This window comes from Nelumbo lutea, chromosome 1, assembly GCF_056320005.1.
Source record: "Nelumbo lutea isolate HS-2025 chromosome 1, American lotus-T2T, whole genome shotgun sequence".
NCBI classification, from domain to species: domain Eukaryota; kingdom Viridiplantae; phylum Streptophyta; class Magnoliopsida; order Proteales; family Nelumbonaceae; genus Nelumbo; species Nelumbo lutea.
Genome location: NC_142684.1, coordinates 58,312,026 through 58,384,114, shown reverse-complemented (window position 1 = coordinate 58,384,114; position 72,089 = coordinate 58,312,026). Strand labels below are relative to the sequence as shown.

At 35.1% G+C, this 72,089-nt stretch overlaps 1 protein-coding gene and 2 long non-coding RNA genes across 7 annotated transcripts; all 3 read right to left on the bottom strand.

Annotated features, from left to right (window-relative positions):
* Positions 1-18,533: 18,533 nt before the first annotated feature.
* Positions 18,534-42,979, bottom strand: LOC148874720 (small ubiquitin-related modifier 1-like). 4 transcript variants are annotated; one of them, XM_088965806.1, is made up of 8 exons: positions 42,683-42,899; positions 42,126-42,384; positions 25,187-25,318; positions 24,547-24,696; positions 23,633-23,684; positions 23,472-23,536; positions 19,657-19,806; positions 18,534-18,876 (listed from the first exon to the last, which is right to left on the bottom strand). In XM_088965806.1, the coding sequence occupies exons 4-8, from the start codon at positions 24,676-24,678 to the stop codon at positions 18,814-18,816; spliced, it is 462 nt and encodes a 153-aa protein (XP_088821932.1). In that variant the 5' UTR covers positions 24,679-24,696; positions 25,187-25,318; positions 42,126-42,384; positions 42,683-42,899; the 3' UTR covers positions 18,534-18,813. The 4 variants fall into 4 exon arrangements, with proteins under 4 accessions (XP_088821932.1, XP_088821931.1, XP_088821929.1 ...); XM_088965805.1 differs by having other exon boundaries at positions 42,495-42,898; XM_088965803.1 differs by lacking the exon at positions 25,187-25,318 and having other exon boundaries at positions 42,495-42,979.
* Positions 42,980-44,821: 1,842 nt separating this feature from the next.
* On the bottom strand, positions 44,822-48,628 carry LOC148874719 (uncharacterized). 2 transcript variants are annotated; one of them, XR_016105236.1, is made up of 3 exons: positions 48,386-48,628; positions 47,425-48,245; positions 44,822-44,994 (listed from the first exon to the last, which is right to left on the bottom strand). It is a non-coding gene; the product is annotated as an uncharacterized LOC148874719 (long non-coding RNA). The 2 variants fall into 2 exon arrangements; XR_016105237.1 differs by having other exon boundaries at positions 44,822-44,975; positions 48,386-48,612.
* Positions 48,629-56,908: 8,280 nt separating this feature from the next.
* LOC148874718 (uncharacterized) lies at positions 56,909-59,752 on the bottom strand. Its single transcript, XR_016094834.1, has 3 exons — positions 59,417-59,752; positions 59,247-59,319; positions 56,909-57,211 (listed from the first exon to the last, which is right to left on the bottom strand). It is a non-coding gene; the product is annotated as an uncharacterized LOC148874718 (long non-coding RNA).
* Between the last annotated feature and the right edge of the window lie 12,337 nt (positions 59,753-72,089).

Sequence of the window (72,089 nt, the reverse complement as noted above, 5' to 3'; positions counted from 1 at the left end):
TAGATGAAACCATTTTGAAAATACAAGAGGGGAAAAAGTGGAAGGCATACTTTGATGGAGCATCAAACAAAAGTGGATGGGGAGTGGGAATGGTCCTTGTGGAACCCAAGACACTCACTTTCCTTTATCTATCTGTCTAGACTTTCCCAACACCAACAACACATGTGAATGTGAAGCATGCCTAAGAGCAGTCAGAATGGCACTAGATTGGGGCATCGATAAATTGGAAATTTATGGGGATTCTTTTTTGGTCATTAGTCAAGCCAAGGGTGACTAGGAAGTACAGGATGAACGACTAGCATTGTATCATAACTTTCTCAAGGAGTTGATCAAAATGTTTAAGTACATTTCCTTCAATTACCTGCCTAGAGAAGACAACTGCTTTGCGGATGCTTTAGCCTCTCTTGGATCAGCCATGCGTTTACCTCCCAACATGGCGGTAGAACCAATTGATTTATGTTGGGATAGTGAGCCTGCCTACATGAGTAGCATACTAGCAATAATAATAGAAGATGAAGAATCAGATGGTAAACCATGGTTCTATGACATCAAAAATTTCTTGGAGCACCAAGCATTTCCAGAAGGGGAAGATTCTAAGGTGAGAAGAACTATAACCAGGCTAGCAGGGCATTTCATCATAGCAAGAGGGGTATTATATCAAAAATCCCCAAGATTACCTTGGTTGAGATGTTTAGATGAAGAAGAAGCGTAAAGAAAGATGGAAGAGGTACATGGTGGCATTTGTGGCCCTCACATGAATGGGCATATGTTGGCCAAAAAGTTGCTCCGAATGGGATTTTATTGGATGACAATGGATGATGATTGTTGTCGACATGTGCAGAGATGCCATGCTTGTCAAGTCTTTGATTGAAAAATATATGCACCTCCTTTAGAGCTATATTGTTTCACTATACCTTGGCCTTTCTCAGTATGGGAAATTGACATGGTCGATCCACTTCAACCTGCAACAAATGGGCATAAGTTCATCTTGGTCACCATTGATTATTTCTCTAAGTGGGTAGAAGCAATGTCCATAGCCTGCCCAACAATGACCAAGACAGTTCAATTCATCAAGAGCAACATCATTGCCTGATATGGAGCACCTTGTGAGATCATCTCAGATAATGGAAAGAATTTCGTTGGAAAGGAAGTCACTACCTTTTGCAATCATTCCAAGATTAAGCAGTTGCGTTCATTCCTTTATCGACTGCAAATGAATGGAGCAGTAGAGGCTACAAACAAGAAAATCAAAAAATTTTTTGAAGATGTCTCTTACATACAAATCTTGGCAGGACATGTTACCATATGCTCTTTTGGCTTACTGCACGTCAGTTGGGACATCAACTAGGGCAACGCCATATTCTTTGGCGTATGGCATGGAGGTCATCCTACCAGTAGAGGTTGAAGTGCCATCTTTGCGTGTGATATTAGAGTTAGAGATCCTAGAGACAGATTGGGTCCAAGCACGCTATGAGCAATTGGCATTCTTAGATGAAGCATGGTTGAGAGCTATGGCCCATACTCAAGCCTATCAAAGGCGAATGGCACATGCATTCAAAAAGAGGGTACAACCCCGAGATGTGAAGCTGAACAAATTAGTGCTCAAAAGAACTATTCTGGAAACAAGGGGCAAGTTCACTCCCACCTATGAAGGCCATTACATTGTTAAAAAGAGGTTATCTGGAGGAGCACTAATACTCAGCAGAATGCATAATGAAGACCTCCCAGAGCCAATCAACTTAGATCAAGTGAAAAAAATGCTATGCTTAAATTGTAATCCATTCCATGTATCAATTTTTATCAACGAAATGAAGGGAGGTCATGTTTGGCTGTTTTCTATTACCTTTCCTTTTGTCCAGTGTAGTTGTAATAATTCACTAGTTAGACAGTTGAGCTTTGTGACATTTTCCTTAAATGTCCCAATATTCGGATACTAGCACTCCTTGAAGATAAAACAAAATAAGTGAAAAGGGAAGGAGGAAGTAAAGGAAGAAGCAAAGAAAAAAAAAGGAAGAAGAAGAAAAGAAAAAAATGATGAATGAAAAAGAAAGAAAGAAAAAAGAAAAGGAAGAAAAAGGAAAAATTAAGAAGGTTTTAAGAATTTCAGCTTCCTGGTAACCCATGACCCAAGTTGTGCTAGTATCCCGCATAACCTTGAGCCTTAGCCGCATTTCGTCCTACTATTAAGACCTCCCTAATCACAGATAAAAATAGGAACATGGAATCGGATGACAAAGAAAGCATCTCCCCCATCCCCTTGTGGCAATGATGGGAGAAGAAGTGAGTGGAGCGAAATAAAAAGTAATCGTGCGGCCTGAAAAGGTAGGGTGAAAATCTAAAAGGGCGCTCTGAGTAAAAGCATCAGGTCATGACAAAACCAAATTTCACTGGCCTGGATGATAATCAATAATGGATCTGGTGCGCAACAATTAGGTAACACCCAGGCTCGGTGAAAACCCTGATTAGGGCACTAAGGGCAAAAAAGGGTAAAAAAAAAAGAAAAAAGAAAAGAAGAAGAAAAAAGAAAATACAAAAAAGGGGTCCAACTTATCAGTAGGCCGGGGAATCCTATCGTTAGTAGATTATCTCCTCTATTCATATGAGTGCAAAGTCTTTCCTTTGTTCTCTAAAAGACCTTACCTCAGCGTTTGATACACCTCCTAATTCCGAGAATTACAACAAAACTATAGTTAGATCAGGGTTATGTAAGGACTCAAGACTAGACAAAGTTAACATTGACCTTGCCCTTCCTATAAGGTTATGCACCTGCAACATTCTTCCAAAAAAAAGTGATAATAATAAATCAAATCCAAAAACAAGGAAAAAAATCAAATACCATCATCAAAAATAAAAAAATATCAAATCATCAAATATCAAAACTATCAAATCATCAAATAATAAAAAATCAAAATCAATTCATTAAATATCAAAGTCATCGAATATCGAATCAAAATAAAATCATCTATCAAAATCAAATAATCAAATATCAAATATCAAACATCAAAATCAAATCATCAAAATCAAATATCAAATTTATCGAATATCAAATATCAAAGTCATCAAATTCATCAAATATCAAATCAAAATCAAGTATCAAATATCAAATATCAAGTATCAAAATCAAATTATCAAATTCATTAAATATCAAATTTATCAATTCATTATATATCAAATATTAAATTCGTCAAATTCATCAAATACCAAATCAAAATCAAATCATCAAATTTCAAATATCAAAATATCAAAATCAAATTATCAAATTTATCAAATCATAAAATATCAATAAAATTTATCAAGTCATCAAATATCAAATCAAAATCAAATCATCAACTATCGAATATCAAATATCAAATGTTAAAACCAAAATCAAATCATCAAATATCAAAATTTTCAAATCATCGAATAATCAAATATCAAATTCATTAAATATCAAATCTAAATCAAATCATCAAATATCAAAATCAAATTATCAAATTCATCAAATATCAAAATTATCAAATAATCAAATATCAATTCGAAATCAAACTATCAAATATCAAATATCAAATATCAAAATATCAAAATCAAATTATCAAATCATCAAATAATCAAATAATCAAATATAAAATTCTTCAAATATCAAAATCAATTCATCAATTAAAACCAAATCATCAAATATCAAATATCAAAATCAATTCATCAAATATCAAAGCCATCAAATTCAAAATTGAATAATCAAATATCAAACTAAAAAATCAAAGTTATCAAATATCAAATTCATTAAATATCAAATCAAAATCAAATCCTCAAATATCAAAATTATCAAATCATCAAATCATCAAATCATCAAATATCAAATATCAAATCAAAAATCAAATCACCAAATTATCAAAGTCATCATAATAAAATCATCAAATATCCAATAACAAATTCAACAAACATCAAATCAAAATCAAATATCAAATTCATCAAATATCAAAATTATAAAATATCAAATAATCAAATATCAAAAATAAAAAAATCAAAACTATCCAACTCATTAAATTATCAAAAACCAAAATACCTAATATTAAAAATCAAAATCAAATAATCAAATTCATTTAGGTTATTGAATAACAAATTCATCAAATATCCAAGCTATCAAGTTTGAAATTATCAAATCAAATTTATTAAATAACAAACCTTGAATTATCAAATTAAAATGATTAGTAAAAGTTACCAAATATAAAAAATCGAGTTAAATCAAATCATCCATGTTACCAAAAAATCGAGAATAAGATTATCAAATACAAAAATTCATTAGATGATCAAATTCAAAATCACGTTTCCTAAAGTCACAAATATTCAAATCGTCAAATTAAAAAATGATCAAATTCAGTCAATAGAGATAAAAATTATTAATGACTTCTTCTGGGATGACACCACTTTATTGTTTGTGTGATGGTTGCATTTGCCCCCTAAGGCCTTGGATGGTACTATGCCTTCTAGGCAAGGGTGCAGTATATCAACTTCGACCTTGACTGAAATTCCAACAACAAAATCTCGTCCCCTAACCTCTTGTTCCTCATAAAAACCTCTAGGCGCTTCTTTTTTCTTGTTCAGCAGCTCGCTACCTCCAATAGAGGGGCAACTGTTAGCACCCAGTTTTGCTCAGTCCCTTTGTTGACCCATTTCCTACATTCAGGATGCCCGACGGACCACACTAATCAGTTTAAAACATGCGTAAAACCGAATTTTTGCCCAAGTGCCCATAAATCCACTATTAAATCTACATGATACCCTCTCGATGGTCTTGATTATGCCACATCACCATACTTGATCCTTGATCAAACTCCATCACATGAAACAAAACCCTCAAACAAACAATCACACAAGATTTCAATCACAAATTCCTAGATTTAACCAACATCCATAAGAGATTCCATTTCGATGCGTTTAATGTTAGATAGTGTATGTCCTTAGCTCCAATCAACATGATGTACATTATGACATTTATTGTAAATGAATAAAGTACATATTTGATTCATGCTATTATGATGTATTTCTATGTAATACCCTTAAACTAGACACATATGAGACTCGTGTTAGTTTAGAATCTTCACAACCGTTGGATAGATCTGGAGAGATTTATCCTGCCAAGGCTGACACTGATGGACAAAGGTACATGTAGTGTGGGTTTTCTTGAAACCCTAAACCGGAACAAAATTCCAGTATTGCTCTAGACCTTGGAGATAGATGGGCAAAACTGTAATGTTACACCTGACCCCTAGACTCGATTATGATACTGCACTAGGTGTCGGATTGGGCTGTCTTTGATATGCTAATCAGTGAGATCCTTAGAGGGGGTCAAAACCTGGGTATGTTGGGACAGTCCGAGAATTCATCTGAGTGGGTGATCATAGTGATAGAATCAACCCCTTTGTCGGACAAAGTGAATGATCGGGGATGCACTCTCTCTGATGGAAACCTAAACTGTTGGCAGTTGATTTCAACTGTTGAAATTTGTTTTTGCAAAATATATTTATATAGAGATATACAAATATATTATAGTTTCAAAATGTTTGCAAAAAGTTTTAATTCCCGGGATCCATGTGAGTATAGAGTGCAACACTGCACCTTGCAGTCGAGGGAGAGATCCTCTCTTATCGAGTAGTGTTTGATCATTATGTGCTGAGAGATTAAGTGTAAGATCATTGAGGATTATACCTGATGGGCTAATCTAGCATCTACCCACAATCCTTGGGCCTTCATAAGATGGATGATGTAGCATCGGCCCGTTAAGAGTCCATGGTGAAGGACTCAGGGGTTCACTGCATTCAGCAGTGAATTTGGATAGGCCTTGTAAGAGAGGCTAGGCTGAACCCATATGGCTGATGTGTAGATCAATGATAGGGTCCCACGCCATACAAAGAGAGTCAAGCTAGCCAACATTAAAGTGGAAGTGAGCCTGAAAGCTTAATGGGCCTAAAGCCCATTTCGAACTGGGTTAACGGATCTGGGATTTGGATCAGCAGATAAGATAAGGGATTATCCTTATCCACTTAAAGAGTCCAGATCCAAATAAAGATTTGGATCAAAGGAACTCCTAATTTGATTAGGAAGGCTGATCTTTAACTGTAGATAAGATAAGGGATTATCTTTCTCACTTAAAGAGTCCAGATCTAAATAAAAGATTTGCATGAAGAAACTCCTAATGAGATTAGGAAATTGACTCTTTAAGGCTATAAATAAGAGAGCAGGGCGAACCCTAAAAGCACACTTGCTGAATACAGAGAGAAGACAACACAATTAGACTGATCTTGCCTTCTGCTCTTTTTTTTTTTCCTGCTCTTGTCGCCTACCCTGTTCGATCTCTAGTTCTTGGATTGGATCAAGATTCAATCTTGATATTGTTTCTTGCCAGAAGAAACAATCTAGAAGCTATGCTCACTGTTCCATTCGATTCTTGTTGAAGAATCACTAGTTCTTGGTGAAGAATTACTTGTTGATCCTGCCTTATCTTTAGTGGGGGAAGGATTTGGTACACTTTTTGGGCGTGAACACTTACGTTGGAAGGGGCATTCTTACATAGATTCCGTATCAGGTATATCCCTCCCTTAATTTGGTTCCAAATTTAGTCCGGTTTGGTTGCAAGAACGAACATTGAAAATGTAATTTTCTAAATTGGGAAAAGGATTCCCAGATGGGAGTAAAGAAATTTTGGAAATTTTGTCCAACCTTCCTGTAGGGTTCGGCCATCCATATGATAGATCTTCCATCCCTTCATTTAAACACTACGACGCTCCACGAATCTAAAACCCGTAACCTGTACATATCTAATACGATCAAACCTTCCAACAGCCTCATAATCCCAATCCATACCTACCCACCAAATTTTATTTCAAAATTCCTTCATTTCACCCAACATCAAGCCTTAATCCATACCTACCCACCAAATTTTATCTCAAAATTCCTTAATTTCACTCAACATCAAGCCTTAATGTTGCTTTGGCAAATCTTATTGATTAAAAGCTCACCTGTTACAAATTTTCATCATCCAAACCTTATTTGACCAATCAGACCCTACCACCATGTTCCGAGACCCAAAGAACCCCAGCACATCAAATTTCACGACCAGACACTTCCATTTGACCATTGAAAAAGTAAGATTCCATTTTGGACCATTTCATTGATTGGAAAACCATAAGACTGTGATCTAAATTGAACTAGTAAATCTACACCTCTGATCAAATATCCATCACTTCCATCAGATTCAGGATGTTCACAAATGCCTACCCACCAAATTTCATCCCAACCCCCCCGTTTGACCCTTCATCAAATAAAGATTCTATTTCAACAAATCTTATTGATTCGAAGTTGTCAGCCACATATCTCAATCTTCCCAACCCTGTTTGTCTGATCAGACCTCACCACTGTGTTCAAAGACCCAAAAAACCCCAACACACCAAATTTAATGACCAGATTCTTCCATTTGACCGTTAAACTAGAGAGATACCCTTTTGGCGCACCAGATTGAATTGTCACATCAGCTGTCCAACCTGGCATCTTAAGTGGGAGGGGACTGACGTCAGCTCCTTACTTAACCCCCTTAAAATACCCAGACCAATGAATTTGAGCCTAATAAGCTTAAAAAGCTCAAAATGCCAAACAAGCCCATACTTAAAATCAAGAAAAGACAAAATAGCATTTAAAATTTCTTATTTATGTTTTTTGCCATTGTCCACCCCAAATACGGGGCTGCAACATCGGGCACACCCCAATCCCTAGTTGAATTTTATAAATACTTTTATGAAAGCACTTTTATAAAAGCACTTTTAAGAAAGTAGTTTTATGGAAGCACTTTTACAAAAGTAATTTTACGAAAACACTTTTATAAAATTACTTTTATGAAAGTAATTTTACAAAAGCACCTTTATGAAAGCACTCTTATAATAGTACTTTTACGAAAAATCACTTATTTATAAAAATGCTTTCATAAAACTGCTTTTGTAAAAGTGCTTTTATAAAAATACTTTCTTAAAAGTGCTTTCAAAGGGTATGTTTTGAAAATTTGAAAGAAAATGAAGGACAAAATTATCGCAAATGCTTATTTAAGTGCTTATTAGAGAAAAAGACTACCAAACGCCCAATATAAAATAAGTGCTTATTTAAAAAAAATAAGCACTTGAAAAAGCTGAGTGCCAAATGCAAATAAGTGCTTATTTGAATAAGCACTTGTTTTTAAGCACTTATTTTTAATTTAAGCACTCCCAAACAATGCCTAAAATTACCAATACTAAAAATAGCATCTTTAATTTCCTATTCCTCAGGAATCCTAATTAGATCAACATTCTTAATATCTGAAATAACATGAAGAACAACATTTGAGATATCATTCATACAATGAAAACAAGGAGGAGAAAAGAGATTATCAAAATAATCAATAAAGGCCTTAGAGATTTGATCAGGATCATTGGTCTAACTACCATCTTCCAACCTCAACCAATCCATACTATTCCTTGATGACGGATAATAGCAACACGATGGAAAAAGCTTGTATTCCTGTCACCCTCCTCTAACCATAATTGTTGCCTCATATCACTTACCCCCTCATTTTCCTCTGCCTAAATAATTTGATTTTTAATTGTCCTTAATTGATCTTGAACATTACCAAAACAATTCCTATTCCATTCTCGCAGATCCCTTTTTAATCGATCCATCTTAATACCAATTCTATAAGCAACATAACCATTAATGTTAAAATTCCAAGCTTCCCTAATAACTTGACCACACCCATCATCCCTTAACGACATATTAAAAATCAAAAGGGTCTTGATCTAACTTTTCTATCTTCATTAATCTCAGCAATAATCATATGATGATCAGATCCCCAATTTGGCCCAAAAGAAACATAGATCTTATCAAAGGCAGAGAGCCAAGCTAGGGACACAAACACTCCATCCAAAGTAGAGGTGAGCATAATTCGGTTAAAACTGAAAAACCAAATCAAAATTTTGGTTTTGGTATAATTGGTTTAGTTTATTTGGTTTTTCGATCGGGTTTGGTTTTGAAATTAGGTTATTAGATATTTTGGTTTTCGGTTTCAATTCTCATAGTTATTAAATCGGTTAATTAACTGAAAAAACTGATTTATTTTTAATATTATATATTTTTTATAATTTATAGATATATAAACTTACGGTCGGCCCCTCCTTGTTGCATATCAAATTATGAATATATCATGTTTGACAAGTTTCCAAAACAGGTAAGACTCAAAAGGCAAGTAAAATAGAGAAAGCCATCCCATTTACTCTATGAGTGTTAGTGTGGTGTGGTAGTGTGGCAGTGTGGGCTGTCTTTGGAGTGTGGAATACGAATAGCCAAATGAATAAGCTGGGGTGTTGAGTTGTTGATCAACTATTGAGTACTGCTATCCTCTCTCTATAGCTATAATTCTATTGAGTACTGCTATTGCATGCTTTCCTTATTTCCTTTTTTGTAAAAGACTAGAACTCTACCATAATTTTGGACTCTTGGGTGGGCCTTGGCTTCTTTGGTTCTTCCTTTCCTAGTCTCATATTTTGAGTCAAGAAGACTCAAAACTCAAAATACTTTCAAGTTTCAATTGTAGTCTTTTAGAGATATATTTGTACAAAGACCCAAGTCAAGGGCCAAGACTCAAGAGGCAGAGCCGAAGACTCAAGACTTATCGTTCTCATTAGGGCTAAGGCGTAAGGCATTTACGTTCAGCTACAACCTTATAGTTATAGGTAAATAAATATTTTCTTCTTCTTCTTCTTCTTCTCTATTTTTGATAGAACTCGAAAGCTAGAACTCAATATACATCATATGTATTTTTGATAAGTTCTGTGTTCTGTGTACATTATCTTGTTGTCACCGCTCACCATTCACCACTCCATGACTCACGAGTACTGAGAGAGAGAGAGAGAGAGAGAGAGAGAGAGAGAGAGAGAGAGAGAGAGAGAGAGAGAGAGAGAGAGAGAGAGAGAGAGTTGCAAATTTGCAATGCAGTGCAGGCTGTGCAATAGTGAGTCAGTGAGCCTAAGGAGGGAAAACTCATTATTTCGGTTTTAACCAAAATATCCAAAATAACCAAATAAAAAATTTTGGTTCAGTTTGATTGGTTTTGTCATATTTCGGTTTCAGTTCAATTTACCAATTTGGCTAAATCAGTTTTCAAAATTTTAGTTTTTTTGGTTTGGTTTTGAATCGAAAAATCGAATGCTCACTTCTAACCCAAAGTCCTAGAAAGCCACGACACACCACCCCCTGAGGGAAAACTTCTTGTAAATCAAAATCTCTAAACATCTTAACAAAATTCCTTGACACAACATTTACTCTGATGTTTAACTGATGGAAAAGAGACTAAATCATTATTATCAACTACTTCAACCTCATTAAAATCATCCAAAATTACCACAAGATCATTATTATTAACTAAAAAATCATATAGACTTGACCAAAAGCCATTCCTTTTACTTAGGTTCATCATAAATAAAAATTACAAGTTAAGACAAAAACAAAGGAGCATCAACAATTCTGAAAATTACAAGGTTCTGATCCGCACGAATGATTGAAATATTAAAATCACTTTTCCAAAACACTGCCAAACCACCTGATAAACCAACTAGGGGAACAACAGCAGTATTGGGGAAACACAATAGAAAAGCCAAATGAATGGCCTTATCATAGGAAACTTTCATTTCACTCAAGAAGATAAAATTAGGATATACTTGTGAAATGAAAGTCCTTAGATCCTTAACTACCAAAGGCTAGCCACCCCCCTGCAGTTCCAAACACAATGCCTCATATAACAACTTGTGGCTGTTCAGGACTAGCCACCATCGCCCATAACATGTAATAGAAGAGACAAAATAAAAACTCACCTGGAACTTCTCCTCAATATAGAAAAAACTTCAAGAAAAGACAAGAAGGAAGAAGAAATTTACTTAACATACACCATAAGAAACACATGCAAATAAAATACTTGAAATGAATAGAAGACAAAACAAAACCACCATCAAACGTAAGATTTGACTACATACCAATATTTGAATATGACTCCTCAGACTGACCCAACCCAGATCCAATTTCAGTAATTCTAATCCTAGAATCATTCCTAGGTCTTTTACCTAAATTAGGGAAACCCAACTGGCTCACATACTTATCCCGAGGATCTAGCTTGGATAGAGCCGAGCTAGGCCGAGATTCTAGGCCAACAAGATGGAAATCTAATCTAACTGACTCCTTTTCTAGCTGATCAACTTTACTGTCTAAATCATCCGCCGCCCTTATGATGTCCTCCTTGCACATGTCAAAAGATCTTCTTTGCCACCCTTTACTACCTCTACTTCCAGAAGACTCCAAACTACCACTTCCAACTCCCGCTTCCCGCACTAACATAGACTCCGGAAAGGACCTCGAAGACTTTGGCTCCCCTCTACGACCACCATGCACCAAGAACTATCCAAACGTTGGTTTGTGCCACTTAGGACGCATTGGAGTCTTAGCCTTGAGCCACGACCCAAAATGATTCCTTGTGCACTGATTATAATAGATCTCAAGATCATCAACCTCCAACAAGCAAATAAAGTTACACTTCTTATAACCATGACCAACTCACCATAAGCATAATGGATACTAGGAAGTTTTTCATAACAGAAAACAACCTAAGTAGTTTGAGAAACAAACACACCACATTTTAAGGGTTGACTGATATCAATAGCTAGCCACCTTCATTCTGATATAATGGCCCTTGTTTTGAGAACAATGAACCTCTCCTAACTTTTAGATGACCAACTTCATTATCCAACACATTATATAGAAGATTGAGCTTAGCCTTTCCTCCATTCTTTGATTAAAACCCATTGCTCGAAAACAATCTAAGAACCATCTAAAAGAACATTATCATGATAATAGACATCACGAAACAAGGCTTAGTGACCACTTTGCAATGGTTCTAGACGAATTTCATCAGAGGGAATCCTCCATAAAGCATGCAAGGCTCTAGATAATTCATCAAAGGGTATAGCGATTTGAGGAAAAACCTTACCAATAATACACCACACCTATTCTTCATGCTAAACTAAAGCAGGTCTATTATTAACATCTAATACATCCACTCCAATACCTTGACCCTCACAAACAACACGTTGAAAGGCTTCATATAGGTTTTGAAAGTTATTCATGAACACATGAGAAAGAGAAAAAATAAAATCAAACAAAAGCAAGAGAACAACCGGGACTCTAGCTAAAGCAAACGGGGAAACAAAACAACTTAAACCAACAACTATTTAAAACAAGAAAATAGTACAACCGGACCACTTAAAAAGCCAATAGATAACAAGCAAAACCTAGCCACCACAATAAATAACCACGATAAATAACACACTACTAACTAAAGATACCACATAAATGACTCCCCAGCGGGGAAAAGACACCTACTGAGTAGGTACTACTCAAACAGATAAAAGACAAGCTGTTGTTTAACAAAATAAACACAAAAAAACACAAAGAACAAACTGAAAAATTAAATCATTATTAAAATTTTCTCCTCTTAATCAAGAAAATAAGGTTTACATGAGAAATAACGAAAGAGGATTTCAAATGAGAGCAACAATATAGTATTTAAGATTCTGAAACTATCACATTCCTCAATCATTGTAATATTTTACTTCAGATGTTTAAAGTATCAATCATAAAAACAATATAATACTATTTTCTTTTTCATTCTCTTCTTTGTTTGAACATTTTTTAATTATATTTATTTAAATTTATAATAATTACATTTAAAAAATGAAATAATTTAACAACTATCATTTAAAATTATTAACATTATAGATGTATTTGAAATTGTGATATTGTGTTTTAGTTCAAATTCAAGTAAGTATTATGTATGTGTTTTTACTTATCTAATCGAAATTATTTTTAATTGAGTTAATTTTCAAGTACTCTTTGTAATATCTTTTGTCATATATTATGTGAAAGTGATTTTTAGAATCACATTTGACATTTTTAATTCTAAAAAGTATTATTTTTTACTTTATGTGCGTATATGATATTCAATATTTAAAGTATTAAATAAGATAAAAATATTATATATTTTTTATATTTTAAAATTTTATAAACTTATACTTATATATGAGAACTAAAACAAAATATTTATATTTTGAGTTTTTTATTTTTTCTTAAAGTTTTCAATAAATAATTGTATGTATTTAAATTATTGATTCTAAATTACACTTTTTTATATGTATTTCTTAATTGCACTTTTAGATGTATTTTAAACAATAAATAAATGTGTATTCTTTTATCTATTGAAGCTCTTAACTTGATTTTTAAAATTTAAAATAGTGTATAAATGATAATGAATCTTAATTCATATAATATTAAAATATGAATCAATAAAAAGCTAAATAGACGTGATGCCTTTCAAATGATTACTTGATATTGAAATTTAATGTGTTACAAATATTATTTATACTATTATGACTCTTAATAAATATTTTAATTTAATAATTACATGTAAAGATTAAAATATTTTAAATAACTACCTTAAAGCATAAATACATAATTTCATATAGCGTAATGTAATATATAAAATAAGAATAGTATAAATTATGAAACAATCTTTTATTAAATATTAAAAATGTCACACAAATTTAACTTTTATGTCAAGTTAATACAATAACTTAGTTATTTAATATTTATTTGTCATTAATAACCAATCATAAAATAATGAACTAATTTATATTCATTGACTTGAATATTTAATAAATAAAAGCCTTTATAAGATTTCTCAATAAAATTCAATCTTTTAATTAGGAAAAAGGGAGGAATATAATATAAAGATGTATTGTTTTTCATGGACTTTTGACTCTTGATTCTTTCTTTTACTTATTAATTAATTTATTTATTTTTAAATCAATTTATAGACTTTTAGAAATTAAAACTACTACTATGATATTTTAGATTATAATTTAAAAGAATAAATATTATATTAAACTATTAAAATATTTTAATTTTATAAAAAACATGTCTAGTGCATGTACACAAATAATAATAAAAGAGCAAAAATATATAATTTTATTTGTAGATCATTTTACATAAGAAATGTTAATACAATAAAATTATTGTTGAAATTTTAAAGCTTAAAAATACTATTATTAATATATTTATGAAAATTTCTTACAATAAAAGAATAAAGACATACATGTGTATATTTGAAGATTTTTTTTTGTTGTTTTTATTTAAATGTTTTAACTTAGTGATTCTATTTAATGATTAAAATATTTTAACTAATGTCATTTAGAAATATTGACATTATTCATTGTTATTAGAATATTTTGATTTTAATAAAATGACATGTATGATATGAAATTAAATCTAATAAACAAGATTCAAAATATCGATATGATACATTCTAATATAGGGCATATTGTATCTTTGAGTTTCGATACACCTGTTATAAGTGTTATTACAAAACCCTTTTAATATAAATATAACTATGTTTAAAAACTAAAATTTGAAAATAGAAAACTAAAAAAAATGTGTATTAGTTAAAGTGTTGATACACCTTTGTCAATATACAAAAGTGTATTGATACTTTAAATTATGCTAATAAATACGTATTTGTAAATATATTAAGTATAAACTTGATAAATATTTTGATAACTGTTTTAAAACGTGTTTTAAATTATTTCAAAAGTAGATTTGGGTATTTGTGGAATAAATATTAAAAAGTTTATTAAGTAATTATTTCAATGTACTCGAGTATGTTTTTCTAATCCAGGCTTATGTGATGCATATAAACAAAATTTTAATATTATATAAATAAATTTTCAAAAATGATAATACTACATATTTTTTTTTGGTAAAGAGAAAATATTTAATAAACAAAAAGAGATTACAAAGAAAGTGGAGAATCCACCCGATTTGCTAGCTAAAGGGGAATTGCTTCAGTATAGACATGTTTCCGATAACTCTTCTTTTGTAAGATTGTAAGTTAGCATGTTGCTTTTCCGCCTAGAGAAAGCGAAAAACAGTTCACGTCTTTACATTAAGCCAAAATATCTTTGCGAATAAAGAAGACATCAAAAACTTTAGAACGATTCTTAGAAGTCATTGCTTGCATTATTGTTTTGTTGCCACTTTCAAATACAAAAAGACCCATGCTGACGATCTTTATTAATCTAACACTTTGGAGACAAGTATAAGCTTTTGCTTGAAGAGATGAAACAACTGTTGAAGGATCAAAATTAATGGCTTTACAACATCCAAAATGGTTTCTGACGACCACTCCAAAACTTGCTTTGCCCTCGGTCACAAAATTACCATCCACATTGATTTTCAAAACATTTAACTTTAGGGGTTGCCACAAAAAAAAATAGGCACTTGGTAATACTATATAATCATTAAGCATGAAAAAGATTAATATCATATAGTAATATTTTAAAACATTAAGCTTAAAATCTTTTATCAATGTATTTAATAAGAATTCTAAGTACAAAATGAAAAGCATTTGGTAAGTATAAGTGTTTGGAATCAATTCTATTTTTTTTGAAGTGTTACATTTGAAATTTATTTTTATGAAGAAAAACTCATTGTTTGATTAGGTGTGTTACCAAAAAATGTTTTTTCAGACCATGCCTTGGAAATTAGGAAATGTGTGATATGAGAAAATGTCAATTTAGCGTTTTCTTGTTTTTCTATTATTGTTAGCAACAACCATATGCTAATGTGGTATTAAAAAATGCATGTGACAATAATAATCTTCTTTAAAAAAATTCATTTTCTAGGAAAATGTCATACTATACAATACTGGTTTTATACACCACCTTAGATTTGGAAAGATTTTTTTTTAATTGTACTTCTTTAAATATCTAATTGGTTATGTTTAAAAAAATAAATAAAGATAGATCTTGCGTATTCAAGAAGTGAGAAGCGATAGATGGAGTTTATTTTTATATCCTTAATTCAAATAATAAATGTGATAGACTTATTGTCAAAAACAATAATAAACTTATTTGTAATTTTTAAATATAAAATTCAATTTTATTTTATATAAATAAACCTTTTGAGTAACGTCTCTTAACTATTAGAGATAATTAATAAAAGTTGTAAAGAAATAAATTAAACAAATAATCTCAAAATAATTTAATTATCATATAATTGAATGGTTTTAAAAGATTTTTCATAAATAGATGAGAATAAATTTAAATGAATTAATGAAATGACATAAAAGTTAATATCATAAAAAAACTTAAAATCAATTGATGAATGGATCTGTATATTTGAATAGTCATATTTTTCAAAAGTACCTCTAAGTTTTTGACATTTGATTAAATCCTCTTATCGTTAACACATGTTAGTTGAAAGATGGAAAAAACTATTTTACCCATCATTTTTCTTTAAATTTTTAAAATGAAATATTTGGTTTAAAGATTATTTTAATTTTTATGTATTAGACACTTGCAACTTCTGGAGGATAGTCACATGTCTTTGAGTTTGTTTAGATAAATGAATGAATGATTAGTTATTTTATTATTTTAAATATTTAGTGTTTAATTTAAATATATTAAATGTGTTGTTTTAATGTTTATTTAAATTGTGTCATTTAGTAAAAAAATAAATAAGTTGGTTGTATTAATTTGAGTTATGTGGGCCATGTCATGTTATACATGTAATAAACAAGTTTGTGTTCATACTTGAAAATTTGACATAATTAGTTAATCATGTTATGTTTGTGTTGATCCATTTATTTGCATACTTTGTCTTGATATAATACAATCATAACACGAATTGCTACTCCTACTTTTATTATGAAATCCTTTAAAATGAAAAATGCTGATACTATATAATAATCTTTTAAGAATTGAAATTTTATTAAATATGTGTTATTTGTATAATTTTATTAGAATAATGCAACAAACTTTGTTTTTATAAATCTTTTAAATGTTATTTTCTTAACAATATTGTTCTTGAACCAAGTTTAGTATGAAAGATTTATTAGAAGCATGAAAATGTTTTATATTATGTTATTTCTTTTATACTTCTTTTGTTTATTAGACTTTAAATTCATATTATTATATTAAAATTTAAAATTATATTCATTCTATTATAATCATTTGATTTTTTTTGTGAAAGCACTATAGAAATTGATCTTATTGGCTTATAATGTTATGTTTAGTAAGAATACAAATATAGATGTGTATGCTTCATGAAAAATAAAAGTTAATTTATTTTTAATTTAATAAATTTCAAATCTATTTGGTTGTGATGGGTGTAAAGACAAATTTATAAGATAAATTTGAATATAAAAATTTGCTCTTATTTTTTAGAAGCAAGAAAGGTATTTTTACTAAATGCCTAAAAAATTGAATCATAATATAAATATACTTTGATTCAACGTTTGCACTCTTACTAAATTTGTTCAAGGTATTAGTAGGGGTTACAGCTATATTATTGATGTATGGAGCATAATATTCATTTTTTTTTATTTTCTATTTGAATGCCACTATTTAAAAAAAGACAAAATTAAAAACATTTATATTAATTGCAATTTATTTGAACCTCATACTAAGAATTTGATTTCTCTAATGCTCTATATTGATCATATACTAAAGACTTATTAATAAAAAAATTCTAAATAGATTGATTACTTTAGAATTTATTGAATTGGAATATATGAATTAATGTTGTAACAATTTGTATTTAATGTTCAACAATAAGAGATAACATAAGTTAATATGATAAAGGGAAATGCTCACTCTTGTATTACATTTTTAGGTGATTTAGGTTTTGAGTTATTTTAATTCTTTCACCATTTTACAATATTTTTCAAATGTATCTTAAAACCTAATATTTCACATAAATTATTAAATTGTGTATTTCTTGTATGTTTATATTTTACCCCGTCATTGTTTAAAGTATTGAATTATCGCCCTTCACCCCCCATAAAGTAGTACAACACTTTTTTCTAGCAACAATCTAACAACTCTTCTCGAAGGTGTGGTGATACCGATGGCGGGGCTCAAAACCACATCATTTTTGGAACTACCCATTCTACATACTAATCGAACTACCACTCAATAGTCAATCATTTGAAACTTATATCTTGTATTATTGATGAATTTGTGAGATTTGAATTTATATAATTTATTCACACATTGTAATTATGACATTACATTCATCATACATTATTATAATATGCATACAGGAATTACCTTAATAATACTTCAAATGATACTAAAAGTATTAATTTTAATTGAACTTAAAAACTAAGGATAGCTGAGCAAAGATCACTTGAACCCAAACTATATGCTAGGATTGTAATGTCGAAACAAACATAGTAACTCTAGATGATGGTTGTTTCATTTTCATTTCTTTTGGTATAAGCCTAAATGATTGTCTATTAGTATCAATTTATGGTAAAGCCTTCTACAGGTTGTACCAGAAGCTTAAGACCGAATCTCGCTTCCACCTGGGTTAGGGGATGTGTTATTTCCCATTGTGTAGCCCCTTGGAGCAAAAAAAAAAAAAAAAAAACTTATTAATTACATGCAATAAGAAACATGGATTAAGAGATGAACATAAGACCAATTTACAACATCCTATTAATATCCAATAAGGCCCATAAATGGTTATGCTTAATAACCTATTGAGAAAGATAAAAATGTCACTTCTTGTTCATGGATATCTTCTTTTGAAAAGCATCCTTAATAAAATTCTTGATGCATGAAGCAAAGCCTAGATACCAACAAACCGTTTCTTCTTAACATATTTGCTTGGTTGGAGTCTTAGAGAGGCTTAGAATTTCTATTGAAATCAAGGTTCCTAAAAACCACCTGACATCTGCTCCAACATTGCATCAATTTCATCACCATCTTCCATTCCGAGCTGCCCCAAGGTCAACACATACAAAAAAAAAAAAAAATAAAATAAAATAATAAGGAATGAGATAATTAAAGAAAAATAAGAAAAGAGAAAATATAGAAGTCTTGAGTATAGCATGAGGTTTAGTTTATTCAACCTCTTGTTGATTGAAAAATTTAATAGGTGTTCGACATTATGAATGGTTTTGCTTTCTAAAACCAAAAAAAAAAAATGCTACATTAACAAAGATCATTCATATTGGCTAAAAACCTTAGTATGTGAAGCTTTTTGGGCACCAGGAAAGACATTCAGGTAAGATATCCAACTAAGGGTGTTGATTACCCTAAATTATTTACTAAAGATAATGTTTGGTAAAATTGGATGTGTGTAACAAAAAAGGGGAGTGACAGAAGCTAGGACAAGGCAATTGGTGTGCAAACATTTCTAGTGTATACAAATAAGTATATTCCCACATGGTAGAGCAATCATACTCTGATGTAAAGAATCCCATATATCACCACAATAGCAAAGAAATCATGTATGTTGCACTTCAAATGTGAAGTGCACTTGAACTGATAAAAAAAAAATGTGAAAGTGCACTTGAACTGATAAAAAAAATGTGAAGTGCACTTGAAGTATGACCATATAATATTAATATTTTAGGATAAGCTTCCCTTATTTTAAATCAATATTCATAGTTACAAAAAGTTTCTATGTTTTTTCCCTATTTTTCTGTTTCATAGCATTTAAAGTTATGATCCAAAGTTGGATACAATACATGTGTTTCTGGGAAAGAGGAATTACTTCATTTGGCGTCTTATTTCCATTGATGCGCCGACCTTCATATAAGAATCGAACTGAGCTGTATTGCAAAAACTTGTTCTCACAATAAGAAATCATTAGCCTCCGTAGCTTTGTATTGCAATTGATCTTAAAACATATTTCACTCCCATCCTAACAATAAAATGGTAACAAAAGAAATCTTAAACTTCGAATGATACCAAGGAAAATATGAAATAGCATATAATAACAACACCAATAAATATTTAATATGATTTCTTTTTGGTGATGCTAGAAAATGGCTAACGCATAAAATTGATAAATGTGACACACAAGGGGCCATTGCATGGTATAATGGAGAAAGACGTAGCCACTTTGTGAAAATAAATAATGCCAAAAGTTAGGTCTATATCCATCCAACCCAAGAACCTAGATAAATAGGACCAACATTTGGAAATGGCTAGATCTATTCATGGACCAGGCTTTGGGCTCAGCTTTACATCTCAAGTTTCGGCTTCAAGTCAAGCCCATTCAAAATTTGGCAAAAGCTAAAGTCCAAACATGCCCAATGAAGAAGTCTAGAGATGGCCATTTTTATTTATGGGATACAAAAAGAGTTAATATTGTGAATTCCCATATTATTTTATCTCAACCCAAGCCAAGGAGTGAATTGCCTTATATTTGTTATTCCATTTGTGTGTGCATGTTTTATCTATTTGAGGCCTTCATTTTGGTTTCATTGGAAAATGGTTGCTTTTGTTCATATGACAAAGTCCTAATACTCCAACATAGGATTACAATTAGGGATGAGCATAGGTTGGTTCGGTTCGGTTCTATGGTAGAACCTGGAACCTACCCTATATCTAGCCTTGGTGGTTCTGGGGTTGGTTCTATGGTCTACCCATGGAACCTGTTTTTCTTTACACCCCCCCCCCCCCCCAAAAAAAAAAAAAAAGAAATAAACAAAGCATTTCTTTAAAAGCTTGGTATTCAATAAATATAATATAATTTAAAACTTATATTATCTTTATTGATTAAATTTTTTTGATGAATATCTTTATTGATTAAAATGAGTAACTTAATATGTAAATTATCGTTACATGTTCAAAACATATAATTTAAATTTAAATTTTGTAAATATCACCTTTTACATTACTTATTGTATACATTCAAACATTAAAATGAAAACAAATTATCAAATAACTTGAGTAACTAAATGTTAGAGTGAAATCATTTTGTAACCATTATTGCTTGGGTTAAATCTTCACATCCCTAAAAATATTTTGGGGTTTATTTCAAGGCAAGTTCCACCAAGGCCAATCAAGATTGATTCATCAGGTAGGGTAAACCACTAGACCTTGAAACTAGTCTGAGTGCAATTGGTTTCAAGAATTTGAAACTAGACCCTACCCTGTAACAGATTAGAAATGACCGCATGAGCTAAACAAATCGTGGCAAATTTACAACCAACAAATTTGTAATGGAACTCCCTATCTTAGATTTTTTTTTTTGTAAGTTAAAATTAATTATTTTGGGATCTAATTTTGCAAAGTATCAATTGGATAAAAAAGTGGTAACCAATCAAAGAATACTATTCTATTTGGTAGAAAACACACCATTAGCAAAACATCCAAAAATCGACAAGCTAATTTGTTAAATGATCCTTAGATGGTGGTTTACTATGATTTCATGATACCTAAAGAGGCAATAACATAAATTTGCTAGTCTTTATCTTTTTGTTCATATACAGCATGTTATATTTTCTTTGGGAGACACCAGTCATATTTTCTATTATTAGCAAAATAGAAAACAAAAAACATCAAGAAAAATAAACAAGGAACATAGCTCTAAAGATAGAAGAGAGGAGAAAAGAGTAGCAAGAGACGTGGGTTGGAGAACACATCATAGTGCTCATGAGTCCCCCGATCTCTAATGTAATAATTGCTGGAAATATGTGAAAATTACAAAAGCGTCCCTAATAAGATGGCAATAACGAAATACTATATAAAAAAATAAATAGGCCCATGGCTCAATTACAATAAGCCCATAAGGTTAAAAAAGCAACTAAAATAGTTAATAATTCCACTTCTACTACCTTGACCATTAACCATCACATGCATAAATAAATTATGTATAGTATGTAGGATACATGAAATTGATAAGACCCAAATCATTTGATACAAATATACAATGGTCAAGCTGCTATTGAGCCAACTCTTCAAAACTACAACTGAACTACTCAAATTTAAGAAGCCTCCTCATCATGGCCTTTCCTAATAATATGAACTATTTGCTGTTATTTGTTTGGTGGTCCATCACCAAATGTCTATATCACATAAGGAAATATATTCTGACTGCATAACATGCATGCAAAGACATATAATTGATTAAAAATTTCCATGATTCGTGAATTTAAAATAGTTCATGTTTAAAAAGATTTAAGTAATGACATTTGTTTTAAAATGCATTGCACAAGTAGTGGGAACAATGTAATATATGCATTATTTATTGTATAGTTAAATTTATCAATAAATAATGTATAGTTATATTCTACATGTAATATATGCATGATTTTATATTTAATTTATATTTTTTATTTCAGTTTTTAAATTTTGTATTTGTAAAAAAATGCCAACAATTGCATTTTGGCAAAAATAATGGGCAAAGCGGCTGGGGACACAGATCTCAAAAAATTACTGGAAATAAAAAAAATTACCACAATTGGACATCCAACAGTAAAGTTATAACCTTTAGAAGTTTGCACATACATTGAGTGTGCAACACATGACCCGATGACCAAGTTGAATGGGTCAACATTTCAACGGCCCAGGTTGGATGGTTTTTGACCAAATTCAAGATTTTAACCAAACCAGACCCAAAATCATGGCCGAATGATGGTTTGATCATCTGGGTCAATGGTGGGTTGGAAACACTGAGGGGTACTATCCAAAAGGGGGTGGATGGAATCAGATTCAAGGCCAACTTTGCATCAATGTGCCTCAATCTACAAATTGGTAAATTTTCCTTTTTGTTGTTTTCAGATTTGATATCACTGCTATTATCATTGAGATGCTACTTTGAATTTGCTATTGCTGAATAGTTTGGTTGGTACGGCTGGTATGCCTACTGCAAGGGTTGTGTTCTTGGAGTGTTTATGTTGATCTACTGCTGTTTTATTGTTTGAACCGAATTGTTTCCTTTATATCTCCAACAATCTATCACTTGCTATTTACGACGTACAGCCGTACAGGTACTAGATATCTATCCTGGCAGGTTGGCACAATGAGAAGCATTCACCAAATAGCATATCCCTATAATAAATTCCCAAATAAACTTTTTCTATCCCAACTGCAGGGCTCTAGTATAAGTCTTCCCTATTAACTCCTTCCTTCTATGGGGAATCTTCTAGGGAATCTTCTAAAGAATTAGCAGATTTTTCGATTTAGCTGAATGTACTGTTAAAAGTTAAAACTAATCTGTAAGAACTCTTCAAATTCAGGACCTTCAAATAGGGTGAAGATTCCATTGGGCAAACAACCATATGGAAAAACATAACAATTAAGAAAGCACATAGCAATGCATTGGGCAAACAAAACCATTTGGGCGCACAAATATGCTCTGAAGAGGAACGTATATGATAACCACAGTATGTAGTATAAAGGGTCAGGCATGCACATTTATAAACATTTACATGTGCTTTTAGTGTGTCATGCATACATTGAGCAAAACAAGTGAAACCATTATAAATTCTATCATCTTAAGAAAATAATTTTTCAAAAGATGGGCCAATAAGGAAACAAACAACTAAACGATCTAATATAATACAAAATATTCTTCACCTGGCTTTTGATCTTGATATTTATGTGCGCTGGTTGATCCATTGCCTTCTTGCTTTCTTCTTGACCTGCAGTTTGAGATGGTTTAAGACCTAAAAATTAGTATTGTGGTATTTTGAAAACTGAAAGGTAGAGAGGAGTACAAAGTGTTTTTAGAGAAGTACCTTTGCACTTCTCTACAATTGCATCAATTTCATCATTATCCTTCATTTTTAGCTGCTCCCAAGTAAAAAAACTATAATCATCAAATTGCTGAAAATAATAATTTTGTAATTCCTCTTTCTTTTTGAAGTATTTAAAAAAATTCTGTGTTGCTGATTGAAAAAATTGCTGAAAATAATAGCCAAAAGTAAGAGCTAGCCTAACAAAGAAAGATGCATGCCAGCCTTACCGTTTCGTGTTATATAAAGTTCACTACATAAAGGGCATATCCACTGGAGTGATGTCAGGGGGGAGCCACCATTTGAAGGATTTAACCAGCATGGGACATTTCTTTAAATAGTGTTTCATGTATTTAACAGAATGCCCCAGGTTAGACTGCCATAAATAGTCCAACAGAAAAAGGTTTGGTGTCTTTGGACCTATAACTAGGATATGGATCTGGATAAGGAGATAAAGCCTGCTTGATATATAGGAGTGGCATGGCATGTATGACAAATCTGGAGTGCTTGGAGCATGCATATGGGAAGAATCTGGAGGCTACTATAAGAAGAAACAGAAATAATGAAATGGTGCCTCCTGTGATACAAATACAACAGAAAGAGAATGATAGTTAATGCATTTTTTGCCATGTGTGTGCTTGTATGATGAAGAGAGAGAAAGAGAGATGCAATAATTGTCTGGCCAGAACAAGCAATTGAATTTGATTTGTGCTTAAAGCTCAGTGTGGGAAGAGTACAAATACAAATATGCACAGTGCAAATATATATTTGTATTTAAACTCTTCCCAAACTGAAACTAAGCTACAACCCCAACACTATGGAACTAAATCCCATTAGTTCTGGATTGAGGGCATATTCTGTGTATAATATGCACTGTACATATTTGTAGAGAGAGAGAGAGAGAGAGAGAGAGAGACTTCATCTGGTGTCTGTTCTCCAAGGAGGCGGATACCATCAAAAAAGAATTTAACAGAGTTCAACTCTATCAATTGTTGTTTGCAGTAAGCAATCATAAGCTTTCTTAGCTGGGTGCTGCGCTTGATCCTCATGAATACCTCCTTCCCTTCCTAACAATCAAGCCATGATAAAAAAACATAAAAGCTATTTAATTTTTTGTCATGCCAACAAAGAAATACTACCATATAAGAAATAATGCAGCTGCCTTGACTAAAAGATTTTTGCCATGTTTTATCCCAAGAAGCCATAACCTGTATCACAGTTTAACTAAACTACCACTTCTGCAGAGGAATGTAGTAAGTTTGGTAGGATTAAGGGTTCAACAAAGATCCAGTAGCTGGGGAAGATTAGTAAATAATGTGTACATGGATAACAAAGTTGACTCTTACATAATTCTTTAAGTATGAGATTTAATAACAAAAATCTAGGTCAATGGTGTAAGATAGATCATACATCTTCCATTTTGATCAATAAGAAAAAAAAGATTACATTGAAAGAAAGAATAAGAAATGACAAGTACAATTATCCACTCCTAGTAAGAGAATGGGACAGAAAAGGCACATAAGCTCGAAAAATATAAAAGCAGGTTACAGTGGCTACCTTGGAGGGAAATACCTCAATGTAACTCAACCCTCCATCCTCAGTTCTCTGCTTATTCTACCCACAACTGAGTATGCGGATCTAGGTATCTATCTGAACAAGCTGTTCTTTCTGGCTGTCAATGCTCTACCTCTGAAATTTGATAATGAAAAGACCAAGCCCTACTAATGAGTCATGTATGTATAATCATTTCAAGTTACCCTTAGCCTCAACTCACTCAAAACCTGGAAACTAACTAAAACTGAAATCACGGAGGAAAACCAAGAGCTCAAGCTAATAATCTCTGATGTAACAAGTGAACAGTTTACAAGGCAAAACAATGAGTGAAGCTGAACTTATCCTACTTAGACCTGTTCATGGGCTGGCCCAGCCCAGCCTGAGCCTGACTCAATAATATTATATATAATAATAAAATTAGTAGTGAAACAAGTATTATATATTATAATATATAATTAATATATTATGAAACATCTGTCCAGATTGGGGCTTCAGGCTCAGGCCTGGTCATTTGCGTTTATATAATTAATATATTAAGAAAGGCTTCTGCTCCTACACTTGTTTTTAGATCATGGTGTATCATGAAGGAAAATAAATTATAAAACTGTGACATGGTGTATCATGAAAGAAAAGAAATTCAAGATGATGTTTTGTATCACATCAAAAGTCCACAAGTTGACTAATTTGATCCTATTGTAGACTCTAAGGTGTTGTTCGGTAAAACTGAACTCTGATCTCTGAAAGCACAAAAGATCTGATTGTGATTCTGGTTTCTAAGTAATGAGAATTTGCTTTTTTGCTTTTTTGTACCTCTGAGTGCAGTTGAACTGTTTGAATATATGAATGCTTTAATTTCTGAAAATAGACTATTTTACAAATTCACACCCCAACCTAAATTCTACAGCTGGTATTGTAAGCTATAAAAAATCATGAATAAAGTCCAGCCCATTGGTTTTGCAAGCTATAGAAAAAAAAGAATATCAACAAAGAGAGATGTCAAACCTCTTCTAGACATCAAAATAGTGGAAAATTAAGAAAAAAAGTTAAAGAGAAATGCTTACTAGTTAAAACATCACCATGCTCTGAAACAAGCAAAAAGCAAAGAGAAACATTTGTAGGGTTGATCATTTATTCCAAGCCCTACATTGCCTGGCCTGGCCCATCCTAAAAATTTAATATAAATAATATAATATGAAATATATGTTATATAAATAATACTTTAGTATATATAATATCTATATAGATTAATGTATGCATACTAAATTTTACATATATTTTCTATAATTTTAGATTAAAATTTTAAATTTTAAAATATAACTTTATTGATTTATTTTGCAAGCCTAGATGCCCAGCCCAGCTCGACCCATGGTCATCCTTAGATGTTTGAGAGAAAGGTAGGGTTTTAGGTAAGAAGTAAAGCACCTCTTAGCATGTTAAGACTATGATGGCCCTGTTAGCTACTAAGAACCATTTTAAAAACTTGGAGGTTTCTCCCAAAGGTTGCACCAAACAAACTTGAGCCTCTGAAAAGTCATTTTCTCAGAGCCAAAAGGTTCATTTAGTGCAAACAAACACCCCTAAATATTAATTCCCTAAATATGACAGTTAATGACTTCTTTTCTTGAGCAGAGACAAAAGACTCTAATAAAAGAAGAGGAATACAAAAAGATATACAAGATGGATAATAATACAAAGTATATACACCACAGATATACAAGTTTTTTATTTTCTTTTGATAAATGGTAAAATGATTATATTGCTATGAAAGAGGGCAAGAAACCCTCAGGAATTTACATAAGTATATATGACTGTAAACAGGAAAATATTGTACATGTGATGATCTATAGCAAAATAAGACCATTATATATCTTTTTTGTCATGCTCACTCTACATTGTGCCAATTCATCAGTGAGCTTAAGTCCCTAAGAATCCATCTAGAAACAGAAATGCAAGAGACTAATTATGGAGTCTATGAGGGGAAGGAATGCAAGAATGTTTGAAAACAAAACAGAATCTATAATCTCCAATAAAGATAATTGCAATGAGAATAGCATATCAGGCATTGGCTTGTGAAAAACCCAAAGGTTCCACAAAGGATGATCTATTAAGGGGTAAGCAGACATTAGCTGGTTTCTCTGCAGGAGTAGATTACTTTGGAGACGGGGCTTTTGAAATTTAACTTCGATGGATACAGTCTAGGTAATCCCAGTGCATCCAGCATAGGAGTGGTGACAGATGGTAGTGGTTATATTCATCTCAGATTCTCAAGACTAGCGGGAGGACAAGGGAACACTCTAAGAGAAGTACTGTTGGCTCTCATTCAAGGGTTAAAGTTAGCTTCCATGAAAGGATGGGAGACTGTCAAATTATTATTCATTGGCAAAGCTTTGAACATAATATACCTTTTTTTTTGGCATGAACATGATATACCTTGGGACTTGGATATAAAGGTTTTCAGTCAGTCTCAAGAAACAAAGGAATTAGGTAACAACTTGAATTTTCCGCTCAAGTGGGTACTTAGATGTGTCAATCACCTGCCAGATTCTTTAGCAAAATTAGGGGTCATGAGGGGATATCCTGGACCTGGGATGGTAGTGGGAGGCATATGCCTGGAGGTGCACCTCCAGGCAAGGCACTCCCAAAACGTCTTGAGGCGTATGCCAGAGGTGCTGACACCTCTGAGGCGTATGCCTCATGTGCCTCATGCACACCTCATATAAAGACAAAAAAAAAAAAAAAAAAGAAAGGAAAAGAAAAGAAAGGAAAGGAAAAGAAAAGAAAGGAAAGGAAAGGGAAATAAAGATAGGGCTCACACCTTCTTCACCAAGCTTATGATTACTATCAATTGGAGTATTAGTAGGCTTTGCTCCAAGTTTACCAGTGTCTTGTAGCAGATCTAGGATGTACTTCCTCTGAGAAATAAAGATACCTTTGTTTGATCTTGCAACTTCAATACCAAGTACTTTAAAGGACCTAAATCTTTGATATCAAACTAAGCCCCCAAGAATCTCTTTAACTCTCGTATCTCTGACTCCCAATTCCACGTAATAACACTGTCATCCACATAAACTATAAGAATGGCCACATGGTTCCCTTTCTCTTAACAGAGAGTATGATCACTCTGACATAGTCTGAAACCAAACTACTTGATTGCATTATTAAGCTATACAATGACTTCTTGAGGCAGCAAGAGCACACCTTGCCTTCTATTTCCTATGAAGCAAAACCTGGAGGCTGAACATAGACCTCTTGCTTGAGGTCACCATTTAGGAAAGCATTTTTGACATCTAACTGATGCACTCCTTAATCAAACATTGCAACAAGGGATAGGAGGACACGAATGGAGTTCATTTTGGCAACTGGAGCAAACGTTTCTATGTAAGCAATTCCATATGTCTGAGAAAAACCTTTGGTCACCAACCTTGCCTTATACCTTTCCACTGGAACCATCAGCATGATGCTTAACAGCACCATTGTCAAGGCGACTAGGTGCTTTCCAAAGAGCACCTCGCCCAAATGCTAGGAAAAAATATGTTAGGTGCATGCTTAGGGGACTGAAACAAATATATAATATTTATTAAAATATATAATATTTTATTGGTTGGTTTTAGTTTTTATAATAGAACCTGTTGCATGTTATCATGTTTTTGTTGTGAGGAAAGTAAAAACAAAATTCATCTTCAAGGGTTTCACTTTGACAAAAGAATTGAACCGATGAAGAGGAGAGAACACCGGCCCTTCATCGTTCCCACATAGTCCTCTAAGTCAAGGTGAGAATAACAGCCCTCCGTTTTGTTCTCTATGTCCTGGTTTAAAACAATGGTTACGCCCCATTTTTCTTATCTTCCTTTTTGTATCTTTTCCCCATGTTTTTTGAACATTTTATTGGAATAAAACAAGGGCTCCACCCCCTTCTTTTATCCTCCATATTCTTCTTTTATTTTAGTATTTTTTTTCACCAGCTTTTTTGGGTCTAGAACAAGGGCTTCATCCCCTTCTTTTGTTCTTAATTTCTTGCAAAATTTCAGCTTCTTTTGTTCTCATCATTGGTACCTAAAGCAAGGGCTTTGCCCCTTCTTTTCTCCTTCATATTTTTGTCTTTTATTTTAATATTTTTCACAAGCTTTTCTAGGTCTAGAATAGGGGCTCCGCCCCCTACTTTTCTTCTTCATTTTCTTCTTTTATTTTAGTATTTGTTCCCTATGTTTTGTTGATCTAAAATAGGGGTTCCGCCCCCTTTAGTTCTTTTAAGTTCTAACTTCTAACTTGCAAGTTGCAACTCTAATATATTGTTTTTCCAACTTGAAGCAACACTGGAAGAAACACAAGCACAAAAGTGCAAAATACATAAAACCAAAAAAACTAGTTCAGAAGGGGTAGAAATCCATCGGCTTCTTATTTTTAAATTTCACCACCTAGGTGAGGGCTAAGTGCCTTGGCACTTGACTGCCCCATGGTCACCTAGCCTCACCTTGGCACCTTGAAAACTATGCTTAACAATAAACACCCATTTACATCCCACAAGTTTTTTACCCTTAGGAAGGTCTACCAAATCCCATGTGCAATTCTTATGAAGAGCATCAAGTTCCCCTAGCATTGCTTTGTTCCACCAAGGAGAATTCAAGACCTTTGCAATAGACTTAAGAATAGATACACTAGAGATAGCAGATAGAAAAGAACGATAAGAAGGGGATAAGTTGCTATAAGTGGTAAAATGGGAGTAAACATGATCTAGTTTAGGACATGCACTAGTCTTCAGGTTTGCCTCCTGAGAATCAATTGCTACAGGAGGGGTACTCTCAAGATCCTCTTCATTTCATGGCAATATGATAATCCGATGGATGGGAACAAGATCTAGAATGGGAGTAAACATGATGAATAGGAGAACAGGAACAATGTAAAGCAATAGGGGAAACAAAGGAATTAGGTGAGGAGGTGGGAATCATAATACACTTCCCCTCTAACGTACTATTCTCCCCCTGTGGAGAAGCTAGGAAGAAAGGTTAGTGCTTAATGAAAGTCACATCCATGGAGACAAAGGTGCAATGGGAAGAGAGATCATAACACTTACATCCCTTTTGAGAGGTGGGATACCCCAGGAAAATACAAGGAATAGAACACAGATCAAACTTACCATGAGACAGGGACAAATCTTGGACAAAACATCGACACCCAAAAGTATGAACAGGAATAGAGAACAATGGGGACTTAGGAAACAAGAGTTGGTGTGGGACCTTGAACTTAAGAACATTAGTAGGCATATGGTTGATAAGAAATGCAACTGTCAACATAGCATCGACCCGGAACTTCTTACGAACATGCACATGTAACATCAAACTCCGGGCCACTTCAAGGAGATGCTTGTCCTTTCTTTTAGGAATACCATCTATTGTGGGGTCTTGGGACAAGTACTTAGATGAATAGTATCATGTTAAGAAAAAAATTAATTCTAATCATCTCTGAAGTATTCTCAAACATTGTTTGAATTTGCACTTCCACATGAAACTAAGTGAAAGTCATTTTCTAAAAATCTTAAATTATTTTTTGAACTTCATCTCGTGAAAGAAGTAAATAAATCTTGGTGTATCTTGAGAAGTCATCAATGAAAGTAATGAAGTATCCGTAACCTCCTTCAACAACAATAGTAGTAGAGCCCCAAACATCAAAGTGAACAATTTAAAAAGGAAATTCAGCAATTTTGTTTCTTGGAGAAAAACTTATTCTACAATGTTTACTTAAAGGATAAGTTGGACACTGAAGTGAAGATCCAACACTGACTTAAATAAAGTTGGAAACAAGACCCTTAAAGACAGAAAAAAGAAATGACCCAAACGTTAATGCCATAGCAAAATCTGGGCATCATTATAAGGGCTCTCAAATTGACTCACAAAACATGTTGTGTTACTTGACTCTAAAGCTACGACATCATCCAGAATGTAGAGACCATCAACCACATGACCCTTACCAATCTTTCTCCTAGAAGTCAAATCCTAGAAAACACAAAAATCAGAAAAAAAAAGGTTACATTTCAATTCAAGGATTTGGTAATGCAACTAGCAGACAAAAGATTGATAGGAAATTTGGGAACATGATAAACTAAATGAAGAACGCCATTCTATAAGGGCACTGCACCTTGGCCAGCAACGGTGGTGTGTGAACCATTAGCTAGCCTAACTTTATCTCCACCAGAAAGTAAACGATATTCTGAAAACAAATTAAGCTTACCAGTCATATGGTTGGTTTCCCTTGAATCAATGATCCAAGGGGTGGAGGATGAGGTAGACACATGAAATGCAAAAAGCCTGGTTACCTGAAGTGGACACATGTGAGGTAGAAGGAGTGATGGAAGTTCACTCAAGTTGATGGAGAGTCCTACCATATTCTTCTAGCTGATCACACAAGGTATTCAGTAACCCCTCCTTAGGGTTAGAACCTGTAGAGATACCCTCTTGAGATGAACCACTAGAAACAACATTAGCCGAGCTAGAATTCTTCCCAGAATATTGTGATAGCTTCTTCTGGAAGGACTGAAATTTTTTTGGCTTCCCAACACGTCTCCTTAGTGTGTTTGGGTCTACCAATAGCGAGTACATCTTAACCTGTTTTTATCAACTTCCTCAGTCTTCTTCATCATTGCACCTATCTTCACTACCTCCCTTGGCAAAGAGAGCTACTTGCCGCTCCCCCTCTAGAGGATTCATGGATATCCTCCTACTGTCCTTAGGCTGAACCAATGAGTACACTTCTTGAAGTGATGGGAGTCTTTGCTCCCTAAAATCTAAACCCGAATGGGCTCATAACTAGGATTAAGACCTGCTAAAAAGGCAAAAACTTGCTGCTGATTCACAAGCCTTTTGTACTCTTTTACATCTGATTCATTCTTCCCGTCAACACTCTGATAACGATCAAGTTCCCTCCACATGGAGGTAAGAGAAGAATAGTAACTTGACAGACTTTTCTCCCCCTATTTACAATTGAAGGACTCAACTTGTAGTTGATAAATACGAGCATGATGTCTCTGCTCAAAGAAAGTGGCCTTAGCCTGGTCCCAGATCTCCTTTGTGGTTTCATCCCACATAAAATTCTTTCTCAGATTTGGAAGAAGTTACAAGCCAGGACATGATCAAATAATTTCTTGAACCCACTTATCATGGTTGCATCAGCCTCTTTGGGTTGAGGAATGCCACTAAGTATCCAAGCTTTCCTCTAGACCCAACATACATCTTAACATTTTTGGACCACTCCCAAGTAGTTCAGTCCATCAAGAACTGTAATAGCAACAGGGAAACCCCAATTTTCAGCCCTTGGGGTGACCATATTCTGACCTCCAGTGACTCCAGACATGGCTGAATCATCAGTTGACATTGTTCGAGTGCAGCAAGCAACAACCCCACAAACCCCTGAGTTAAACAAACAAATAACAACACTAACAAGAGAGTAATCAGGTCTTTTTTCCCCTTTTTTTCTGATTAACAGTCCACTTAAAAAACAGTCAAACACACTACACTGAACACCTCCCACAAGAAGTGAATAGTAGTGTATGAAACCTCCAAATACTACCAAAATAAAAAACAAACAGTGGAGAAGAACACAACATCCGAACGTCACAGAAAACTGTAACAGTCTTGAGTCTTGTATAATGGAAAGCAATAAGCTTCAATCACCACAAACAAACCAGCACAATGGAAAGCAACATTCCTGAACACCAGAGGTCCAAAAAACCAGGTATACACTATAATCGACTGGACCTCAGAGCACAACCATACAGAATACTGAGAAACACTTCTCTAAAAACACTCAGCAACCCATCACAGGATACGAGTGAAACACCCAAAACATTCACCCTCTTGGTCCCACAACCAAAGAGGAAAAAAATAGAACAGAAAACCCTTACCCGATCAGGTCCTTCTCAGATTTGAGTATCCACAGTCTTTTCTAGAGAAAGCTGAGAGAGAAAGGAGAAAAGAAAAGACATTCATCAAAAAAAAATAGGAGAAAAGAAAAGATGTACTCGAGCTCCTCCTGCAGTCAGACCTGCTCTGATACCATCTAGAATAGAAAAGAAGAAGAGAAGAGAGGAAGAGAGCAGAGAAGAAAGAAAGGATTGCCAAAAAAGTAATAGGGGCAGTGCCTCACTTGACATATGTATTCGGGTGTTCAAATAAAAGATGATATTACAAGTATGCCCCTAATTATAACTTAACAGAAAAAAAAGCACATAAAACAGGTCCACTAACAGCCCTAATAACATTCCTTACAACATATTTATTATATTTTTGCGGGGTCATCCTAGTGCTCTTTTGAATCTTTCTCTTTGATTTTGGTTAGTATGATGTTTCCATCACTGCAATACAATTGACTTTTGTTGACTATCAAAAAGGAAAAAAAAAAAAAAGAATCTGTAGATATGCTTCTAAATCTTCCTTTTATTGTTCAAAAAATAAGAGAAAAAAAGGCTGCACACTGATCACATAGAAATGCTAAGAGAATAAGAAAAAGGTACAACATTAGACATGGTAAATTAGTAGCTCAAAAAGAACATTAAGCGTGGTCAGTGGCTTCCCAGAAGAAATCATCCTAGTCCACACCTTATTGATCAAGGCCATCAGTCAAGGAGTTGTAAGGCATTAGACCCCATACGAATGCTATATTCATTATGGATGATCTGAATCTAACCTCTCTTATGATGTTTCTACCAGCCCAGAATCCATCTTCAGCTGACTGCATCAACTCTATTACTATGTCAGTCACATTCCACCAACACATGATTTAGATGCAAGGCAGATCCAAAAGTTAAAGCTTAAATAATGGAAAATATCTCCACAATTGGCACCATAAAACTTGAAGGGCTCAGATTTCCCAAGGAAAAACCATCAAAATTTAGCACATACAGTCTGGGTAGGCTTCTATTCTTGAGGTACAACTGCTTCTCCTCTCAATGCCCACACCTCTAATAATGGCATCCACATAGTCTCCTTTGACCTCCTCTTGTAAGCATAAAACAAGTCACCAACTTCCAGTAGACAAATGATGATGCATATATGCCTCTTTTTGTTAAGATTCTACCATTTATTTATTTCCGAGCACTCCATAAACTGGCACCTTTGCTGCACCCAGAAAGAACTTTCCCTCCTTTAGCATAAAGAGGGAGGAAATTAGGCCCAAACACTTATTTGAGTGCACTATGGAGGGCCTAATGGAAGCCAAAAGGTGGGAGACTAGTTCTTTGTATCCAATATGAAAGAACAGTGCAGGAAAAGGTGCTTGGAATTCTCACCATTTGCTTGCAGAGGACGCAAACGTGAAGGGAAGGCACTGGATTTTCTGTTGATATTGATGAATTTCACTAGTGGATGCATCTAGTCCAGAAGAATTTGGGATGATTTCAATATGTCAAAAAATACAGGCATTTATCTTCTCCTAAATACCCCAAATAACAGTAACAAAAATGACGCCTCCCTATGATCCACCCAAATTGATCAGAACTATAACATTTTAAGAGTTCTACTTTGAAGCTGTATTAAAGACAGGCATTACTGTTAGCCAAAGAGGCTCTGAATGTTAGAAAAAGGAGACCGCCCATAAAACATGAAATCATGACATAATAGTAATTATAAATCTTAAAAATGAAAGAGAATGAAAGGGAAAGGTTGTTTATGGTCTCACAACAACTCCCCCTGCACGAGATGCACATACATAGGGATAGAAAACCACATCCTTGCAGCTTGCTCATGCTGATTTCTTGTAAACAACCAAACTAATAGAAATCTGGGAGTTGTACAATTGAAAGTGATATATAACTCATTATCATTATATCACTTCAAAGGTATCCTAATTGGATCCAAGAAGGGAGCTTCCCTTCATAAGCCAACCTGATTGTGCCATGTGGAGGGATCTTGTGACTGAACCGACTGATCCAGAGTTCTAGACTGTCCATTAGATGGGAATTCCACTAGACTGGCCACATGTCTGATCCCACAATACATATTAGCCATATGCCCCACCTCCACCTTGTATTGGTGATTTGCACAACTAATATTAACAATGTAACGTTCCAACATTGTAATATAAAGCTTTCTATAATAGCACGCTTTCTCCAGATGTGGCAAGATGTTGTGGCCAAAAGCTTCTCCAAGAACACAGGGTGGGGAGATGAACTCAAGTTCCAAACTCATTTGCATGTGTAAGATTTCTTTGTTGCTCAAGGAAGTTCACAAAACAAGTCATTCAGTTCAGCCACTTCAGCTGTCATTAAATAGCCCCTATCTATTTGAGCTTAATTGTTCTTTATAGATGACTGAACTCATGCATATTGTGTTAGGAAACATAACATCAGCATGCATAGAGTAACACATAATTTAGTAAAAGGTATCCTGTAATTATAAACTAAAAAGCAATATTTTTGCCCATAAAAGCATTTTAGAATTCATGTGAACAAAATGATGAGTTTAGTTTTATCAATGAGACTCAAAAAGGAGGTTGTTTTTGACCCTTTAGAAAATTTACCCCCCGTATCCAAAATCTGGTTGGCCCTTCCTTCAGTCAGTAAAGTCAACAAAATAATTTCCTTTTTAACTACTCTTTGAGCACATGTGATCACTGTAAGACCATGAGCACTAGAACCATTATTTATTGCAGATCCTCCAATGATGACTGAATTAGGACAGGTCATATTCTTGAGGTATATCAAAAATTCATGCTGACTGAAGCTTCTTTCATAATTGTTGAGAATGCTTGATATTATTTCCACAGCCCCTTCAATCATGATTATAATTCATCGGTATAGATATAAGGTCCATTCTAGCCAATTTTTGTTGTTTGCCAACTGAGTGGTCGCTTGGTTGGCATGTTAGCTGGGTAGTCCCAGCAGAGACACGATTCAAGTCCCGCTATTTCCACCTAGGTTGAAAAGTTAGGTTTGTTGTGTTAAATACCAAAAAAAAGACAGTACGATTCATGACATCTGTTTTCTTTTCTTTTCTTTTTTTTTTTGGTTTTGGGGGAGGGGGGGGGGGTTAATAAGTAACAGTTCAATGCTGTTGACCAGCTTATTCTTCTTCATAAATTTACTACTGTCAGATTTGCAAACAAAGTGGATAACCTTTGCAAGATCTCTCAAGCATTTACAGTAGTTCATCTTGACCTCCCTTGAAGCGCAAAACTCTGCATCCATCTTTCTGAGAAATATTTCTTGTTCCAACTCTTACTAATCGTGTCTCATTCTCAATAATTTTCATACCTTGAAAAGTCATCTCCGATACCAAAAATTACAATCCGACAAGATCATGGCTAAAATAATAAACAAAATGGGCAAAAGATGTAGAGAATTATTTATTAGTCAATATTAATAGTCTGTATTAGCTGAGTTAAGTTGTTAAAACAGCTCATAACAAACTTTGCTAAACTGGATTAGTTTGTTACTCTTCTCTCTCTCCTTTCTCTTTCCTACTCTTACATGTATGTAGCTTTAGCTGTTGTATTCGGTCAATCACTTGTAATAAAGAATTTCTTCTTCTTCTTCAATATTTTCTCTGGCTTTTTTGCTTTCTGTTCATGGTATCAGAGCCACACTAGATCTTGGGCTCTCTTTTTGATCAAGTTGATATTTGAAGAACGATGGAGTTTGATCTTGATGTTTCAGTGACAAGCGCAGGAGAAACACAAAACAATAATGGTGGAAATGTTATCAAAGGCATTGGTACGGGAAAAGAAGCTAATACTGGAAGTAATAATGGAGATCCTCTATTTTTTATAGAATTCGGATCATCCAGGCATGATATTGGTGTCTATTCCACTAATTGGAAACAACTATTTGACATGGAGCAGATCAATGAAGATAGTGTTTGGAGCTAAGGTGAAATTAGGTTTCATCAGTGGAAGTTGCAAAGCACCAAAACCTGATTCACCTACTTTTGAGCAATGGACAAGAGTGGACTGTATGGTAACTTCTTGGATACTTAACTCTATTTCTAAGGACATTGTTGATGCTTTTCTATACTCTACATCTGCTAGAGATCTTTGGCTAGAATTGGAAGAAAGGTTTGGAGATTCAAATGGACCTTTACAATATCATTTGCAACAAGATATTAGTACAATTAGTCAAGGAAATCTAACTATGGGACAATATTATACCAAATTGAAGAAACTTTGGGATGAATTGACATGTATCATGCCACTTCCTCAATGTACTTGTCAATGTATTTGTGGTGCAGCTAAGAGAATGTGTGACATTACTTCTTCCAATAGGCTGATGCAGTTCTTAATGGGACTAAATGATTCCTTTGATCATATTAAGAATTAGATCCTACTAATGGATCCATTGCCTACTATTAACAAGGCATATTCATTGGTGCTTAGGGTGGAAAAACAAAGAGATGTTCATATTGCTTTTGCTGAAACTGTTGATGGAAATGCTATGTTTGCTAGATCACAAAATTACAGGAAACATGGAATAGGAAGAGGTGCTACTAGGAAACCACTAGGTTATGGTAAATCTGAATTTCAGAAGCAAGATTATGACAAAACAGAATATAGACACTGTGATCATTGCAATAGAGATGGTCATACAAAGGAAACTTGTTTCAAGATTCATGGGTACCCCGATTGGTAAAAGGAGCTGAGAGAACAAAAGGGAAACACTCAAGGAAGAGGTAGAGGAGGCTTTTCAAGAAAATGCAGGGCCAATAATGCTTATCAAGCTGATACTCCTCTGGATGTAGATACTGAGTTACTAGCTGACCAAAATCAAGATCAAACACCTCATCTCAGCAACATGATTCGACAAGAGCTCATGAAGATTGTCAAAGGGAAAATGACTGCTGATAGCAACCGTGTCAATTTTGCTCACTTGGATACTTATGCAGGTATGAAAGTTCAATATGCTTTCAACTCTAAGGATAGTACACTTGTTGTGTTAGATGAAGGAACCTAGATAGTTGATACTGGTGCTTCAAACCACATGTGCACTGATTTAAAATTACTTTCTCAACCTAAACCAGTAGCTCAAATCATACCTATACATTTACCTGATGGAACCATAAAATTTGTTCAACATATTGGCCATGTGAAACTTAGTCCTGATCTGATTTTCACAAATACTTTACACATTCCCTCTTTTAAATTCAATTTGTTATCCGTTAGTAAATTAGCCATTATAAACAACATTAAATGCACTTTTTACCCTACCTATTGCTTGTTGCAGGACCTGCACAATGAGAAGATATTAGCAGTTGGTAAAATGATAAAGAACTTGTACACTTTGGACAAATCCTCTTTTTCTGCTGATAGAATTCAATCATTTGTTCGTAATAAAGAGTTTGCACACTGTGCAATGACTCAGAATGCTTGTAATAGAACCTTTCAAGCTGCTACATGTAATAAGTCTAATTTTTTCAATAAAACTTCTATTCCTGGATTAGTTCTTTGGCATAACAGATTAGGACATGCATCTGTTACACCCTTACAACACCTTGATTTTTGTCCCACCAATGCATCATTACCTATTTGTGAAATCTGTCCTTTGGCTAAACAACAAAGATTGCCTTTTCCAATTAGTAAAATTCATTCAGAGAGCATTTTTTATCTGATGCACTTGACTTATGGGGCCCTTATAAACATCATTCAATTACTGGTGCACATTATATGTTTACACTTGTTGATGATTTCAGCAGAAGTACTTGGATATTTTTGCTTAACCATAAAAGCATGACTGCATCTTCATTCATTACATTTTTCAAAATGATTGAAACTCAATTTCATAAGAAAATTAAATGTATCCGTTCTGATAATGGCACTGAATTTCTTAATAAAGATTTTCAAAGTTTTCTTTCTGACCAAGGTATTTTGCACCAGAAAAGCTGTGTTTAATCTCCACAACAAAATGGTATTGTGGAGAGAAAACACAAACACCTTCTTCAAATTGCTAGGTCTTTGATGTTTCAAGCAAACTTACCAAAAACATTTTGGGGACATGCTTTACTAATGGCCACACATATTATAAATGTTTTGCCTACTGCTGTTTTACATTGGAAAACACCTTTTGAAGTTTTGTATAAAAGGAAACCTGACTATGAATATCTAAGGACATTTGGCTGTCTTTGTTTTGCTACAAACATTCAGCCCCATAAGGACAGGTTTGCACCAAGAGCTCTTAAATGCATTTTTCTGGGTTATAGCTTAGGAAATAAAGCTTATATAGACTCTATGATCTCAATGACAGAAAACTTTTTACCTCCAGGGATGTTATATTTCATGAAGACATTTTCCCATATCGTTCTTTTTCAGCTAAACCTTCTACTTGTCCCTTACCAATTGTAGATCCAATTTCTGATTCTGATTTTCCTGTTTCATCTACAATTCCTATTCCCAATTCAACTACTCCTGTTGATTCTGTTCCCCAAATTGAATATGATCCTGTTTTGTTTACTCCTGTTGATACTTTTCCAACTCCTGTTTTGTCTCCTCCTACTCATTCAACTAATCCTTCTTCACTTACACTTCCTACATTACCTCCTCTGAGACAAAGCACAAGAATAAAAAACAAAACTGTTTGGCTCAAGGACTTTGTTACAAATTTATCAATTTCTAATCATTTACCTACTACTAATACGGTCTCGTTACCCCCTACTAGTTCCAATTACACACCTACTTTTCCCTATACCCAAGCTAGTACTCATCCAGAGTGGGTTAAAGCTATGAACAAAGAGCTAGAAGCTCTTGAACAAAATCAGACTTAGGAACTGACTGCTTTGCCTAAAGGGAAGAAAGCTATAGGCTCAAAATGGGTTTTTAAGGTTAAGTTGAATCCTGATGGTACCGTTGAAAGGTACAAAGCAAGGCTTGTGGCTAAAAGTTATCATCAAGTAACTGGCATTGATTATTTTGATAGTTTTAGTCCTGTTGCAAAGCTTGTTACTGTTAGAATTTTTCTAGCAGTTGCCACTATTAAGAATTGGCCAATACATCAGCTTGATATAAACAACACCTTTCTCCATGGTTATTTGGATGAGGAAGTTTATATGCTTCCACCAGAAGGCTATCAGAAAGCACAAAAAGGAGAGGTTTGTAAGCTAAAAAGATCACTTTATGGCAGCCTCAAACAGGCTTCCAGACAGTGGAATTCTGAATTCTGCAATAAGCTTCAACTGTTTGGTTTTTTGCAATCCAAACATGACCACTGTCTCTTTGTCAAGCATACCCCTAACTCATTTTTAGCTCTCCTTGTGTATGTTAATGATGTGCTTGTGACAGGTACAAGTGAGAGTGAAATTATCTCAATAAAACAATTTCTTGATTTTGCCTTCACAATCAAAGACCTTGGCTATGCAAAATACTTCATCGGGCTTGAAATTGCAAGGAGCACTACTGGTACTTATATTAACCAACGGAAGTATGCCTTGGATATACTCAAAGATGCAGGTTTATTAGGGGTTAAACCTGCTCAAACTCCTCTTCCTAAAGGACTGAAGTTTTCTGATAACAGTCCTGCACTACCTGATCCTGATAGGTATAGGAGATTAATTGGCAGATTGTTGTATTTAAATCTCACCAGGCCTGATCTTTCTTATGCCACCCAACATTTGAGTCAATTTGTCAGTTCCCCAACTCAAGATCATTGGAATGTAGCTGTTCACTTGCTCAAATACCTTAAGGGTTGTCTCAGCAAAGGCTTGCTTTTCTCCTCTTCCAGCACGTTTATCTCCAAGCTTACTGTGATGCAGACTGGGCATCTTGTCCACAAACCAGAAAGTCACTTACAGGTTACTGCGTGTACCTGGGCTCTTCACTTATTTCTTGGAAGACTAAAAAGCAAACAACTGTATCCAGGTCCTAAGCCAAAGCTGAATACAGAAGTCCTGTCATTACAATCTGTGAAGTGCAGTGGATATCCTACATTCTTGCAGATTTTCGAATCCCTCTTCAGCTTCCCATCCCTCTTTAGTGTGACAACCAAGCTACATTACACATCACAGGAAACCCAGTCTTCCATGAGCACACAAAAATCTGAAAATCGACTGCCATTTGGTGAGGGACAAGTTCAAACAGGGTTTTGTTAAGCCTCAGTACATTTCTACACATGCTCAAATCGCAAATATCTTTACAAAGCCACTGGCAGGTCCTTAGTTTCATTCCTTGCTTTCCAAATTGGGCATGATCAATCTTCATCAAGCTCCAACTTGAGGGGGGGATGTAGAGAATTAATTATTAGTCAGTATTAATAGTCTTGATTAGCTGAGTTAGTTAGGTTGTTAAAACAGCTCATAACAAACTTTGCTGAGCTGGATTAGTTTGTTGCTCTTCTCTCTCTCCTTTCTCTTTCCTACTCTTACACGTATATAATGTAGCTTTAACTGTTGTATTCGGTCAATCACTTGTAATAAAGAATTTCTTCTTCTTCTTCAATATTTTCTCTGGCTTTCGTGCTTTCTGTTCAAAAGAGTGACAATACTCAACTTCGAGGAGGACTGAACTCCTAGGTATGCCTCTTCGAGGGGGCAAATCCTCTACCAGACCAACTGTTCTTGAAACACAATTTTTCTCTCCTCTCAAAAGCCATACGGCGTAGTGTTACTGTGCTACTAGCATCTACATATATAAACTAGCAAATACTTTATCAAATATGCCTCCAAATCTACCACAATAATGAACAATAATATTTAATTAACTAAAATATGACCACTGAAACAGAAGGAGATATTGGAACATATCAGATAACTTGAAACCCAATCCATAATCTAGAATAGGGATAAAAAACTTCCATCACCATCACAAATAACGTCAGTTCCGTTCCATTGGAGAAGTTTTTGCAGTGAGAGATACAAGGAGATTCTCTTAAAGCAGGTTAAATCGGCATTATTTGTTTTCTTCATTTTAACAGAAGCTAAAAATCCAACTAAAAGAAGCATTCATACAACTAGACAGTCAAAAAAGAAATATTCTTCACCTGGTTCTTGACCTTGAGGTATAGGCGAGATTGTCGAAGCTTGCGCTTGTTGTGTTTCTCATTAGCTCCATTTCTATCCATTTTCAGACCTAGAAATCGAAAAGAATGGAGAAAAGGGACCGCAGGACACAACCACCAGAACACAGAGGACCGTTCCCCTTCTTTTTTCCTCCTTCCTCCTCTAGTAGAGAAAGATTCCAGCTATGAGAACTGCTTTGTCAGAGATATTAAAGATTCCATTTCAGCAAGGTCGAATCACCTGCATGCCAGACAATAAAGACTACTGGAGACGAGATCTTTCACAGAAAAGGAAGTTTGTATTTTAAAAGGACAAGCTGACTGAGAATAGTTAAAACAAGGAATAATTACTGCTGGGCGTTCGCAGCACTCGCTATACTCCAATGAAACACAGACACACATCTTTCACTCTTTGCCCTCGAATTTCTCGCAGAAATTCAATCACCGCCACCTAATTTCTCCTCTTTGCCCTCGCCAAACCTCTGTTTCTCTTCTCTCGCTCCTAAGTTCCAACCAAAAAACACAGACGGGACTTGCACCTTATTAACCGAACCAGGAAGGCAAGAACTGCAAAGTTCTCTGGAATCATGTACAAGTTAGAGAGATGCTTCTGGTTCCTACGAAGTCATTGAGTTCGTGGCAGCAGGAGCATCGAAGCTCCAGAAGCAGGGATTAGATGCTGATATCTCTGCTTCAGAGTTCAGACACCACCAATGGAGATGTCTGCAATTCTGCATCGTCCTCCGATACGGAAGCAGGACGTGTCTGCATGATGAGAAACATATACAGACAACGAGATTCGGATTTCATTACGGTATGTTGTTTGGAGTTTGGACGTTTATCAAGCATACAAGAGGAGCAAGGCTTATCAAATCGGATTCGGATTGGACCTAAAGTTTATCATATACCTGATTCCGATCCGATCCGATCCGTTTGCATTTTTAAATCGATGACCGGTCAGCATGGTTTTAAAAAGCTACTTGGAAATGGAATTGTTCTTGCCACCGGTTTTTAGGTCAACGGTTCAATTATTCGGTTCAAATAGATGATCCATTCTAACAATAAAAATTAAAAATAAAAATGGCCAAAACTGTTAAATGGATAAATGAGTCAATGGTTCGATCGCTCGGGTCAACGGATCATTGGTTGATTCAACTGTTTTTAGCCAAAGATTGAGTTTCGAGTAAAATGGAACCGGTTACTGGATGGTTCTTGGGTCGAACAGTCTGACATCCAGGTTAACGGCAGCTCGAAAACCATGATGGGATGTTTCTAATACATGGTAGGATGTGTTTTGACGTGGACGTGAGAATGAGTAGCAAATTCCGGTTACTCTTTGGCAAGGCTCAAAGTATCAATATAGGTCGATACGCCAGTGGGGCATATTGGCCTATATTGGTGTTTTTTTTTATGTTTTATTTATTTTTCAAAACTAATTGAGAAAGGTCAGTTTAAGTCCTAACTACCATTTGAATCATGGTCTGATCTGATACAACCCCTGTAGGGGCATATCGGGAAGCTCCCGGCATGATACATATCGATACTTCGAACCTTGCTATCTAATGCAATTGAGCTGAGCCAAATTTTTGCATACCTTGGTTTGGTTCCACTAATATACTATTAAGTTCTAGTTTAATTCTAACTTTGGTTTGATTAAATATTGGATGACCTCAAATTTGGTTTGGAAGTTTCAAAATAAATATATCTTTATATTTTATAAATATATATGATATATTTTTATAATATATAATATATTCTTATATTATATATAGAATATAAAAATATTGTTTCATAATATATTATAAAATATATTTTTATATTCTATAATATATGTATGTATATATATGTCAATTGAGCCAAGTTGATGACCTTTTAAGTGAAACATTTTATTAGTGGAACCTAAGTTGGAATAACTAATCAAGCTTACTTAGATATTCGAACTTGATTTAAATTCAAGCAAACTTTCTAATTAGAGCTAGATTCAAATGTGACATTATCCTGGATGAATCTAGATTTGCTCCTCACAAATTGGTCCTCACAACACTCCCAACCATGAATTGGGAGCATCTTCTCGTGAATTAAAGCATACAAATGCAAAGATGTTCCCAACAAATTTTGCTATCATTGGGATTTAGAGAAACTACGCCAAAGTTCCAACCTATTAGAGTTCAACCTAGAAATTACACCCAATAAGCTGATTTTCCATATATATTGCTACGATAAAAGAGAGTTTCACTTCTCTCTTTCAACAATGATTGATTTTTTTTCCAAACTTCTCCTTGTAAATTTTTAATTTCTCTCTTTGTCCAAATCTAATCGGATGGTGAGAATCAAAAGAAACCATCGAAATCCATCTTTCTCTCTCTCCCCTCTCTTTCTCTGAAACCCTTTATTTCTTTGTGCAGAGACACCTTTTTTATTCTAAACTCTCCCTTGGTTTTGTTCTTTGCATGTTTCTCCCTCTCATTTTCCCCCTATTTATTTCTCTTTGCGTTTAGGCTATAATAAAGAGAGTTTCGTGCTCTCTCTTTTGTCAATATTGATTTTTCTTTTAAAGGCTATGTTTGGCAAATTTACACCGAATGTAGAATGGGAACCGATTTGATGAGAGTGTAAAATGGGATAAAGGTAAATTAAATGTTTCACATTTGCAAGTGTTTGGATAACACCCCATCATCGAAGTAAAACTCCACCCACAATTAATATTTAAAATTTAAAATTTAATTGTTTATATATACAAAGTACAAACAAATTATAAATTTAAAATCAATGACGAGAAGCATCCTTCCACATCGAACTAAAATGCCAGTGACGGTATTTGGTGTTCATTTTCTGCAACAAGCTCTCACAGCTGTTGAAATAGTTCAATCAAATAAAATTAAAAATGTATTCAACACTGAATAGATTCATCATACAGCACTAAGGTTTCCTCACATTAATTGGATTCTAAAACTTTTCACACTTGTTCCCAATAGTTCTGGAGAAAGAACAGGGCCAGCCTGGCCCTTATGATTTATGGTTGTAAAAGAGATTTGACTTAAAACAGTGAGAAGTGGGAGCTTCTGATAATGTAAGAGAGAATATTTTGGATATTGAAATCATCAATCAACAATGCTGAACTTGTATAGGGTTTAAAATGGTATCAGAATTTGACTTGAACTGTTAAACACACATACACACACATGATATATAATGTTCATTTTGACACATGTTGCCTTTGGCCATATTTAACAATGTACATGGCAATGAATAGAACAAAATGACAAAGCACGATTCATATAGTAGAACCCCCACATAATCGGGACTAGGCTTAGATGATGATGATGATGATGATGGTTTACATGGTTATACTATATATGGCAATAAGATGCCATTCCCCATACATTTTCCAAATTGATAAAATTAGAATGATAATTTCATCACTAATATTTCTTCATATATATACATATATATGAGAGAGAGAGAAAGAGAGAACATCTTTTAAAGCAAATTGGACCAATAAAAACCCAACTCAATAATTAAAGTCACCGTTGGGGGGATCAACAATTCAGATTGGATTAGAGCTAACCTCACCCAGACATAACCTAGCCCAACTTGCAGCCCTAGTTATGGGCTATAGTGAAATGTAGTAACATATGAAGTTGCTTTCACTTTGTCCAGAAATAGAGAAGAAAAGGGACATCAAGCAATCAAGTCCTTCAGGATCTTTTACCTTTACAAATAAATATTTCACTGAAAATAAACTAGTAATGAAGCAAAGACTAACCAAATTTGTGAATTTTAAGAACATGCATAGAGGAATGCTTTTCCTCATTATCCTTTATAACAACCAAAAAAACCAGTAGTGCAGCCTCCTTGCTTAATGTAATGTCTAACAGCTTAAGGTTTTTGCCTATTGTAACAGCACCTTATAAGTTGCAGACCTTGGAAACATGCATTTCCAAGGCCAAATTTGAAGCATTCCCCATTTCTTCTTTGTTGGTAATATTGGCATGTCAACTGGAGGATCATATCAGTGGTGTCATCAATAGACATTGACAAACCATTGTAAAACCAAGGTCTCAACAAGCTCTAGATAAATACAGTAACTAGAACAGTTGAGATTACCCTCTGAAACAGAGGATGTTGGTTGTAAAAACAATGTTGTCCCAAGGAAAATCAGCCAAGAGTATTGACATTGTGCAACTATGCAAGACTGAGCATAACATAAACCTAGAGCAGCTTCAAAAGATAAAAAAAAAAAAAAAATTCTGCAGTATTAGCCATGGCATTCAAGGAGGATTTACATTGCGTGACTGTGCAATCCTAGGAAGCTTAGAGGTTGAACTGTAGCAAGGCATCTTAAGAGGATTGACATTGTGCAATTATGCAAGACAGAGTATTAACAAAAATCTAGAGCAAAGGTCCTCCTCCTCCACATCCCACAAAATGACCGACTTTCCTTACTCTAAGCAAGTAGAAGTAATTAATCAATTCTCTTGGCAGCATTTCAAGGGATTGTGATTTATGAGACCCCAGCCAGTCCTTTTCTCTCCTCCCATTCTTCATGTGTTTCTTTCAACCCACAAACTCTTACCGCACCCAAACTAATGGTTAAATCCAATGGCTCTTTCCAATTCATACAGTCAGAATTTGGATATCTGCCAATTAAAACAAGTTAAAGATTGAAACTATGAACAATTAATTTCATTAAGGGAATGCTCCAATAAATGGTGGGTTATTTTGGAGCTAATAGAGATTAATTGAATGATGAACATATGGCCAGATCAATGTCTTATTTAATAGTTGTGGCTACTCCATCTGGAGGGGGGCGGAATGGAATATGGGGATGAGATTCTTAGGATCCAGGGACCAAGGTATAGTGTGGAAAGGTGTTAGGCACCCCACACAGACCTGATTAAGCCGGCCTCTACTTCACCAATATTCCAAGGAAAATTTAATAACTTTGGACTCAAGTTATAGAAAGTTTACACACAAATTAGGTAAAATGGAGAAGCATGCAAGAATACAAAGTTGTTTATGCTAACACATAATATACATTAAGCACTCAACAAGATGGTAGAGAACATCAAATGGCAAATAAAATAAGGGCAATTTCCTTAAACTATTCCTACTATTTAGCTAATTGACTAACTATACCCTTACCGTTTAGCTATTATTTTAAAGTATCCTTAAGTTTTCTGGCAATTGTCTAAAACCTCACTTGTCGTTAATTTTCCGTCACACTTCATTCGCATGTGACATTATGTGAGTAGTGATTATTTTAAAATTTCTAAAATACCCTTATTGTTCATCGCCACTGTTGGAAGTTGTGGCGGTGATGGTGATTTTGGTAGATCCAAAAATATAGCTGAAGGGAGCAAAAGAAACCCTGATCCTTTTCCCTTTGTTTTTCGCCGTCAGAAACCCCCTTGCAGTGGCGGCGGTGATTTCATCGTTGGAAACGCTGTGTTCCAAAAAAAGTTAGAAACCCACATGACACCTTTTCCGCTAAGGGAGATGGAGACGATGAGGGAGATGGTGCTCTACCCAAACCCCAAATTGAAAATCATTCTGGGATCTTCGCCAGTGAGAACCATTTGTGTGCTTCATCATTCTCTGAGGGATGCTCCTTACCACAGAAGTCCTATGGGGTTAATATCTGACCTAAGTCTAATGTGTCAGCACAAGAGCCACACATATTGTCTACGGTTCTTTGAACCATTCACTCATGTGACTCGTTCTCCTTTGTTCTTTGATCAAGACAATCTGTCTTTTCTCTTTTGAGTGTTGAGCAAGAAATCTCTTCTTGATTTTCATAGAGAACAGGTGATAGACACCCAAACTTCGATTAAGAAGTCGCTCAAGAGTGAGGACAATGGAAGGATTCTCAATCTGAATCCATTTGAACTGCATTGACATGTAGAAGGCTAGGCTCCGATCAAAAAGTTGGTCATGACACAGGGAAACGAAGTGATGATGGCGTGAAAACCTTGTGTTCACAGCTTTCCCCTTGTACCAATTAACACCTCATTAACAAATAATAACGGAGGGTGGACCAGCCAGTCGAGAAGATTCCACGAGTTCAACGAAGGGCCCGAACAAAAGACCTCACAGTTGCAGCTGCATTTGTTAAAGAAGTTCATCAAAACTTGAGTTTGAATATATAGAGAGCGAAGGAGTGCATCAAAACCAGAATTTTTAAAAAGGCTCATCAAAATCAACCACTCTTGAGATCAAGCTCTTATGAGTGAAGATAACACCTTTCGGCAAGCTGGTCACCCCTGAAGAAAACGGAAGAGCAACTGGGTCATCTGGGTCAATTGCTATTGATGACATCTCCCTTTCGTCAGACTCGAAGAGAACAGAAAAATGAAGAGCATCTGGATGCCACATGCCGTCTCCCTCTTTTCATCGTTCAGGCCACGCGCCGACGTCTCTCCCCCGGGTTGTCCCTCCTCTCCATCTCCCTCATTTCTTCGTTCAAACCACACATCAACGACCTTAGCACGAAAATTAGCAGTAGCAGTAATGGCATGTATGGCCCACCAATCCGACAGCTATGTCAATTTTCAAAAACAGTAAACGTATTTTAAGACAATATGTAAATAATAAGGATAATTTGGTTTTACATCGATAATTTGAATGTATAATTTACATTGACTGACTATCAATGTAAAGAGAAATGAAAGTGGTACACTGATTTACGATGTAAAATTACATTCTCTCCAAACGCATGTAAAATCGAACCGGGCTGTAAATTTTACCCGGTTCGATATTGCACCTCAAACAAATGCAGCCTTTCCAAATTTCTCCTAGTAAAATTTTAATTTCTCTCTTTGCTCAATATAATCGGACGGTGAGAATCAAAAGAAACCACCAAACTTCCCATTCTTTTTCTCGGGCCTCTGTTGTTTCTCTGTGTAGAGAGTAGAGACACTTTTTTCTCCAATGCTGAGATTCTAAGCTCTCCCCAGCTTTTGTTCTTTGCATGTTTCTCCCTCTCATTTTCCCTGTATTGATCGTGTCTTTGGGTTTGGGTTGGCGTCATTGCTGTATTCTACTGCTACAGTGCCAATTTGGGTTCCTCGCAGTATTTGACGATGTTGCTCTCTGATGTGTTTTATTCCTTCGGCTCGGTTCTTGGTAAAACCCTTACTTTTTCATCTGGTTTCAGGTTGGGGGATTATGCATGTTGGGTTTGGGCCGGGGAACTTCTATCCACCAGCGTTTCCATCGTAAAACACAGCTTTGTATGTGGGCTGAAGCTGTGAATTGATCATAAACGGGAGTTTCTGGCCTTAGCCGACGGTGAAGCATTCACCGCGAGTCTTCGGCTCTTTCCGTAGATATTTTTTTTTTGTTATTTCTTGATACTCCTTTTACGTACGTTGTTGGCCGTTGTTTCCTGTTATTTCCCGAAGGTTGTTGTTCGTAAATAGTTCATACTGAACTATATTTAATTCCAGTTTTATCCCTCTTATTATATTTGATTTCTATTATTTACAATACACCCATCTTCCACACAAGTCACAAGGGTACCCATTTCGGGTGACCCATGTGGACTATGATAATAATAATAATAGTAATAATTATATTTAATTTAGTTTAATGATGTATTATTAAATGAATTAATTATTTTAATATGTAAAAACAGTTTTATAATTTCAAATAGTTATTTTTTAATAATTACAATAGCCATTTCAATCATTATTTATTACTTAATTAATTAAACAAATTAATAATTATTAAAATATATTAATATTCAATCATAAAATTAATAATTAGATAATTATTTAAATAATATATTAAAAATATTAATTATTTTAATAACTAAGATGATTGTATTAATTTTTAATTGATAAACAATTCACAAAAATTTTAAAACTAAGTAATTAATTATTGAAATTATTTATTTTTTATTTGTTTACTAATTAACTATTAAAATAACTAATTTAGAAAATATTATAAATTAAAATAAAAATTTTTATTATATGAATGATTATTTTATTATTTTCTCAATTATTGAATAATTGTTATTTACTTATTTAATTTTTACTGAAATAACTAATAAAATATTATGTACTAAATATATCTTAATAAATAGTTACTTATTTTAATTAATAAATAATTATTCATTCTTTTGATAGTTTTTATCAATTCCAATTTTGCCATTTATTTTATATTCATTTAATTTATTATTAATTAATTTGTTAAATAGTTAAATAAACTTTTCATATTCAAGGTTAAAATGGTCATTTGATACTGTTCAGAATTGAAAATTTTGAATCAGATTTCAGAACAATATTCCTTGGACTTCAGAACCAAGAAAAGTTGGCCAACTCCAATACACATTTAAAGTAATTATTATAGTTTCAGAGGCATTCAGATTTGAGAATTTAGTGCAAACTAATAGGCCCTATGTTAGTATTTTGAGGTTCAGTTACATATTATCGATTTTCTGTTCTTGATTTAATTATATAAAGCCTTGGTCTTACTTCAATGCTGTATTGTTGATTGACTTGATTTTCTCTGATGTCACTATTTATTCCATCTAAATTTTGCATAATAATATATAATGTCATCTTTGCAATTTGTAGATTGACCGTGAGAAAGATCTAATTCTTATTGAATTAGAATATCCTCTTTTCTCTATTGCTATTGTTATCCTATCTTAATTAGATTGGGTTGAAAAGAAATGATGATAATAAACATGGTTTTCAAAATCAGACTAGATCAGATGGTTAGATTGGAAAAATCGGGAACTAGTTAGGTAACTGGTTCTGTTTCACCCTAAAATCATTTTTTTGCCAAAAACCATTGATTTGGTCAGCAACCCGCTGACCCGGGCAGTCGAACTGCTAACTAAACAACGATTTTTGGCCATTTTTTATTTTTTAAGACAAAATGAGCCATCCATTCAAACCGAATGATCAAATCGTTCAACCTGAGAACTGGTCCCCAAAACAGTTCCCTGTTCAGCCCGGTTTTGAAAACCTTGATATTAAAGGAGATTATCAATTATACTGATATTTCATAAATTGCTCAACGAATTCATATCCCAGGAGAGTGATATTCTGTATTGTCACCTGGTAATTATTCCCCTTCTAAGAAATGGAGAAGGAATAAGAACTAGAGTGGCTTGAATCACAGCAAGTCATAAGTGAAGACCTTGTAACATCAGCTAAACAGCAACTGAAATTTCTAACTACTATTGATGGGAACCGTTCTGTTCTGCACTACGCTATTAATTTATGGGTATACAGATTAACAAGTTATTTCATTAATGCTTTTTGATTCATAGTTTTCATTTGGCATATATCTTGGTACATCATGGACATAATTTCCTTGTCTTTTCTTTGTCGTGTTTTCAAACTAACATCCACGATGTCAGTTTGTATGTGTCCTGTTTTAAAGTGTTAGGATGCAAAAACTTAAACTTTAGAGGGATGGATTGAATATAGACAGACCTAACATCCAGCATTTTCAGCTTGTACATGGTTCATCATAGATTGGAGCCCTGTTTTCATGCTTGTTAGCCTGAGATTGTACCCTCACACTAACCAATGGTCGAAGAAAATTATACAAGTTAAATGTTGATTTATAAGATCTATTATGCGAAGATTATGATGCAATTATAATTATCAAAAGAAAAAAAATGATACAATCATGTTACAAGGAAGAGAGTGCATGAATACTAACAAATTTCTATATTAATTATCATGCATGTAATGTGGGGAATATCCATTGGGCCTTAAATTGTCACTTAAGCAATTTATAATTACTATGATAATAGTAATTACCACCTATAATCTTTTTGGTAGTAATTGATGCTCGAATTCCTATAGGGGCCATTATAGTATAATATCACATCACATCGGTAACCACTTTTGTATTTACATAATGATGGTAGATGTTAGGACAGAAGGCCCTGTTTGTCTTTCTGTGTGAGTTGTCGGTTATTTAGAAGCCCGATAACTTGCGTTTTTGTCTTTTACCATTTGATTGGAGGAAAATTTAAGGGTTGTTTGACAAATCTTTTTGGGGGAAGATGCATTGGACTTTTGCATTAAGGCCTGAGTAGCCCAAAGACCATTTGATATGGGTGATTATTCATATAGCTGTTGGAAGATCACAATAGCCCAAAGACTGTTGATAATGCTCAGTGCACATTACTGATGTGGGCTACTTAGTGCATATCTGACACTTGGCCCAATCTGGTTGGGTCACATTGGCCCAAATGACATTGCACCCTCGTCTTATGGGTTCGACCTACATTTACCATGTGTGGGCCCCACACACACTTACCACTATCATGCATTGGTTACAAATAACACCACATGGTTACTATATGGCTTTGGCATGGATGGGGCCCACTTGTCATTTATGTGGGGTCCACAAGTCAAGTTTGTGGGGCTTGCTCGTATGAATTTGCATTTGTTATACAGACTTTAATTGGTCCAACTATCAATATGATATTGTATTTCTAGACGTATGTACCTACATAAACATGTCCACTACAGTTTGCAAAACAAATTAAGTATCCTTACAAATTATTTCCATACTAACAAAATAATAATTAAAAGCATCATCAAAATGATGAAACACATCATTCCGCAACAACATGCACAAGCTCCAAGTGCAACAACATGTTACTTCTTATAGTCCGCATTGCCATGAGTAGTGTTGTGTTGTTCAATGATGTGCACTTGAGGTTCATCCGGTGTATAATTATCTACCAACATGAAGTCATATTCATGCAGCTGAAATACAAGAATAACAAAAATCAATTGCATTACTCATTTTTCATATTAAGTAACATTAATCACAAATATTTCTTGTGCTGGTTTCGTACCTCACTAGTAGGGCATTTATAAAACCATCTTTCATAATTATTTTTTTTTCAGTTTTCTCCATGAATAACCTCATAGAGAAAACAAATATTATAATTTAAATACTCAATTAATTCATACCATTCAAATATTAAATAAATACATGTCCATAACAACCAGTGCAATACATATTATAATTTAAACATAGAGAAAACAAATAATTCAAGAATCCAATCAAAACAAACACTTGCCATGTAGATTATCTCCTCCTATTATTTCTTGGTTGGTTATGACTATCACATAGGTTGTAGTGATCAGCAATCTTAAACATGATTTCATCTTTGACTTGTTCCGTCCATCTAGTGGCCTATGAACCTATTTCAATTGGAGTTTGTGCTACACCATGGAGCGTCCTTCCCTTTCCTTCAACGGGAACATCCTCTTTAGGAATCCATTCCAATACACATCCTATATCCACAACATCCAGACAAAATTGTGTAGAACACAGCAAGCAAACACAATCCTGATTTGCTTTTGAATTGGGTAGGGAGGCATCAACTTCAGAATTAGGAAACATGCTTTTAGAAGTCCAAAACACCATTCTATGACATCCCTCAGTGAAGATTGCACATAATTAAAGTACTCTTCGGCATTCTTTGGACGATCACCTCTCCCTTAAAAGTCACTCAAGTGGTACATTTTTGAACTATATGGAGATATAAATCCAGGCATATTCGTGTAACCCGAATCAACAACATAATACTTTCCTACATGAAATTGAAATTGTATCTATTAGTTTATTGACGAATCTATTATATTGGAATGATTTGATAGTTTTGTTGACCTTCCAGTGGCAAAGGAAACATATTCTTTGGGTTTTGGACAGTCTCTAAAATTATCATTGAATCATGTGCAACACCTTCCCATCATGCTTCAACGAAAGTGAACATGTCAATTGAACATGCACACATATTATGGGTGGTGATTGGCTTTCGTCCCCTAAATGGCACTTGCTCACTAGCTGGAATACATGCATAGACATATGTACCATCTATAGCATCGGCACATTTTTGCACAGAGGAAAAAAGAAATTCAGATGAAGTTTTATTATTATGGTATATTGAGGAATAAAACACTCCACGGTTTGAATGAATTACCTCAAACCATGGATAATACTTCAGATTATTGATAATCTGTGGTGGAACAATTGTCAGATCATCGGGCTACACAATATCTTTGCCAAACTCACAGATGGTCTTCAAAGCAGTGTTGAAGTGTTGTAAAATTGTTTCACTAGAATGTTAAAAGTGGTTTGTAGTATCTTGGTTTGATTTATTGTGCCATCACTTGTAAAAGAATTCCAATCTGTTCATGGACTATCTTTCACTAACCCTCTCTGTCTCAATGAAACTACTAATCTAAGAAACAGTGGTGGTGTCAATTTGAACATATTCAAACATCTAGTGCCACCACTGTAGATGAAATTCTTTAAATAGTTTGACCCAGCCGGTAATGTCATCATGGTAGGGTGTCTTAGGGATCAACATCTCTTATTCTTTCTCCAGTTCTTCCATAATGAAGACATTTTTCATCATTCGTTGCTCTTCATCATCAATTGCAGCAGTTAAAGCTACTTACAACACTACTGTCCTAGTTGAGTTGTCAACCATTTTGATCTAGCATATAAATAATGAATGACTATAAAATACCTAACAAATTTGAATCCTGACGTCAAATGACTTCTCATGCTGATGACACCTAAGCCTACTAATCTAACATCTACATGATAATGACCAAGCATGTGTTTCTCATAACTTGCAATACCACCTCTTTGATGGTGTAGAGAAGAACTAGGTGTAGATGTAACAAAAAAAAAAAAACAGAACAGACATACATATCCCACCAATCCATTCATTCATCATTAACCTGCCTCAAACCCATAAACCTGTATTACCATCCCTTTGATGGCTTAATGAAGGAATGAGGGAAAATAGTAAAAAAAAAAAGCAAAAAAAAAAAAAAAAAAAGAACAGACATACATATCCCACCAATCCATTCATTCATCATTAACCTGCCTCAAACCCATAAACCTGTATTACCATCCCTTTGATGGCTTAATGAAGGAATGAGGGAAAATAGTAAAACAAAAAGCAAAAAAAAAAAAAAAAAGAACAGACATACATATCCCACCAATCCATTCATTCATCATTAACCTGCCTCAAACCCATAAACCTGTATTACCATCCCTTTGATGGCTTAATGAAGGAATGAGGGAAAATAGTAAAACAAAAAGCAAAAAAAAAAAAAAAAAGAACAGACATACATATCCCACCAATCCATTCATTCATCATTAACCTGCCTCAAACCCATAAACCTGTATTACCATCCCTTTGATGGCTTAATGAAGGAATGAGGGAAAATAGTAAAACAAAAAGCAAAAAAAAAAAAAAAAGAACAGACATACATATCCCACCAATCCATTCATTCATCATTAACCTGCCTCAAACCCATAAACCTGTATTACCATCCCTTTGATGGCTTAATGAAGGAATGAGGCAAAATAGTAAAAAAAAAAGCAAAAAAAAAAAAAAAAACACAACCATACATATTTAGCCATCCAACACCCATTCACCATCTACCTATGTCAAGTGTAACCATAAAAAAAATGAGAGCAAATGAACTTGTATTCACCATATATTTCTATCAATTCATCCATTCACCATCTACCTATATAACCATAACAATAATTGAGAGAAAATAAACCTGCACTCACCATACATATCTATCAATCCATCTATTCCCCACCTACCTATTTCAAGTGTAACCATAAAAATATGAGAGCATAAACCTGCATTCACCATATGTATCTATAAAGCCATTCATTTACCATCAACCTACTTCAAGTGAGACCAATAAAAAAAACCATCAAGGCACATGTGTTCTCAAGTCTAACTATCCAAACAACAGTTTAACCATAAAAAAATAAAAGTAGCCAATATTTTGAAATTTAAACAAGGCATATGTGTTCTCAAATTCCTCTTATGGAATAAGTCCATTTTGTAGTTCAACGGATAAGGACACTCATCACCCAATTTTTCCTAAGGCTCCATTTGGTTTTTGGAAAAAATTGGATGGGATGGGATGAGAAAGTGTCCAAATTTCACTTTCCACCGTTTGGTTATACAAGGGAAAATAATGGGAAAGTTCATTTTCCCATGTTTGTTTTGTGGGAAAATAATTAGAGGTGGACATTTTTGCAACCTTCTGTGTTTTTCTCTCTAGTTTGCCTTCTTGTTTTAAGATTCACATGCTTGTAGAACTCTTTCTCTCTCTATTTACATAATCTTCTTTGCCATATGCCAAATTGACTATAAGTAATTAACATAGAGTGACTTGGCCTTATTAAGCTTTTTTAGAAGTTGGGTCCGACATGTTGGGCTTCACGCTAATAAGCCAATGAGCTCTTGTTGCTTTGGTTCTCTCTCTTTCTCTCTGATTAGTGTCTTTAGTTTAGGGTTAACGTTTCAGTTAGCATGAGTACATTGTTACATGGGTATGTCATAAATAAGGTTCTTGGGCATTACTTAAACAAAATGATAAAGGCTAAGTACAAGTGAGAGAAGTTTGTTGAAAAGAGTACAAAATCTTTTGAGAGAAAAAAAAAAAGGATAAGGGCCAAGTACAAATGAGAGAAGTTTGTCTTCAGTTGTAAACTTCTTATTAGCTTAATTTACTATTTTGCAAGCACATTTCATGATGCTACCAAGTAACTACATAGACCTGACCTTCCTATCTGCCAAACTTGTGGTAGATAAATTTGCAAATGTAATTTCAATTTCTTACATAAAAGATATGCATCCATGTCCATACTATTCACATGATATTTAGCTTCCTAGATTATTGGATGACTGTAGGGTGGTTCATCATTTTACAAGTCTAAAAACATCCAACAAATGCAAGGCGGTCCATACAGTTCACATGGTATTTAACTTGAAGTTCTGGAAGGAAATTACAGACAACTTATCAACCTTAATCTTCATACATGCACCAGAAACTATATAGAAATACTCATGCCAAACTAAGCTTGCCTACATAAGGCAGCATATATAAACATAGAAGAATTGAAATAACACCTAAGCCCAAATGAGAAAATTTGAATTCAAGAGGTCAACACATAGTCCATGACTTTGTTGCAGGTTTATCGTAGATTTCTACTACAAGTTTGAAACCTCCATTGCCCTACAACGACAAGTCTTCCTGTAACACAAGAAACATAGCAAACATATAAGGAGGTGATTAAACCATCATTAGCTCTAAAAAATATCAAGAGGTGATTATGTATGAATTCAATTCTTAAAGTTCCTTTGAAAGTCAAATACTTGTAAAATAGACCATATAATTATCAAGAGGTGGTTATTCTTCTCTTACCACCTCATGTCTTTTTCTTTTCCCACCATTTCAGTAGATCCACCCAACCTAGTTAGCCTTTGTAAATCTATGGTTAATGTATAATACTACAAGGCAGCAACTTTTTTTTTTTTTTGCTATTTTGTTTTCAAATATTGAAGTTGAACATTCATAAAGAGAAGCATTGTGCTTTAGAGGTATTTTGAAATCAGGATATGGTGGTCTTGAAGTGTGTGCAGCAGAAGAAGAGAAAGTCTGAATGTGATCCTATGAGAAGAAAAAGTTGGTTACCCTCTCCTAGTCAATCATTACAAATAGAGGTTATGTGTAGAGTGTCTAATTTGCTAGTCTGCGCCATGTAAGTTGGGATGGATCTATATAAAATAGAACATATACAAGCATTTGACTATTATGCCTGTGGTACAAAACTAAACATAACTTAAGCTAAAGTGTCTCTACCAAGTGAACCTGGTTGAATCCAGTCAATCAGATCAGCCTTGTTTCAGAACATTAGTTTAGAAGTATTAAAAAAATACCAAATATCATATTCATCATGATCAAAACTATCAAAACAGAAAGCTAACCATCATCACAAACTTTGACAAACATATTTAATCTGTATATCAAACTTCAGATATGTTATAATGCCAAAAATACAACAATTCTAGCTATACATACACAAATGTACACTTTGTGATACTGAAGCAATATGTCATGATTCCAAGAGATTGTTTGGTGATGATTTATTTGCTTATACTTAATAGTTCAATGGGTTATCTTTTAGTCAATGTATAAACACTGAAGTAGTTGTTAGCTCCTTAACTGCTTAATGGTTAGATGGGGTAATCTTATTACTCCTAAATATTCCATTAAATGACTGTTCAATTGATCATGATATTTGAATTTGTGTTATTATTTTTTGACATTTATTTCAGATTTGTTTTAATTACCGGATCTATGCAAATGAACAAGGTTATTTATGCTCGAGAAGCTAACCTCTATTCATTTTCGCCTCTGGATTTTCATGCTTTGGTGGTCCCAAAACGGGATTGGTGGTTTTGGGGTAAGTCCGATATTCTCACAAAGTGAAAGTACAGAATAAAAAGGAAATACAAATAACAAAGAGATAGATGACTAGATAATAGTCACAACAACTAAGGAAAAGTAAGAGTAAAAAAAATCAATTTTATTGATTGAGAGTAATCGATATTTATAGACCACATGAAAACATATGTAAAACTCTGAAAAAGTAAGAGTAAAAAAAATCAATTTCTAATGCCTAAACAAATTCATGAAATAACTTCTATAAGCAACAATGTAAATACCTCTTTCTATAGAAAACTAAATTAAAAGAGAACCCCAATACACATTTCAGAATACAATTGACTCATTTCTAAAGAAAAGAAAATATGTTAGATAAAGAATATATGTTAGAAAACAGGTTAGATAAGAATCCATTGTTTGTATCGAAGAGGAGGATGACAAAAATGTACAACCTCAAAGAGACTGAGTTTAGACTTGGGTTGCCTAGTTCTGAGTATCCTAAGAGGAAGGTTGATGTTGGGGTTGGAGTTTCCCTCTTGGGAATGACTGTGGAGGATAAGAACAACTACTCACTTGGCATATTGAAAAATTTTGTTTCTGGGTCACGGCTAAGAGGGAATTCTCTGACGCTATTGATGGTTCTAGGAAATGGGTTTTCTTTGGGGCTAGTGGATCTAAGGTTGATTTGGGTGTCAGAGTCGTATTGTTCTCTTCGAGAGGTGAAAATGGTGGCAAGTCTTGCTGTTTTGGGATCAGCTTTAGTTGTTCCTATGCTCAAAGATACATATCCAAAAAGAATAATAACACAACAAAAAGAAAAATAAGTGCAAGTCTCGATTACACAATGAGAATGAAGTTTCTCCTTTCCGGAACTAGTGAGGAAGATGACAGGAGGCTCGGTTATTGCAGACTGCCTGCAACAATGGGGAATGCCTTCATATGCATCAAAATATATTAAAAAAATAGTGAAAATGGCTTGTTGTTGCAAGAGGATTACAGATATAGTCTCACGTTTGCTCGAGATCACCGAAAAGTCGTTGAAGATACGACCATTAGGATGTTGGGCTGAAAGGAGAAGAAACTCTCGAGTTCCAAGTCTGGCAAAGCCTGATAATCTTTCTCAGACGCATCTCACTATTTTCCTTTTTCACCGGGGTCACGCTCTTTTGGTGGGATCCAGGTCACTTGTTTTTGGGATCCCATGTCTCACACTTTTCTCGTCCCAAACCACTGTATCCCAACAATCAAACATGGGAAAAAGGAATTATTTAAGAATATTCATCTTTTCCCATCCCTATCCTACAAACCAAATGGAGCCTGAGGTTTGGAGGCATGTTAAGAAACCACTCTCTTGCATTTGGATTTTGGAAAACCTCATATAGCCTTACATAATCATTATGGTCCAGCCCAAGGTTCAAAGTATCGGAAATGCCAAGTGTATTAGAAAGACAATTTTAAGAGACGTATTGGGATACACTTTGGATATGCATACGTATCGGAGAAAAACTAAGATACATATAGATATGCTTGGAAATACTATAAATACTTTAATAAATCATAAGAATACATCAACAATACTAAATATAGTACCTCAATGAGGTGTATATACATTAAATTAATATATTTTAATAATTTTATGAAGTAATATATTATAGCTAATTATAATTTCACTAAAAATCCTATGCTTAATTATAATTCTTAAGTTTTAATGTTTTATGGGATGAGAAAAACCCAACTCTCCTGTACAACCATAAAAGATACATTGGCACAACTTCTATATGAAAATATAATTAATAATTATATATTATTTAAATAATTATTATGTATTATTCATTTTCAAAAATTATAAAAAATAAATAAACATTATATGATATATTCAAAAAATAGTTATTAAATAAGAAATTCCAATTGCTTTGTGGATATGATAGATCATTCATAGAATTATAATATATTAAATCATTGTGATCAAATGATAAAATAAAATTAATTAATTATTTATTTTTTAATTCTAAAAATAAAAAAATAAAAAAAGGGTTCGACTATGACATGGAAAAGATATGATATCTGAAAAACGTCTGACTAGTAAACTGGAATCATAAACATGGTAGCCAATTAGGTATTATTTATCAAAATTCCTGAGTGGGTTTTGATTGGTTAGAACTCTTTCCATACCATATCTTTTCTGCATCATAGATTTCCCAAATAAAAAAATAATTATTAAAGAAGAAAATTTCAATTGGTCTGTGGATATGGTAAATCATCCATAGAATTATAATACATTCAATTGTTGTGATCAAATGATAAAATATAATTAATTATTATTATTTATTTTTAATTCTAAAAATATGAAAAATAAAAAAATATATTAAAGAGGAAATTTCAATTTCTCTATGGATATGATAGATAAATCCATAGATCTAAAACATATTTAGTCTTTATAGGTTGGGAAAAAATTACATTTTCAAATTTTTTGTAAATTTATATTTTCTAGAAATATCTTCATGAAATTTCCATAAATTTATTGATAACAAAAAAAAAATATGATTTTGAATGTAAGAAATGTAGATCAACATAAATTTAAACATTCAAGAAAAAAATCACAAGATATTATAAAAGATTGAAAAATTTTACCTATTTTTCCATTTTTTTCTAAATTTGAAAAATCTTTAAAAAAATTAAAGATTCACACTTGCTTCTCGCAGACTTTTGCAAATCTAGCACTTTAGGAATGAAGTTTGGAGTTTTAGAGTCATTTGGGGGTGAAAGAAGACTTATTTCAAGGAAAAGAAGCTTGCTTTCCTCCTTTATTTTTTTTCAGTTTTTCGTCGTATCTTTTTTGTCAATACGCCTCGATACACCCCCGATACGCCCCCAATATGCCCCCATACACCCCCTATATGCATGAAAACAAATGAAACATCCAATTTCCATGTGTATTCTGTATCAGATTTTCAAAGATACGTTACAATACGCCCCATATCAAGCACATCATATTAAATTTTAAACCTTAGTCCAACCCTTCAATGATATTTTGCTTTGCCAATACACAAGACATGGATGTTTGACTCTTTGGCCTCGTTTTCAATCCATTTATTGCCTCCACTAGCCTATCAAACCTCTTATCAGTTGATGTATTTTGATAAGCAATTGCTTCACATAACTCTAAAGGTCTCTTCCTATGTGGAGTTTGCTTTGTGGTTGTAGTCGAAACTTGGTCAGTGTCAACATTGTTTGATTCATCAATTCCTACTGATGGTTGATGGATCTCATCAACATCTGGGTTAGATGAGATGTTCCCCTCATCTCGGGGTGGGGAGACTCTATGCCTCGTGCCAATGACTGAAAACCTTCTAGTAGGTGTAGTTCCCCCAAATATGACCTCTAGGTTGTTATACTTTGGGCAATCCACATTACGAAACATTTTTTCTTTGGGGTTAGCCTAAAAAGAAGACAATGAGACACCAATCAATTTATATGTAATGTCTTAAATAGAAAAATTAAATTAAAAAACACATAAGTATAGCAAATACCGATAAATAGTTATCCCATGTCTTCAGTGAGTCTACAACCACATGCTTATCTTCATCCCAACCAAATTTGGTTTGCCCAAACCTCAGCTTTTTAAACTCTGTATACCTACTCTTTAGATCTTGTATCTTGTTACTAAATGATTTCGTATTAAATTCTATCCCAACTTGTGTGAAAAAACTTTGCCTTACTTTTTTCCAAGCAGCTGGTTTCAAACAGCCTACCGCCATCCCCCCACACTGGACTTGTTGTACAAGTAAATCTATGAAAACATTTTTTTGCACAGGTGTCCAGTTTGCATTTATAGTGAGTTTATCATCAAATGATGTAGTATTAGCTACACTAGTCACCATTTAGTCATCATCAAATAAATTTGGTAATTGACACAAGTTTTTAAAAATTTCCATAAGAAGATCCAAGAGACAGTTGAAACTGTTAGACAGTTTTGTATGGCCTTAGCTCCAATCAGTTTGATGTACTTATGGCATTTATTGTAAATGAATAAAGTACATATTTGATTTATGTTCCTATGGTGTGTTTCTGTGTAATACTCTTAAATCGGACACTTATGAGACTTGTGTTAGTTTAGAACGTTCACAACCAGTGGGTCGGTCTGGGGAGACCTATTCTGATAAGGCTGACACTGATGTGCCACCAAGTCGGTTGGGTGGCTTGTCTCTACCACCAGGATGAGACCCGAGGTACATGCAGTATAGTATTAATTGAATCTATGAATCGGACCAGATTTCCAGTATTGCCCTGGACCTTGGAGATTGATGGGCAAAGCTGAAAAGTTACACCTGACCCCTAGACTCGATTATGATACTACACTAGGTGTCGGATTGGGTTGTCTTTGATATGCCAATCAGTGAGATCCTTAGCGGGGGTAAAAACCTGGGTATGTTGGGATAGTTTGAGAATTCATTTGAGTGGATGATCATAGTGACAAGATCAGCCCCTTTGTCGAACAAAGGTAATGATCGGGGATGCACTCTCTCTGATGGAAACCAAGACTATTGGCAGCCGATTTCAATCGTTGGGATTTGTTTTACAAAATATATTTTATATGAGATATAAAAGTATATATATTATGGTTTCTAAATGTTGCAAAAGGTTTAATTCCCGGGATCCATGTGAGTAGAGAGTGCAACACTGTTCCTTGCAGCCGAGGGAGAGGTCCTCTCTTGTTGGGTAGTGTTTGATCATTATGGGCTGAGAGGTTAAGTGTATGGTCATTGAGGGTAACACCTAATGGGCTAATCTTGCATCTGCCCACAGTCCTAGGGTATTACAAGGTGGTTTGGCCCAGGGATCACTTAGGGTAAGTGTTGGGCCCAGGGATCACATGGGTTTCAGGGGGTACACTATCCATAACAGTGTATTCGGCCAGGCCTTGTAACATAGGTTGGGCTGAACCCATGTAGCTGATGTGTAGATCAATGTTTGGGTCCCACGCCATACAAGGAAGCCCAACTGGGCAGTAGTTTGGAAGGCTAAGTGAGCACATAACCTTATTGGGCCTAAAGCCCATTTCGAACTGGGCTGATTTGATCAGTTAAATAAGGGGCGAATTCTGAGATTAGATTAGCAGATAGGATTGGGCCTTAACCCTATCTACTCAGAGAGTCTAGATCTGAATGTGATCTAGATCTGGAAACCTCCTAATAGGATTAGGAGGGAGCTGATCTAATCTGCAGATAAGATAAGGATTTACCCTTATCACATGAAGGGAATTCTGATCCAAATATGATTTGGATCAACAACTCCTAATGGGATTAGGAGCTGATCCCTTTAAGCTTATAAAAGGAGGAGGGGGCGGAAACCTTTAGAAGACATTCATATTCACATCCTCTTCAGAGCTGAAATCACAAAAGAGAGAGTTCAACATCACTGCACTAAATTCTTTCTTGCCGCCTCCTTCCTGTTGTCGCCATATCTACCAGTTCGATATTCTATTCTCAGTGGGAGTGATCAAGATCGGATCTTGATATCGGTCCTTTGTGAAAGGGCTGATCGGAAGTAATGCTCACGCGCCATCCAGCTGATTCTTGCGAAGGATCTGGTTCTTTTGAAGAACGCTGTTGATTCTGCTCTATCCTGCACTACGCCATTTTCAGTGGGAGTAGTCTTTGGTTCCTTCCTTAGGCGTGAACACCTCCATTGGGAGATACTATTTCTTCGTATCAGGTATATTCCTCTCATACTGCTTTTGTTTAGATCAGGTTCGGTTCATGGTTCAAGATTGATCATTGAAAAATATGATTTTTCTAAAATAGGAAATACGATTCCCAGTAGGATGGAGAGAAATTTTTGAAAGTCGCCCATTCTATTCTACAAGATTCGGGCGTCCATACGATGGATATCTCATCCCTTCAAAAACACACATGCTACTCACATTCAATTCCTTTTTGTCAATCAACTAATCCAAAAATACAAGGTATGTTCTACATACTCTCTTTCTCACCCCCATCTCCTTACCTATTTCTCTCCCTGTCTCAATATCTTTCTAACTCTCTCGACATCTCTCCATCTCTCTCTCTCATTCAATCAGTACACTCACTTTTCTATTAGTCACTTTTCCTACCAAAATGGTGGAACTCAGCATCCCAAGAATTGGAATCTATAATCCCACATTTTTCCCATCCCATTTCATGACATCCCACAAAACAAATATGGGAAGGGAGGAATATTCTAGAACATTCCATATTTTGCCTTCCCATCCCACAAACCAAACGAAGCCTTGCAGACTCAATTGAAGATCATATTATAATATTGCTATTTGATAATCTTTATTTTTTTCCATGTTTTAGGAATGACCACTTGCCTCTTCCTTTTGATCATAAAATTCCATTTCCTATCCCTTTTTCTAACATTGTAATTTAAATCAGAAGAGAGGCTGCACTTTTTAATAGAAGAAATTAACAATGCCTTATGTATGAAGATAGAAAATCATCTTTTTTTAACCTTGGTTGTCCTTCAAGCAAACCATCTATGGTTTGACTTCTTGTACCTTTCTCAAAGTCCAAAGCTCTATTAGCACAAGCTAATTCCTTGGCTTTGTATCTGGGCATGGTTTTTTAACTGCCATTGACTTGGGCGGCAGACCATTCGGACCGGAAACTGTCTAGGCAACTGGTTCTACTTGACCCCAAACCCGGTCCTCAGCTAAAAATCGTTGAATTGGTCAACGATCCGTTGATTCGGGTGGTCGAACCCTCAACCCATTTAATGTCTTCTGATAATTTTTTTAATTTAATTATTTTAATTTTTTTTTGTCAAAATAATCTATTCATTCAAACTAGATGGTCAAACTGTCAACTCAAAAATTGGTGGCCAGAACGATTCCAGTTTTGGGTCCTTTTTAAAACATTGTATTTGGACTTAGTATGTGTGTTGAGCTTTTAAGAGGGCTCATGAATTTTCATTGGACTCAAACTATCTCCAAATATTTCTTTAAGAACTCCATTTGGCCCAACATGGCCCATTTTAAGTGCAATCCCATTTCTACTAATGCTTGTTTTTTAGTTTGTGCTACAACAATTGTTGGGGCAATTCCATTTATCAATTGATCTTTTGGCCTCTCCTTCCTTACTTTTCAAACCTTGGACACTCTTTTAAGTTTTAATAGTCAAATTCTCAGATTTTGGGCTCAACCTGGCCTGAGGACCAAAATCCAAACTCAATACATGTAAAATTGTAACTAGGATTAGTCTAACTATAGACTTAGATTGGTCCCACAATTTGCATCTCCAATGCTAGGTTAGTGTCAAGATCCTACTTATGTGTCAGATGACACTAACATCTTGACCCACCGGCCACTACCATAGATTTATGGTATTAGAGTAAATAAAATTGCGGTTGATCCATCAATTAAACCGTGTCAGTGGGTCAGGTTACATTGATCAGAACCTATTAGAGTTAAGTGAGGATTGGGTCCAAAGTGTAATGAACCCGACTCATCGATAACATCCTTACAGTAAACTTGGTCTAATTTTGAAACCAGAAACCCTTTTTTGTTTAATTTTCGTGTATCATTTCTCTTTCAGGCTTCAGCCTAAGCCAGCCTGCATTGGCCCTATGGCCCTATGTTTTGATAGTGCAATTGTGGCCATATAAAAATGCATAGAAGGTTCTAATGTTGCGCCCCCAATCTCTCCAAGTCAACATGTACAGAGAGGATCGGCGAATGATTATCACTGAATCGGTCCCATGTAGTGCACTAATCATTTTGCCATTTGGACTTTATACGGCTCTAAGCGTCGTGTTTCTCTGGATTCTATAACTAATTGATGGCTTTGACTATGGCCAAAGCACTGCAAGGATTCCTTGGAAGCAGTCAAGATCATAATGTGACTATTGATTCTTGATGAGACTCGTTAACAATTTAGTTGGTGTTTGACAAGATTTTCTAACATCTTTTAACAGTCCAGTAGATGAGAAGATGTACTGTGGTTTTGGGTCTTTTCTTTAATCGCCAAGACTCTTTGGTTAGCGACTTTGCGTTGTGGTTTATCGGGCTGTTCAAAACAGCTGAGTATCTGAAAAGAACAAAAGTTTTATTTGGAGCTTTTTAATTTTTTGCGTTTTTTATTCTTTCTAGGGGTGCAATTTGAGCAGGCCCAGCTTGAAATTTTATATGAATTGTGTTTGGATATTTGGTCTTCGTGCTGGGTTCAGTATAAAAAAATTGTTTTTTTTTTTTTTTTTACTTTTTTTTTTGGGCCAGGCCTGGGCCTAACCGTTAGGTAGCTCAAATCCAGCCAATTATATACATTCATACATATATTTATATATATAAGTAAGTTTTGCATACACATTTACAAAAATATATAAATATAAGTATACATATTTACATACATACGTACATACATACATACATACTTACTTACTTACAAAGGTTAATATTTTTATCAAATTTACGAATAACTAACAATTATATAGGAATGGCAACGGGGTGAGGCACCCCATCCTCGTCCCCGCTCTGTCCCCAATGTCAGACGGGTTCAAGACAAGGCACCCACTCCCCGTTAGGGATAGGGAATCCTCAATTTCCCCACCTCGTCCTCAGTGTTGGGTGAGTTCAGGGCAAAGTACCTACTCCCTCATCAAGGATGGAGAATTCTCAAATTTTCCCCACCCCATCCCTAGTGCTGGGTGGGTTTAAGTCAAGGCACCCACTCCCCATCAACCCAATATTCAATTTGATAACAAAAATAATCAAAAGGATATACTCAGTATCAACCACATTCTAAAATTCTAAAAGTACATTAAATTGTCTTTAATTTTCAAAAATGTAATTTTATGAAAATTTTGAAAAATTTAGTAAATTTGTGTAATTTTGAAAATTTATTTTTAAATTGTTATTAAATAATTTATTTTTTAAATGGTTTACTTACAGAATTATACTAATTTATCTTATATTTTCTAATATTAACTAATCAATAATTTCCTTTTTCCAATATTATACTAATTTATCTTAATAGTTTTTGTAATTATTGATTCAAATTACAATTTTCTATTTCCCATACTCATTTATCTTTAATAATTTTTAATAATTTACAATGAAAACTACATAAATTTTTAATAGTTTTCCAAAATCTATCAAATGTAAAAAAAATTCCTAAAATTTCCAAAATATTCCAATAATTATTTAATACATTTTAAATAAACTTTCAAAAATTTTCCAAAAGTACAATATTATATCTTTTAATTTCCAAAATGTTATTTTATGAAAAATGTAGTTCTATGTAAATTTTTGAAAAATTTATTACATTTGTGTGATTATGGGGATTTATTGAAAATATTTTATATTTTTATTAAGTAGTTTACAATATTTTATTCCCTCATATGCATTCAATTATTAACTATAATAATAGCAATAACTAAAAGTTTATACTTTTTGATAATTGTTAAAAATATAATTGTCAATTTTATGGAAATTAGTTAAATAGTTTTTAATTTCTATAAAATGTTGTTAATTAACATGAATATAGGAATACTTATCCAAAATATTTTATAAAGTCATGATGAGTTAATTAATAATAGTATTTATTATTTTTTTGGTAATCTACTAACCATACTAATAAGAATATTTAACTTCTGGTAATTTACTAACCGCATTTATTAACTTTTGGTAATAACACTATTTAATACTCATTGAATATGGGTTGGGTTAAATATTAATAGTATTTAACTATTTATGGATTAATATGAATATTTTAAATGAGAGAAAGTGAATTTAGATTGGGTGTATCGGTGGTTTGATCAGTTCAGGGTGTGGCGAAGACCTAAACCAGCTCCCCTGAACTAGTTGGCGAAAAAAAAAAATACCACCAAAAGGAGTATCGATTCGCCCGATACGCCCATACCGGCGTATCAGGCATATCGATATTTTGAACCTTGGAGTAACAAGATACATTCCTAATGACTTAGAGGAGATATATCGAGAGAGAGATTATAGAAATATTTTTAGGTAGTTGGGTTGGGAATGGTGACATGGCTTAATGGGAATGGTGGGAAGGGGAGAGGAGAGAGAATCGAAGAGAATGCAAGGTGGAAGTAATGGAGCAAGGAGAGGCATACGGATGTGGACCATCTTGCTACAATTTTAGAGTGAATTGATTGATCAACCCAAACCCGATCCGACCCAAATGCATTAAATTACAGTATGAACTAGGCTCCGATTGGAAAAATCAAACTTAACCTTGAACCTTAAACCCAAATTTTAGGGCCGGTCCTAGGTTGACCATAAACCCACCCGACTTACACCACCAAGTCTTTCTATATATTGTCTTTGGGTATTTCGGTAGAATACCATTTTTTTTTTATCTTTCAAGCTTTCCCTAGACCGACGGAAAGGCATTTTGAAAACGCCAAATGATTCCTTATATTTAGATAATAAATAACCCCACCAATGCAAGTTTATCTTATACGGCCGGTCCCAACGGCAACAAAGGAGTATGATTAATAGTGTCAGGTTAGTACCCATAAGTCAGATCTTACGGCTCTATGACAATCACCATAATCTACATCAACTTCTATCACCATCTCAATACTTAGTTTTGTTTTTTAATTAATGGATGCCTTGCTTTTTAGGGATTGTTTGTGATTTTGGAAGTCCAAAGTCCCTGCTCAGGCCATGCTTCAAAGTCCAAAGTCCAAACCGAAAATGAAACTTTTGACTTCGCTCAAACATGTGTCCATGACAAGTTTTCTTCTTTATATCCTACTTATTAGAACATCGATCTAGAGCTTCAATGCCCCCAATTGATGATTAATAGTTAGTTGTTGCTCTAACATAATGTGTATCTAAAGTATTTTGATACACTTGTATTTCTAATACTTTAAATTTTGGGAGCAATTTATCGTTCTTCTCTTTTATTGCTTGTTTGCTGCATTCAGCGTCTCTTGCCAGTTTCACTCCCACCCCCATTTCAGCCACCACGCTTACCATTGGTCCAGATGCAAACCACACAAATAAGAGGGCCTTGCTCGCCTTCAAGGCTCATATAACTCATGACCCTTTTGGTGTAATGTGCAACAATAGCCATTTCCCAAAAACGGTTAGCTTTTTACACCTAAACTTACAAGGGTCAGGTTCATATGATTCTCACCATTTAGAACAGAAAAAGATGCTTTTCAACCCATTTCTTACAAATATAAAATTTTTGCATCTAAAAATCTGGATTCTCGTAACGTATTCTTTTAGGCTACGTTTGAATGTGATGAAGGAAAATTTGGCCCGATCTCTTTATTATGAGACACGTGGCAGAAACGACAGCTCGGCAAAAGGGGTCAAGCCTAGGCGGCAACAAGGGCACACTCCGCCGAACTAATCCACCTTGTAACAGCTCGGGGTTGACTTCGCCCAACTGCGCCTTGTAACAGCTCGGGATAGACTTCGCCGAACTACCATCTTGTAACAGCTCGGGGTAGACTTCGCCGAACTGCCACCTTGTAACAGTTCGGGGTAGACTTCGCCGAACTGACTGCCTTGTAACAGCTCGGGATAGACTTCGCCGAACTACCACCTTGTAACAGCTCAGGGTAGACTTCGCCGAACTGCCACCTTGTAACAGCTCGGGGTAGACTTCGCCGAACTGCCACCTTGTAACAGCTCGGGACACACTTCGCCGAACTGACCCACCTTGTTATAGTTCGGGATACCTCCGAGCTCAAGACCGCCTCGCTCAGCACTTCGCATCATCTTCTAGGCACCAAAGCCAAACAAGTCATACCATGCCTGGCACCAGGGAATTCCGTGCCCGAGGGCGCCACGCCTGACTGACTTGGGATCTGACGTTTTGGCAGCAGCACTCTAAACGGCCACCTGCCACCGCCACTGATGCCGCCATCTCCAGTTAGACGGTTAGGCAGTGACGGTTCTGTCTCAGCAGAAGGGACGACAGCCGAGTTGACAAGCGCCAGAGTAATCATACCCGATCTGACAAGGGCCTTGGGACGAGTACGCGAAGCGACTATAAGAGCCCCCTGCCCCCCGATGAGAGAGGTATGCAAAAACTTTGCGCTATCTGGTATTACCTTGCTTTTGAAAGATTCTAACTTGAGCTTCAGAGCCTCTACACCGGGTTCCCCCCGGAGCTTTCCCATCTCTCCCATTTCAGGATCCCTGCTACCTCGTTCGAAAGCAAGGCAGCGGACAGCTAAGACCAGCCGGATCGCGCTCCATCAATTGGCGCCGTCTGTGGGAAAACGCTTCAAAAAGCCTCCCTCCAAACTTCGATATCCCCTTTCTTCTTTAAAAATCCCAATACTCATGGCCTCCTCCAGCAACACCGGACGCAGCACGGAGACAAACGCCACCGAGGAGCAACTTCAGGTCCCCGTAGTGTGCGTTGGACAGTTCACCATCCCCCTTTCGGCGGATGGGATCCCCATCCTGAACACGCCACAAGCAGTGGCACCCATAAACCCTTCTACCACAAACGTCCCCTTTCATCTCCCCATTGAGACAACTTTCACTGAACCAACTGCCATCCCCCTGGCAGCTATCCAAGACCGGTTGGAGGACCTGGTGCAGTGCATGTAGGCAATGCAAGCCCAAATGCAACAGTTCCAGCAACACCAACTTCACCAGCACCAAGTGCTGCACAACATCTCCCAGTATCACTACCAACAGCAGTTCCCCCAACTGCCACTGAACCAACCACTACTTCCACCTCGCCACCCCGCTCCGAGGCCGGTCAAGGCCTCCTCGCAGGATGGGCGCCCCCGCCAGGCGAAGGCCTCCCGGCCCCAAAACCACCCCAACAGCCAGGCCTCGTCCCCAGGCCGAAGAGAGAGAAATGTCATCCCCGCCTCGCAACCCGCGGGTGGGTCGGGAACCTCGCCCGCGAGGTCGGAACCCCGGCGCTCCAAGCCCGAGCTCCTGCTCACCGAAAATCGATTCAGCGCTCTGGCGGCGGACTACCAGCACTCCGGGCCCATCGAGGTCGGTAACACGGAGGCCAGCAGCACCAGCACAAGGCCCGCTCAACGGCGAAGGCGCCGGCGAAGCCGCCAGACCGCTACCCGCGCCTTGTCGGAAGTCAGAGGCAAAGCCACGAGCTCGGACGAGGTAGGGGCTACCCCGGCTCTCTCCGTTCCTTCCCTCCTCGCATCGGAACTCCTGGCGGTCCCCTTACCCAGAGACTTCAAACTCCCACCTCTGGATAAGTACGACGGGTCCTTCGACCCCAACGACCACGTTGACGCCTTTCAGTCGCAAATGCACCTCGCCAGGGCTAGCGAATCGTGCATGTGCGTGGCCTTTACCACCACCCTCAGGGGGGTAGCCCGCACTTGGTACAGGAACCCGGCCCCCGGGTCGATAAAGTGCTGGGCCTAGTTCGTGCAAGTCTTCACCACGCACTTCGTCACCAGTCGACGGTGCCCCAGAACAGAGGAAAGCATCTTCGGAGTGGTCCAAAGAGAAGGAGAGTCTATTCGGGGCTACATCAAGCGGTTCAACGAGGCATGCTTGCAAATACCACGGTTGGACCCCGTAGTGCAGCTCGCGGCGGTCAAAAGAGGGGTGACGCACAAAGAGTTCAAATGGCACATGGTGGCCAACCAGCCCGCGACCGTGGCCGAATTCCTCAAACTCGCGGATAAGTTCATGAGGACTGAGGAAGAGATCAACCAATGAACCGAAGAC

Coding starts and splice junctions, on each gene's coding strand:
- LOC148874720 (XM_088965803.1), bottom strand. CDS start 42,206: ATGGATAGAAATGGAGCTAATGAGAAACACAACAAGCGCAAGCTTCGA. Junction 24,697..42,125: donor ACCTCAAGGTCAAGAACCAG/GTGAAGAATATT, acceptor CTTGATTGTTAG/GAAGGGAAGGAGGTATTCAT. Junction 23,685..24,546: donor GAGAACAGACACCAGATGAA/GTCTCTCTCTCT, acceptor ACTTGGGAGCAG/CTAAAAATGAAGGATAATGA.